The sequence below is a fragment of the Diceros bicornis genome, chromosome 1, assembly GCF_020826845.1.
Source record: "Diceros bicornis minor isolate mBicDic1 chromosome 1, mDicBic1.mat.cur, whole genome shotgun sequence".
NCBI lineage: Eukaryota > Metazoa > Chordata > Mammalia > Perissodactyla > Rhinocerotidae > Diceros > Diceros bicornis.
Window position 1 is genome coordinate 37,181,610 of NC_080740.1, and position 72,089 is coordinate 37,253,698.

A 72,089-nucleotide genomic window follows, 5' to 3' on the forward strand; every position below is an offset into this window, starting at 1 on the left:
AACACGGTTTTCTGGTGCATTTGATGAACCATTGAGGATACCAAAAGGATCCTCTACCTAAATTCTCTCTCTGACCCACTATTCTATCTTTTAAAAGATTTTTAATAGCTCTTCTTTTAAAATGAATTTCCTAGGGGCCGGCCCGGTGGCGCAAGCGGTTAAGTGCCTGCACTCCGCTGTGGCGGCCCGGGGTTCGCCAGTTCGGATCCCGAGCGTGCATCACGCACTGCTTGGCAAGCCATGCTGCGGCGGCATCCCGTATAAAGTGGAGGAAGATGGGCACGGTTGTTGGCCCAGGGCCAGTCTTCTTCAGCAAAAAGAGGAGGGATGGCGGATGTTAGCCCAGGGCCGATCTTCCTCAAAAAAAAAATAAATAAAAAATAAAAAATAAATAAATAAATAAATAAAATGAATTGCCTAGTTGGAGAGAGCAAGAGTCAAGGGCCCTGGGAAATTGCAGTTTCATTTTGAGGTACCACTGAGACATCAAGTGTCCATGCCAAGCAGGCAGTTGTATACACGGGTTTGGGACTCAGGAGAGGGCTAGGCTGGAGATAAGAAACTGTAGAACCATTGGCAAATAGGTGGTTACTGAAGTCATGTGCAAAGATGAGAGCACCTGAGGAGTTGGGATAATGTGAGAGTTAGGGCTCCACTATATCCGTGGTGTTAGTCAATTAATAGACTGGAATTACAAAATCCTAAAACACCAAAAGCAAACACAGATGGTCTAAAATGACTCAAAATTCTCTCCCAGATGTCAGTCCGAGAAAAATGCAATGATCTAGATTCTCTATTCTTCCTCTAAAGATTTAACTCACCTGTTTATAAGAGATCTGATCTGTAACTAGTTAACTCACATTTGCAACCCAATCTCTTAGTAAAGGAGACCAGGGTAGCCAGCCAAATGCCAGTTGATATTTTATAAGAACCTAATCTTTCAGTCTGAGTTTCTGTCATACTGCACCCATCTTTTCTATTAATACAAGTGTGGATTTGTCAGATGTCTAGATCCAAATCAAAAGGTATCTAAAGGAGAGCAGCTTAGTGGTTACCAGAGGAGAAGAGGTTGAGGGAAGGGCAAAAGGGATAAAGGGGCACGTATGTATGGTGATGGATAAAATCTAGACTATTGGAGGTGAACACGATGCAGTCTATACAGAAACTGAAATATAATAATGTACACCTGAAATTTACACAGTGTTATAAGCCAATATGACCTCAATAAAAAAAAAAGGTGAAAAAAAAGTGACCTAAATACTAAAGGTTGTCTAATGTTCTTATTTACAGGGACTGTAGATTGTAAAGACTTAGAAATATCCTTAGAAAAATGGCCAGTTGGGGACAAAAGTGTCAAACTCACAGGTCACCATAATCTAAGAATATTAAAGTCCATAAATTGTCTAGGCCAGTCAATTACATTCCTAGATTAATTAGGAACTGACATAATTGATTCAAATAATTGAACTTTATCTCATTTATCTCCATCATCAAAATATTCTGGACCATGCTCAATATGATTATTTCTTTTAAATCAATGCTTCTTTCATTTCTATTGCCCTTAAATCAAACTATACATAAGTGGAATGCTGAGATATGGAAAGAAGGAGGTTCATATAGACTGGAAACCTTTCTAGTTCCATAAGTAACCTTTTCAAGTATAAAGTAAGTTTAGTTCTCAAACTACATACAAATGGACTGTGAACAGGTTGAAAAACTGGAGAGGGGTTATTGTGGTCCTTGGTTGAATTAAAACCGATAAAAAATCTTTGGGGAAGTTAGGGAAATTATCTCAAATAGAACTCAAATGAGGGTACGATAGACTAAGCGAATAATGAATTAAGACTGATTTGGGGGCACTGTCACCAAAGTATACACATCTCTACTAATGACTGGACAAGACACTACCTAGAATAATTCTGCACTTCATAGATAATGGGATTTTCCCCAGCTGGAATCTAACAACTCCACCCATCTAAGAATCAGTCATCTAAATCTGAAAATTGCCTATAAATGATTTCTTACCACCAGAAACTTCACAGGAATAGTTTCCTTTTAAAATATTTAAAGGCTGAGTCTACTAAAGATATTGAAAAGTTTGAGGATTTCTCATCTTCCCAATTCACTATAACCTCTAAAACTATGTGAGCCTTGAAAAACTCAAAGGCTTTCAGAAGCAGGGCAAGTGTGAAGTGTGAAGTCACCCTGTAAAGGAAGAGTGCATGCCCTGCGCCAAAGCAGAAAGGCATTCAAATTTGAGTTTTTTGTTTTTGTTTTTTACAACATAGGTATTTTTCCCATTTACAGATGAAGAAACAAAACATATACAGGCACATTCCTCCTAGAGTGGCTGCTTTGAAACCCCTGTACCAAGGACATTCTTTGAAGCATTATTTATAAGAGCAAAGACTAGAAAATCTATCCAAGATGAAATTCTATGCAATCATTAAAAACTTGTTTTCTAGGAGTTAATGATAGAACCTATTTTTTCAATTATTGTCATCATTTTCTTTGGCAAATATTCCTCAATATTTAAACGAGTTTAATAGGAAGGTTGGATAATGGTTCAGTGTTTAGATTTTGGGATAAGTTTTGAGTTCAAATCCCAGCTCTGCCACTGATGAGCTTTGAGACAAGTTATTTAATCTCTTAGTTTCCTCACCTGTAAAATGGGTAAAATGATAGACTCCTTTTAGGAATATTACGAGAATTAAAATAAGATCTACATAAATCAGTTGGCATAGTTCCTGGAATACAGCAGTCAACAAATGGTAAGCTTTTGAAATAATAAATTCTATCTAACAAATCTCTTTTTTTTTTGGTGAGGAAGACTGGCCCTGAGCTAACATGTTGCCCATCTTCCTCTTTTTGTTGAGGAAGATTGGCCCTGAGCTAACAGCTGTGCCCATCTTCCTCTATTCTGTATGTGGGATGCCACCACGGCATGGCTTGATGTGCAGTGCCTCAGTCCTCGCCTGGGATTCGAACCTGCGAACCCCAGGCCACCAAAGCAGAGTGCTCGAACTTAACCTCTACGCCATTTGTTAGATAGGCTGGCCCTATCTAACAAATCTTTTAGCTAATTGTGAATATATTTTGCAATTAACTCATTATAGTATTATCAAGGACCAAGGGTCAGGCTCAAGCAAATTCTACTCAAGACACATTCTGGAAGATACACGCTGAGATTGGTTGGTTTGTTTTAAATGGTTGAGGTGCTCTTTAACACCTGCAGTTAATTTGGAAGGCTCAAACTCTCTCTCTTATACTGTATGACACACTATCTTAGGAGTTTCAATTAAATGTTTGCCCAAGTGCCCAAACTGATTCAAAGCTTCTATAAGAGAGAATTTTCACCTTACCTGTAAATCGTATGAGGCCTACCTCAGACGATGATTCCCATTCCAGTTGCACCTGCTCAATTTTCATTGCAAACTAGTGTATGCTCTCGTCCCTCCTATCTTGGCTCCCCAGCCACACGTGCACAGAAGAATCTCTGTTCTCTAAGGCCCAGCTACGCATACTGTGATGTGTGGCTCAGCAGCACTGGCTTCACCTGGAGCTGGCTAGAAATGCAGACCTCAAGTCACGTCTCAGCGCTACTGAAGCAAAATCTGCATTTTAACAAGATCCCAGGTGCCCCATATGCATGTTAACACTTGAGAAGCACTGCTCCTTAGTACATGCTGCTTTTTAATTAACAAGATCAATAGCAGGTTCCAGGAGCCACCGAGGAATCTATCATGAACTAAGTTTACCTGGACACTGATCCTTGCCACAGACACATCAGTCCTTTTCTTCTGTGTTTTATGAACGCTTGCTCATTGTTATGTAATAACAAAGAAACACACCTGGACCATATTATCTTGATCTCGTGGAAAACTGGGTTTACTTTTTATCTGACTGGCTGAATTATACCTCATACTAATTATTCACACACCTCTCTAGTTTGGTTTTGGGCGTTATAAGCAAAAAATAGCAGTTGAATATACTACCTATGATTCCCCTAGTACAATTTCATATTCAAATATATTCTCATCATTTGTAAAAGATCTCTTACGAGGTTAGGTACTATTTTCAGAAATGCTGTTTAAAAGCAGAATGTAGGGCCGGCCCCGTGGCTTAGCAGTTAAGTGCGCGCGCTCCGCTGCTGGCGGCCCAGGTTCGGATCCTGGGCGTGCACCGAGGCACCGCTTCTCCAGCCATGCTGAGGCCGTGTCCCACATACAGCAACTGGAAGGATGTGCAGCTATGACATACAACTATCTACTGGGGCTTTGGAGGGGAAAAAAATAAATAAATAAAATCTTTAAAAAAAAAAATAAAAGCAGAATGTATATGTGAAGCTACCCAGAGTGAGTACTTACTATACACCAGACAGCATTGAGTACTTTGCGTACATTATCTAATTTACCTAACATACATAGCACTGGAACTATTTTACAGATAAGATGAAGCTCACAGGATAGTAACTTGTCTAAGATCACACTGCTATTAAATGACAAACCTTAGAAATCCAAACCAAAACTCCACACTAACCACTACTACTACTGCGTACACGTGTTCCATAGAACGCTCTCTCCACGAGATTCAGAGTCAATGGGCACTAAGTGCTGTGAGAATTCCTGCAGTCAAAAATAAAAACAAATATCTAACTTTGCTTAACAGAGCACCACCGAGACTTATTTGCTCATGGAGTCCTCTCCTTTCCTCCAAACCTATCAACTCCTGTTAGGTCACCCTTTAGACGTATGGTACAATGTACTAACCTTTACAACATTTTAAAAATGTTTTTAGAATCCCCTATCACCCAACAATTTTAAAGCATATTGGGCATGCTCCAAGCAAAAACACAAATGCTTACATGTCAAGGTTATGGATAGAACTGGTAACCCAAGAAATTTTACCAGGAAAATAATTTCTGGACTACAATTATTTCCATATAGTCAGATGTGCTTTGCTTAAAACATGGAAGGACCATCTATGGTACAAAGAATCCAAGTGGGGGAGCTGGCCCCATGGTGTAGCGGTTAAGTGCACGCGCTCCGCTGCTGGTGACCTGGGATCGGATCCCGGGCGTGCACCATCGCACCACTCGTCAGGCCATGCTGTGGCGGCGTCCCACATAAAGTGGAGGAAGATCAGCACAGATGTTAGCTCAGGGCCAGTCTTCCTCAGCAAAAAGAGGAGGAGTGGCATGGATGTTAGCTCAGGGCTGATCTTCCTCACAAAAAATAAATAAAGAAAGAACAACTTTAAAAAAAAAAGAATCCAAGTGGGGAAAACAAATTAAAGTGTTATAGAGCGCTAAGACTCTCAGATTTTATCAAATATTGAATCTGCTCACCAAATACCATAAAAGTTCAATTTATAAGTGATTTTCCAAGAAAATATGTCCTGCCAAACATAAGGTACATCTACACACTATAACTCTATCATTAGAAAATAAAACCAAACCCTTATTTTTGCTTAAGAGTCAAGGAGTTATTTCCTAGGGTTTTGTAAAATGAAGATCTGGAGAAAATATTAATTATTATGGATCCATTGTTCCAAAAATAATACTTTTTCTAGTTTCAAGATGGCAAAGTCCTATCCATCTCTTCCTCTTGAAAGTCACCCCAAAACAAAAATGAACAAGAAAACTGAAAAGCAAACTTCAACTACAGGGCAACCAGGACACACTGCAAACTATGCTGAAAAGAGAGCAGATGGAGGAACAGCAAGCGACAGTGAAAGAAGGTCAAAGTTAAAAGCTTGCAGAGGAAGAAACCCATGAGAAGCAAGCCGATTTACCCACACAGATCCCCAGACAGGCTCAAGAACTGCAGGGATTATGTACCCCAAAGGCAGAGGTGAGTCACAGGGCTGAAAAGCAAGGGAGATTCAAGGTGCTGGGATTCAGCAGTGATAAAAACTGGGTAAAAATCCTGCCCTTGTGGAGCTTATAATTTAGAAGATGCAGGCAAAAGTGAAATTTAGAAGTGCTTTGGAAAGCAAATAAAGCAGGGAATGAGCAGCACAGTGTTGGGGTGCGGGGTGGGGCATGATTTAATTGAAACAGTGGTTCCCCTTGAGAAGGTGATATCTGAAAAAAGACGAAGGTGAAGGATAAATGGAATAGGCATGCACGTTTTTAAAAGGCTCACTCTGATTTTTTAATTAAGAAAATGTAATGGTGCAAGAGCTTGAGGCAGAAATTGTTGGTGCTCATCCACATCTGGTTCTCTTTTGCTTGGGCACACAGAAGATAACGCGCCCATGCCTGCCAGTTAGCACCATGCGATTAGTTCTAGCCAATGCAACATGAATGGAAATGATGTGCTGAGGCATCAGTAGCTGCTGGGACTCCTCCATGCTGTTTTTCTGCTGTAGTAAATTTAGAAACCATGTGCTAAAAAGGTGGCATCACAATGTAAGGAGCCTGATCCCCGTATCGCCAGTGGAGGAGAGCCTTTACTGATCTACAATAGATTTTCTGAGAGCTAAAATAAATTTTGGTTAAGTCCAAAGGTTTCGGGGTTTGTTAGTAGAACTTAGCTATCCAACTAATACATGGCTGAGGAAAGGAGACCTGATAGGAAGCTATTACAATGATCAGGTTAGAATGTTGGTGGTAACAGTGGAGGTGGTAGAAGTTGGATTCTGGATATTCTGAAAGTAGAGCCGACAGAGACTGTTCGGAAGTTAGAATAAGGAGCAGTTAAACCCCACTTCTCCAGCTTTCCAGCTCCATCCTACATTATCAGGTACCTACCCTCCCTCCCTCCTCTCCTCTCCACCCGACCCACACCACCACCACCAATCACTTCCAAAGAAGAAAGGAGGTAGAGTTTCTGAAGAAAACTGGAAAAGTTTCTTACTCAGGGACAATAAGTACATAGAAGAGGTCACTCCAGCCTTCACTCGTAGCCCAATTCCTGAGGACCGCTATCCAGACAGAAGACTAAACGGTCTTTCTTTAGAAAAAATGAATATCCCCAGAGAAAAGACGTGAAGATACTGACATGTGAGGGGAATCCAACAAAAGCCCCTTTACGGCTTAAGTCATAGTGAAGTCCAACAGTCAATAAGCCCTACTCACAAAGCTATTATTCAGCCTTTAGTGCCTCAATTTTTAACAGACATAGACAGCAAAAAGAGCCCAAATAGTTGAGATAATCCGCTGACATCAAAGGCAGAAACAAAACAATGGAAAACTTAAAGAAATAAAATAACAGAGGGAACAAAGAAAATGCCAAAGAAATAATTTAAAGTCTAAGAGTGGTAAGAAAAAATACTGCATCAATGAAACAAGAACAGGATACTATCAAAAAGGATAAGATTTTGAAGCAGTCTAATATCTCACTAGGAGAGTTTCAAAAAGGTAGTGATGTGAAATCAAGGGGAAGAAATCACCAAAGAAAGAATACAAGAATACTTCTCAGAACTGAATGGAATAACCAAATGCCCAAAACATGGAATGGGGGAAAACCCACCAAAGAAACATAAAATTTCAAAACACCAGAGATAAAAATAGGAGTTAAAAGCTTCCAAAGAGGAAAAACAGGTCATATCGAAAGAATCAAGAATCAAAATGGCATCACACTACAGTAGCAAGACTGGGTGCTAGTAGACAATAGAACAATGCCTTGAAAAATAGGGAAATGATTTTGAACTGTTAAGTGGGAGATTAGAATAAAAAAATTTTAGAACATGCAAGAATTCAAAAATACTTCCTTCTCTGAACTTTCTCTCAAGACACTTACTAGCGAATATATTCCACTAAAATGAGGACATAAACCAGGTAAAAAAAAGACATGGAATGGAAAGGTTATTCCCAGGATAAGGGCAAAGGGAAGCTGCAAGAGAGCTGTGTATCGGGCCGAGGAACCAACCAATCCATATTGGAGCTGGATGACAAAGAGTTCTAGGAGAGATTCCTCAGGAAAAACAAAAATATAGAAATGTTTTTGATCTGCAGAAATGCCATGTTAGAGGCATTTTATAGAGCTTTTGAAAGATGTAGGAAACTTAGCTAGAAATCCAAAGAAAATTAAGTAATGGAATAGGTAATTATTAACTCCAAGAAATAAACATTGTACAAGAGATATAGACATAATAAACCTACTTGGCTAAACATTGAATAATATTTAGAGAATTAAAATCCTCATTTAACATTATAGGCTATTGATAAATAATGCCTAATATTATGAGGAGGAAATGAACAGCATTGATATAAATACAGAAGAAGTAAGAGCTAATGTCACTGACTCTTAGGAGCTGGATACGGTAGAGGTGGGGGATTGAAGTCTGCTGGGTTTTGTTATGTCTTTTATCATTATTTGACTTTATAAACTCTGCATTTATTATTTTGGAGATATACCGATATTATTTTAAAGAGATATAAAATATTTTTACAGCAGCTAACAGGACTCACCACGCTACCTAGGAAAGAAAGTTAGAAAACCAATGTTGTTCCAATAGTCTTAAGATCACACGACAGGTATTCTATTCAAAGGATATTAGCTCTACTCTTAGAAAACTCTTGTCTTGGGAGATCAAGACTTAGAAAAAAAGAAAGCAGATCTCCAGAAACAGTCATATAATCTGGCTAGACTCAAACTACCTTTGAACCACATGCCAACATAAATACCAAGGAATGTTTTTAGGTCTTCTAAAAGCATGTAGTGGTGGCATTTAAAAAACAAACCCTTGAGTTCAGATAGGTTAAACAAAGGAATCTAGAGGAAAAGGGAAGAACTTTATTTAAAAGTATTTTTTAATTATCCACAGGCAGACCATTGTCTATGATTCACGTATGGCACATTGTAATTTCATTTTGACAATATTCTACAATCTTACTTCTACATGCAGGCATCAGTCTAGCCAGAACTTTAAGGATACTTTTTTCTTAACCGTAGCACTTAATTATTCTTCCCTATTCCAAACAGTAAGATTTCAGACAAGAGATGGCAAACTCAGAAAAGAAGCAAATCCATTAGTCTCATAGATGATCTCAGCATAGAATGGCCAACGGGGAAGAGAAATACCAGAAAGCTGAAAAGGAAAAGTTGCATAGCTTTCTAAGTCTTCAGGACAATTCCTTTCATTTTTATATGTTTTCCCATTTCAGAACATTATAAATACCCATATTTAAGCAGTCAGCACAACGGCCAACAGCCTCCTTCTTTTCCCTCAAATACACCAAACTCCTTCTACACTTGTGCCAGTTATGGTCCATTTAAGCCAACCCCACAACCACCACCAGATACCTGCTTTCCCCTTCTCTGCCTCAGGAAGCAGACCCCTGCTGTCTGCATCTCTCGAGAGCCCTTGCTGGCCGGCTTCCAGCTGGGTTTGGTCAACAGCAGCACCAGCAGATCAGGTGGAGGATATTTCTGACTCCCTCCCTGTCTTGGCACCAGATCTCTGGCAACAGCTGCCACCTACAGCAACCCCAGCTCCCACCAGGCAACACTTCCTTCATGTTCTCACTCTGCCTGAGATCTCGTAACACTATTTACCCTTGTCCTCCTTGCTCTAAAGACAGTAACGGCTTTAGGCTGCGGCTCGTCTTTCCCGTGCCTCACCATTGTTTATTTCTTCCTTTACGGTTGCCCATATCTCTAAGCAATCCTTTCATTAACTTCTTTTCAGTTGAACTGTCTAGGGTGAATTCTATTTCCTGCCAGAGCTCTGACAGATTCACTCTCTCAAAGCCTTTTTGCATTTCCTGTTCACTCTATCTAGCATGCTCTTCACTTAGCTCTTTGTACCGCCAGGTGTCAAACTTACATCGCCCTCCTCAGAGGGGCTTCCCTGACCACCAAATCTAGTATTAGCTCCCACCTCAAGCACTCTCTAGTCCCTTCCATTTTTATCATCTCTCCTTCCTCGAAATTAAGCTCCTAAAAGCAGGAACCCAGCTAGGCTGTCTTGTTCATCCAGTGCCAGCATAACAAACAGCAGGAATTAAAAACTTTTTGTGAAACGAATGAAGTAGTTCCAAATCAAGCTTAACAAAACTGAATTCCTTCAAATTTATTTTTTAAAGCAAAAAAGTCCTAAGAAAAACTCCAATTCTCAGGACGTTGTTCCCATAAACAAGACTTTAAAATGAATGCAAATCTGTCTGGTAGAGTAGTCTTGTCTACGACACTGGTTCTCAACTGTTTTCTGTAGCAATATGACTGATTATATTCCCACATGGAACAAACTCTCAGGGCCTAATCAGATGACGGGTGATGGCAAAGATTCAACAGGCCTAGACTGTGTTCAATCCCCTCTGACTCCTACCATTTTCAAGAAAGCAACTGAGAATACGAGAACTAAGTTATTATACAGTATCATAGGCATAGCCTTGAATCTACTCCTTGTTTTTTCAATTAAGGCCCATCAAGCATTAGCAACAATGAGTTGAGATCCACAACTACCAGAGGCCCATAACCGAAGAGTGTAAATGTGCACTAAAGGACCACTCATCTGATCAAATCTGATCTATTATGGATCAGAAAAGAAACAGTGGACAAATTCATCAATTAATTGAAGTAAATTTAGTTTCATGTTAAGCTTTTCTAATCACTTCCACAAGAATTAAAGGTAATAAATAAATGCCCAAAATAACTTTATATAATCTTATCTCTAAGTTAATATATTCACCTAAACAGCTTTTCATAAACAATTTATTTCCATTTTCCATATAAATATACTGAGAACTCCTGGAACGCAGATTTCAATAATTACACTTGATTTAAATTTTTAACTTTTATTAAAAATGAAAGAAATCCAGAACAATTTGTATACAACTATACAATGATTTAAACGGCTTTCCTATTCCTATTAAACCTTTATATTTAAAATGTCTACATGATATGCGCTTACACAGGCTTGAGGCTGTCAAACTTTACAACACATGTGGCTTCAGCAGCTTTATTGCACAGTGATCCACATAACACTGCATATTTGTTTAGTTCAGCCTCTGTCATAAAGTGCTATTCATAGGTGGCAAAGTAACAAAGCCTACTAAACACTGAAATTCTCCATGATATTTTCTACTTGGGTTGAGGGGAAAGCTAATTTAGTGCTACCGGCCTGAATCACAGATTTCCATTTTAAAAAATATATAACAACAACAACAACAAAAAGTCCTAAGAGTTTTGGTAGTCTACTAAAATATGTGAAAAGCATTCCAAAATGATTAGTGCTAAAATGCATAACAGTCTAGTTTCTGAACATTTTAACTGTAAAAAAAATAAGCAGTTTAAATAAAATCACCCAAGAAAGAACATCTTTCAAAACCAAACATAAAATTTAGATAAAATGTATTTCTTCAAATTAAAAAAGCTCAACTTTTAAAAGGGTACTCACAGTCACTATGATTTTATTATTCCTAAACAATTAAATTTGTATTTTTACTTGCTTATATTATCAATGCTTATTACCAAACAAGGAGTAATAGAAAATGCCATACAACTGACCAGTTAGTTACTCCACATTTTATAATATATTTAATGACACTAAAAATATATCATGAACTTTTCAAACATGGAAACATAAACCAGGACAATCGGAATATGTAATATGTGGGCCAAAAAACAAAAATCACAAGACACAACGAGAGGGCAAAAGAACAAATAGGACAGATGTCAATGTATCTTCACTAATATCTATGAAAAATAATTATTTGATATAAGCTCAAATATTTTCACAGACTAAGAAAAAAAAGTTTTCTGAAAAAAAATCACATGAAGTGGAAAGCTTCACGTGTTAGCCGAGAACTTCATGTTTCCTGGAAGAAACCATGTTTACTACACATGCAGGTATGGGCGTTACAGCTAAGGGAATTTTTAAAAATGTCCTTAAGAATACAATTTGTGGTCTTAAAAAAAAAAAAAAAAAAAAGCAGTATTCATTTTCCAGGCAATATACTCTTAATATTAGTTACACACTTGAAAATACATAATTTTTCCATTTAAATATACTACCATTTCTATGGCCTTTTTATTTTACCTATCTATACCTTTGTTTTCCTATTAAAAACAAATGCAAGACACAATGCTTAGTACTAATTTCTATCCATAAGGCATTTAAAAAATATCTTCTCTTAGGACATAAACATGATATAAAAATGAAAAACCAAACACAAAAGAAGCATAATAAATACTTTTGTATCCCTTCCCCCCAAAAAATGAATGTAAGCATCCGCAACAACCAGCTGACATAAATAAATTAGATTTCCTGTTCATAAAAAGAGAAAGAGGATCCAGTTGCCAAGTTAACCATTTCAGTGTTAACTAGGAAAGAGTGTCTTTTTCCTGTTGGGTGTGAGTCAGGTGTGAAAGGCAGAACAATGACCTGGAAGAGGCAAGGCTGTTTAGGCTTCTGTGCCTTAAGAAGAAACAGACAAAAAACAAGAGAGGCAACAGAATACTTAGATTATATGTAATTAGTTACGAAGGTTAACACCAAGGCATTATCTTGCTCACATTTTTCATCCTAAGTCACATCGGATGTTTAAACTACATGTCCTCTTGGTAGTCTCGATATTTTGCTGTGACGGGTTCTTCAAGTTGAATTCCTCCACTGCCCATTAATGCAAATGCTGGATACATCGTATGCGAACAGTCCACTTGGCGCTCATAAAGGCATCTCATGTGATCCATATCATAGAAGCTCACTTTGCCTTTATCATAGTCAAGGAAAATCCCTATACTTGTTGGCATGGGAAGAACTCTATTTTCAGGTTCATTAGAAGAAGTAGGTGACTTGGGTATAAAAAATTTCTTCATGCCTATAGTAACTAATGTAAAGGGTTGTGAAGAATCAAAACTGGCATCTTCACTTCCGCTGTCATGTCCACTGTCCTGCTCGTATCTAAAACACAATACACAAACACAAAGTGGAATCTTATCTGTATCATCATCCACAGGCCTTCATGCATCTTCAAAACATTTTCACAAAATAATATACACTGATTTAAAATTAAAATGAATTGTACATCAAAAACTTTCTATTAAAATATAATCAATTAAAAACATAAGGACTACACTTTGCCATTTAGAGTTATACCATAGACTTAGCCTCAAATTCTCTGTTATAAGATATCATCTACTTTTACAGATATAGACACAGATGAGAACCTAAAAAATAATTAATAACTCCGGCCTATCAAAAATAAAGCAGGGTGAGAGGGATTGAAGGGACCTGTCAAACATTAAATACTTACAGCACACAGTCATATGTAAGAAAATGCAAAACCAAGATGTGCACCCTAATCCAAGGAATTACCAGACCAAGTAAAATAAATGGGCACTGCAAAATAATGCAGGAGAAAAAAGCATATTTCACTCTCCTCCTAAGAACTGCATTTCCTTGATGAGATTTCTACATGGATCTATGTTGTAAGCAGTATATGAAGGGTTTGTTTTTCCCTCTATTATAAAATAAACAGTAGCGTCTTGCAGAAAATTTTGATATGCAGTTCCTTCCTTTTTTTGCCCTATGCATAGTTTGCTTTTGCTATATTTGCAATCATACTACATCAACAATTTTAATCAGGTTTTTTCACTTCCAATATTTCTCATGTTAGAAATGTTTTAAACATTTTAAACAAATCTTGATAGATTAACATTAATCTATCAAGTGGACATGCCACTGCATTTAATTAACCATTTCCCTACTACAATTTTCAATGTTATTTCAATTTCTCATCTTTGTGCAAAATGTTTTTCCTATCACTGACATTGTTAATCTGGGACTTCTGTTCACCTAAGTGGTCAAAAATTATTTGTCTGGGCAGTTCACCTTACACCATCTAAAAGAACTAAACTGTACAATGACCATAACATAGTCAATCTCTTAAGAAATGGGAATTCGTCGCTGTGGAAACATGTTTACAATGACCCAATTTTGTAAAGTACTTACGGGAAAGTTTAAAGAAACTGTGTCCCCTAACAAAAGAACAACTAATATCAATCTTGAAGTATGGCAATTAGAGGCATTTCACTATATATGTAATTTCCATTACATAATTAAGGTTACTGATGTGAAAGACTTTCACAATTTAAAACTGCAAAGCTATATCACAATCAAGAAGTATCCAAAACAGACTTATTTCCTCATGGCATCAGAAATCAACTGCTAAATCTTATTATTCACTGTATGAATACAAGATAATCCTCCTTTTCTTAGCCAGCCACATAAGCAGAGCCACAACACCTGAATCTAAGAAATGTACACTCTACACGTAGTAAGTAGATCAAAGTCCACTTTCAGTCTTACCTTGCTAAACAAGGATGTTTACTTTAAAAGAATCATCAAGTTCTAGATCAATAAAAGAATCTACCTTGGACTAACTGCATCTCGGGGAGAACGGAGCCATTCTTGTAGTTTATCACTGGAAGCAACTCCCACCTTCACCAGGTATGAATACGGTTCCACACGGAAGGCCCAGAAGTGTTTCCCTTTTGTAATCCCAACGTCTCCAATGATGTAGTCTAAGCTTGTGTAGTAACCCACTTGGATACGGTCCGCAGAGAGCAGAAGATTAAACCCAGCTCTACTCTCTACACGGTCCCTCTTCAAGTTCAGCAAGAGGTGCTCATTATTATAGCCACATTTTTCATCAAAGAGGAAACTGAAAACTGTAAATAGAACTTAAAATTAGTCTGGAAATTATTTATTAGCATTTCTATAATTTATGGTTAAATATGACAGGTTTTTCAGGTAGAAATTACTGAAAAGAGACATGAAGAGGAATGTATCATACTATCCTAGACAAACTATGACAAACCAAAACCTCAGCTTAGAAATAACTTCCAGTAAATTCTCATTACCTGAAAATCTTCAGAAATCTCAAAGGCAGAAGAAAATATTTTTAAGGTATAAGAGAACTTATAAATGCAGTTCCTTGGAATAGAAATAGCAAACTTATCCTAAATATTTTACGCTATTGGATCAATCCTTTTATCCTTAAAAAAAGGGGTTGTACATTTTCATAATTATCTATACATTTTCTTAAATATTTATTCCAAATTGTATAAAGTTGGAACATATTAACAAGTTTAATAAGGTCTTTTCTTTATCAATCAATATGGCAGACATGAGAAACGGTGTACAGTGTAAAAAAGGCACAGGCTTTGGGTGCAGAGAGACCTGGGTTTGAATCCCTGCTCAAGCATTTAACTAAAGTTTAACTTAAGTTTAGGTTAAACTTTAATTTGCTCAACTACAGAATGGAGATAACACCACTTTCACAAGTCCTATCAACTCGGATCTATTAAGCATAACACTGGCTGCTAGCCCCAAAAGTGGAAACAGATGCCCCAAATGTCCATCAACAGATGCAAGAAGAAAGAAAATGTCAGAAATACATACAATGTAATATTATTCAGACTAAAAAAGTAAGGAAATTCTGATACATGCAATAACATGGATGAATCTTGAAATAAGCCAGTCACAAAAGGATTATATGAATCCACTTATATGAGGTACCTAGAATAGGCAAATCCATAGACGCAGAAAGTAGCATAGAGGTTACCAGGCTCTGGGGGAGGAATGGGGAGTTACTGTTTAATGGGCACCGAGTTTCAGTCTGAGAAAATGAAAAAGTTCTAGAGATGTGAATGGTGATAGTTGTACGACACTGTGAACATATTTAATGCCACTGGTCTGCACACTTAAAAATGGTTAAAATGGTAAATTTTAACTATCTTATACCACAATAAAAAAAAATTGTCTGCTAGCAAGCTACCATTCTCCACATATAGGCTGACCATTGCTCCTGGTAATGCCTATTGTCCTGGCCTGATAATTCATGCTTCCCTTCAATCTCAAAAGTCTCCCAGTTTGCAAAATAAATTTAAATGGTCACCCTATTTAATAGGAATACGGATTATCTCAGAAAAAAGGAAGACAACTTTTAACACTTCCCTTGCTCCTTCCCCCTCCACTACGTCACTGACAACAGCAGCTACTTTCAGGGTTCTTTTTCTTCTCCTTTCAGTCAGAGAGACTAGAAAAGAAAGCCGAAACCACATAAACTATAAAATATTTACTTAATACTTGCAAATCCATCCTAAAACTCTCTGTGGGATTTTATTAAAATTCAAGAAAAATAATTTTAGCCAACTCTATTTATTTGTATCCTAATTTTTTTAAATTAGCCACAATGTGCATGAAAAACAAATAGTGGGTAGTACACTGTGGACAAAAAGGCAAGGAAGGGCAGACCACACAAAATAGGGATACATAAGCCACTAAAAACAGGCAAGGGCAATGGGGTCTAAACGCCGATTGAAGGAACCTCTAAGGCAGTGACCAACAGGCCAGTGTTTTCTGCTACTGAGAATGAGCACAACTTTGGTTCTAAATGTCCCTTGTCTGTGGATACACTGTAGTGAACCCCAACTAAACTGTATGTCATTCTCATTCTATAAAAATCTACAGGCACTCTTTAAGGAGTATCAGTGGTTTTTAACTTGAAAGGTGGAGGGTGGGTGGCTGGGCAGGAGGGGCTTCTAGAAGGGCAGAAAGGTGTCCACGTGGTTCTAGTATATGCTTTTCCATCCCCATGTGCTGGGAATCACTGGGTTAGAAAATCCAGACAAGTCAGAATTAAGTTAATCAAAATCATATTTCATGTTATTACAACAATAATTTTTTAAACTATCTACCTAGATCCTACGTTATAGAGATTTCTATAAACTGATAAGAAAATACAGAACTATACTATTTAAAACTTGTAAGGCAGTATTGATGCTATTTTAAATGAATAGCCCTGCTCACACAAATGTCTTCCTTTCATGTTTTTCTGTAACTGATGTCGTCAAAAATCTAATCCTGTTCTTAGCCTACATGGTAAAATTCAATTATTCAGTCTATTTCTAAATCCTAACTGGGTATGGATCTACTTTTCTAGAATCTTCTACAAACGAGAGCTGGTTTGAAAGTAGGCCTGCATGGAGACACTGCCTAGTTTATTTTTTATCAAAGTCTCTTCCAACTCCACGCTTTTTTTATTCCCGATATTCACAATACCTGGAGCTGGAGGAGTATGAAGAACCAATTCTCTGCTGCAAGGGCTACAGATCGAACCCTTATAGGCTCTCACTCTGAAAGCATAGTTGCAGTTGCTGTCAAGTTCTGAAATGACTTTACTTGTGCCACACACTTCTATCTCATTCCAAGACAACATTTCTTCATCCCTATTAATCTTCCGATATTCAAGGACATAGCTATCAGCTTTATCCTTTTCTGGATGGTGCCAGCTTATCAAAGCATTGTTATAAACTTTGCTCTGTTCCTCATTGATTTCTGGCACATCTATGCCTGAAAAAATTATGAAATAGAAAACAATGTTAAAATACTGTTATTTGAGAACCTCTATTTTTCCTCAATAAAAATGATGTATTTGACAATACTTAAATGATTTCTGTACTGTCCAAGGATTTTCTAAATTTATAATACTATGTATAAGAAAAAGAATAATTCCTGCAATATTGGACAATGAAGACATCCAGTTTGCAGACAAGCTGAGTGAAATATGCCACACAGAGAAAGACAAATACTCACTGCATGATCCCACTTATACGAGGTATCTAAAATAGTCAAATTCATAAACTGAAAGACTAGAATCATGGTTACCAGGGGCTGGGGGGAGGGAGAAATGGGTACTTATTCATCAACAGGCATAACATTTCAGTTAAGCAAGATAAGCTCTAGAGATCTCCTGTACCATATTGTACCTATAATCAACAGTACTGTACTGTATACTTAAAAGTTGTTAAAAGGATAGAACTCGGGCCAGCTCCAGTACCCTAATGGTTAAGTTTGGCACTCTGCTTCAGCGGCCCAGGGTTTCGTTCCCAGGCGTGGACCTACACCACTCATCTGTCAGTGGTCATGCAATGGCAGCAGCTCACATACAAAAAGAGGAAGATTGGCAGCAGATGTTAGCTCAGGGTGAATCTTCTTCAGCCAAAAAAAAACAAATAAGGATAGAATTTTGTTCTTACCACAAAATTTAAAAAGAAAAAGAATAAACAATAAAATAGAGATTTAAAAGGTATGCTTGTGTTTATAACTGAAAGGAGAAAAAAGAATGAAAAATAAGACAAAAACTAAAAGACTAGGGGCTGGACCAGTGGCACAGTGGTTAAGTGTGCACGCTGTGCTTCAGCGGTCCAGGGTTCACAGGTTTGGATCCCGGGCGCGCACCAATGCACTGCTTGTCAAGCCATGCTGTGGCGGTGTCCCATATAAAGTAGAGGAAGACGGGCACGGATGTTAGCCCAGGGCCAATCTTCCTCAGCAAAAAAGAGGAGGATTGGCATTGGATGTTAGCTCAGGGCTAATCTTCCTCACACACAAAAAAAAACTAGAAGACTAAATTTTAGCTTTAAGTATTATATTAATTCTGAAACACAATAAATTAAAATTTTTAACCACGTGCCTTCAATTTTTACCTACTGAATAACAACTCCGGACTTGAAATTTTTAATCTGTGTTCTCCTACAAATAATTATTTTAATAAATATTTTAAAATCTAAATTTGGTGAGTGTAACAAAAACTTCAATGAAACATTACACAATTTTCTTTCATATTTTCTTCCATAGAGTTGCAAAGCAATTTAAATGTTTCTTGGCATAAAAATGATACATATCTTGTAAGAAAATCAGCAACTATATAAACATCCAAAAAATATTTTAATTAACTCAAAGATAATCACTTCAATAATTTTGTTTAGATCCTGCCAGTATTTTTCTCCCAGTGACATTCCACTATATAAATGTATCAACATTTAACTATTTTCAGAAACATGTTTCTAATTTTTCACTAAAAATACAATGATTAAAATATCGCAGCTAAATCTTTGTGCATATCCATAATCCTTTCCATAGAGTAAACTCCAATAAGCTTAACTGCTAGGGTCACATGGTAAGAATAAGCTACAAAAGTTACACAAGCACACACACACACATAAACACATATTTATATCTTCATCACAGAGGAATATACAAAATGAAAAGTAGAAGTCTCCCTCTTCTCCTGATCCCCCAGCTACACATAAGCAATGTAAGAGGATGTCTGTGTATGGCGCATTTATGCAACTGAATGTTATGCAGCCATAACGAGATCTGAAAAGTCATCCAAAACACATTTACAAGTGAAGAACAAAAAAAACTAGTTACAGAATAACATGACTAGCATGCCCCACCCCACAGCCCTTTCTTTTCTTTTTTTGAACCATAGCTTACTCAAAAAATGTGCATGCAGGAAACAATGAGGAGACCACCCATGAGCTGGAAGCTGAGTGAGTCCTTTCCCTTCCCACCCACCATTGTACGGCAGACCTGGTATACCCCAAGATGACCCTCCTTCAACCTCATCTTCCCAAAGACTGTTCTGGGATCCCCAAGGGAGGGAGGACCTTGTCCTCCTAAGTAAACTAGCATGGATATGAAAAACAATTCAAGTATACATGTTGGGGAAAAGGAGAGTACAGTATATGAAGCAGAATCAGCATTTCAAAAGAGTAATAAATATTTTATATTTGGAAAAACAAGATCATCAGGATAAATGAGATAAGTATATATCTGAAAGGAGATTCAGGTACTGATTTGAAAAGAAAGGAGGTCACAGTAATAATCCTTCAGAGTTTTTAATATTTAACAAGACAAATTTCCTTTGATTGAATGTACAAATCTACACACCTATACCTATATGGTAATTAAACTGTAAGTAGACCTTTCTCAGGACTGTAATTGCTCACCGTCACTACAAGAGAAATCTGAGGGAGACAAACAAGGTGAGAAGAGAAACAGGAAAGGAGGACTCTCTGCTGGAGAACAGCAAAACACAAATACAAGCAAACGCCATGGGCTCAATTACGCTCCTCCTAAAATTCATATGTTGGAGTCCTAACCCCAGTACCTCAAAATGTGACTGAATTTGGAGATAGGGTCTTTAAAGCAGTAATTCAGTTAAAATGAGGTCATTAGGATGGGCCCTAATCCAATATGACTAATATGACTAGCGTCCTTTTAAGAAGAAATCTGGACACAGACACACACAGAGGGAAGATCACGTGAAGACACAGGGCGAAGACAGCCATCTGCAAGCCAAGGAGACACCAACCCTGCCAACAGCTTGATCTCGGACTTCTACACTCCAGAACTGTAGGAAAATAAATTTCTGTTGTTTAAGGCACCCAGTCTGTGGTATTTTGTTTTGGCAGCTCTAGCAAACTCATACAGCAATGTAAACACTTAAACATCTTAGAGTCATTTTTAGCGTCAAGATATCGCTTCTAGGTTTCTGCCCTAGGTTCACATACACGTGCACAAAGAAACACAAATGCTGTTCAATACAGCATTGCGTACGACAGAGGAAAACATAGAAACAAATTTTCTCTCAGTAGGGAAATGATTTACGTAATAGAATACTATAAAGTTAAAATACAGCTTTAAACCAGAACTTCATGTCTTACCATTTATCTTAAACTTAATTTTTTAAAAAAGCAATTTACAAAAAGGGTACATACAACGTGATACCATTTACACAATGTTTAAAAACACACAAACCAGTAGAATACAGTTTTTTTGCATAAAAACATAGTTATAAAAACATAAATGGAATATTACTTTAGGATGTGATCATTCAGGGCAACTGAGATGCTGCTTGTAATATGGAACTGAAAGGACTTTGTGTTTTTTCTACACAATGAAAGTTCAGACTAAAAGAGTGAGGTTTTGCTGTTACTAAAACTTACCACTAGAGAAAAAGGACAATTCTCCAAGAAGTTCTGTTTGTTTAGATGTATTAACAACATAGTCTTCAAAAGACGTCTGAGCCGCAGGTCTAAAGCTCTTCAAAGATTCTGTAGCTTTCTGAATTCTGCAGACAGATACAGCATATTTTATATAAAAATTATTTTTTTAAAAGGCAAATCAGGGGGCCAGCCCCGTGGAGTAGTGGTTAGGTGCACACGTTCCGCTGCTGGCGGCCTGGGTTCGGATCCCGGCACGCACCGACGCACCGCTTGTCAGGCCATGCTGTGGCAGCGTCCCACATAAAGTGGAGGAAGATGGGCACGGATATTAGCCCAGAGCCAGTCTTCCTCAGCAAAAAAAAGAGGAGGATTGGCAGATGTTAGCACAGGGCTGATCTTCCTCACAAAAAAAAAAAAGGCAAATCAGACTAAACATTTGCAATGTGATTAACAAAACTTCACTCAACAGTCAAGAGTGAAGCAAGAGGTACTGCACACAACACAGCATTAGGAACCACTCAGAGCCAAAGCTGAAACACAGTGGCACGTGATGACATTGCTAAAGAGATTCCGAGATAGAAGTAAATACCTGAGGTGGAGCTGCTTTGCTGTCTGTACGAAGCAAGACTGATCCGTCTCCTTCAGCACTTCTTGGGCATATCCCACAAGTCCACTGTTCTCGAGAAGCCCCTGGTATTCTTCCATTTGAGTCTGAAATTTGTCTAATCTTAGTTTCTTAGAAGCATCAATTGCTTTCAAAACAGACGATTTCCTCTCTTCCAGAACTTCAAAGAGCTTTTCAAAATGTGTGATTGCTTCTTCTTTAGCCCTCTCTCCATTACACTATTAGAAAACAAGCAAAGTGTTACCTCATCTGCTAAATCCAAATGTCTTTTCACAAAATAGCCAAAATTCAGCAAAACAAACCCAAAGATTGTAAAGAAAAAAATTCACCTGACTCTTTGAAGCTTTCAAATCAATACTTGGCATCAAATACACTTAGCAAGGAACGATCGGCAACTTTTATTTAGACATACTTTGTAATTTTATAAAACTGTACTTTCCTTAAGCTTTTAATCTCCAAAGTCCAGCAATAAACAATTTATTCAATTAAACAAGAAAACAAACTTCAATTTGTATACAAAGGAACTTGAGGCAGAAATTAACTAATTTAACCAAAGACACAGGAAAATACAATTCTGGATTTTTGGGGGGTTTTTTGTGTGTGTGAGGAAAAGGGGCCCTGAGCTAACACCTGTTGCCAATCTTCCTCTTTTTGCTTGAGGAAGATTGGCCCTGAGCTAACATCTGCGCCCATCTTCCTCTATTTTGTACGTGGCACACGGCCATAGCAAGGCTTGATGAGCAGTGTAGGTCCGCTCCCCAGGATCCGAACCTGCAAACCCCAGGCCGTCAAAGCGGAGTGCACCGAATTTAACCACTATGCCACTAGGCCGGCCCCAATTCTGGAGTTTTTAATTTGTTTCTAATTCAGGAAATTTTTGACCCCTTCTACTCTAGTCCAATGTTTTTTTTAAGTTAAACTACAGCCACACAACTCAGAAAAAGTGACATCCTTTACCAAGATATAACTCTTTTCTTCAAATTAATATTAATTTAATTATAATTAAATGCTGTGTGGCCTTATACAAATTAACTTCTTTATGTCTGAATTTTTCTCTTCTGAAAACTGGGGATAAGAGAAACCATTTAGGTTTTTTTTGAAGATTCAAAAAGATTATTTACATAAAATGCCCACCACAATGTCATAGATTCTCAATAAACATTATTTCCACTGTACATGTAGCTATTCCTCTACATTGTCATAAAATGATCCTATCTGTAGTGCTTATTAAACATTTTGAATGTCCATAAAATCAGAGATCAACTTGATCTTGAAAATAAGACCAGCAGAGCACTCATAAGCACTTATCATAATACACTCATACACAGCAGCCAACAGAAAAGAATCTTCAAGAACATTCTTAAAAGCTGACAATATACGGTAGAAGTGCATTATGCATTTTCAAGTGGCTTCTAGTCAACGTTATAATGAAAGGAAATTTGTTCCAGATTCTCTTCTGTTTCCTAACCCCAACAGCCAAAATTTTTTTAAAAGGCGGGGGGTGGTGGTGGGGAAGACAGAGGGTAGTGACATTTTGGTAGTATTTTAATGACACATCACCACATTAAGCTCAGAAATATCATTATCAATAGGTAAAAACATTTTTCCCCAGCTAAGTATAATTATAGATAAAAAGTGTCACAATTATCACTGAGTTAAATTCAAGAATGGAGACGAATTCTCTAGTGTAGAAGAAAATTCTTACTGATAAGCCTACAAGTGCAGCTTAGGTCAACGAGATAAAAAGAATTTAAATAATTTCTCCAGGATCTCAAGGAATCAGTGTCTATATGAAAACTTGATACCTGAGTTCCTCAATTTTCAATCTATTGAATGACAAACTCGAACAGGTACTGGGTTTTCCTTATTTCAGAAGTAAAGGCTAGCATGACAGAGAGAACCAGTCAAGACAAACCTAAAATGACTAAAGCTACAGTCCCTGGGGCCACCTACCATCCAGGTGATCATTTGCTATGTGCTGGAGGATTACACCAAACTGAGAGAATTTGTGAACCAATAAAAATATGAAAAACAAAATCCCACTTTTAAATGACATGGAAAAACAACTTATTTAGGGTGGTGAATACAATCAGTGAATATCAGAAAAAGAATACTAAGAGCACAAGCAATACTGGTAATATGGCACTAATTCACATAATTTCCAAATAATTTCAACCCATTTTTTAAAAACATTTTCAAGAAGCAACAGTCTCATACTAGCCAGAATATTTTTATATTTAATTACAACTTTTAAAGTGATCAGGAGTAATGGCTCTTCAATTTATTTCAAAAAGAGAAAGGAAATAGGCAAAGTCAGTGAAGAATATTTGGAATTTTAAAATAATCCAGTCCTATCCTGTTTTACTATATGTTTTAAATGCTATTAGTTTTTTATTGAAGTATAATACACAAACAGAAAAATGTACATATAGCGTAGAGATTGATGAATCTCTGCAAACACACCCATGTAACCAGCATCTAGATTAGATACAAGAACCTTACCAGTGTCCCGGAAGGCACCCTTACAACCTTTCCAGGCACTAAGCCTCCCCCTCCTTTAACAACTCCTCTCCTGAACAACATAAACCAACACAGCCCAGTCTCATCTTTCTGGAATCACACAGTACGTACTCCTTTGCATCTGGCTTCTTTCTTTCAATAATATTGCAAAATTTATCTACATTGTTGCATATAATTGTAGATATTCATTCATACTTAGGAACAGCTGGAATTTAAATAAACCTGATTCTATCCACCTATAGTAGGTTTTTTAAATGCCATCTGTTAATTCTGTAAAATAAAGATAATTGTAAAAGTTATCATTTCCCTTATATTACTACTGTGAGTCCTTGTTAACCACCACATACAGTTACTTATTCTTTGCTCTGTGCTCCAATATCATTTAATCACTACCTCTGTCACAGCACTGATCACACAGCATAATTTACTTTTTTACACTTGTTTTCCAAGTCCCAGAAAAGCCGGGGTGAAATCTAACACAACTTTGTACTCTCAGCTCATATAACACCCTCAGGATTTTAAGACTGAATAAATGAATGTCTAGATGAATAAATGAAAAATAGATAAACCAGTTTCTCACTTACCTCTGTTTCTTTCATTAACAAGTTTAGTTCAGAAATTTGACTCTTCACCTGGCTCTCCTTGCCAATAAGGTAATCAATATCCTTTGAAAGCTTTTCCTGTTGGAACATATTAGTAACACAAGTAAGCAGAAATAGAAGTTTAACAAAGGCTTTAAAGAATTTTTTCTTTTTTTACAGAGTACTCATCCTCTTTTTTAGCCTGTGATAGATAGACAATAAAATCAACTACAGCGATTATCCTTATTAACCCAGGGTAACTAGTTACTGGCCTTGAGCACACAGGCCCAAGGATACAAGGGAGAGTAGAAGCAGGTTGGAAACAAGAATAAGATAGTGCTCAAATTATCAAAAATCCTAAATACTCAAATAGTACATTTTTGTTGTCTCATCATCACTCCTAGGGCTCTTTCTCCTAAGTCTTCTAAGTAAATAGAAGAGCAGCAATGTAAATAGCATTGTCTTTCATCAGATTTTATAATTCACTCACATACGCAAACAATAGGAACAGAAACAAAGAACCTTCCAAAATAATCTTCATAGCCCATCCCAGCCTAGATGTTCATTAAATGATTACACAATACATAATAACGAACATACAGATTTATAAAATAGAGCTTATTAAGCTTCTAGAGCTTACTGAATAACTTGTTTACAAAGTAGTCATTTCGGAATTAGTATAGCTTACCATAAAGATAACATCACAGGTTTTGGTGAGATCCCTAAGTCTAGCCCAGAAAAAATATGTAATAAGCTGAAGTATATTAAAAAACAAACAAACAAAAAACCCTGAAGCACTCTGGGGTACAAAGTTATAACAGACAAATGTATTCAGAGTCTAAATAATGAGAAGAACATCCAGGAAACACCTAAGGAGGTGCAGCCCTGACGGGAGGATCTGAACATTTCTCGGTCACTGCTGGTGACCTGAAGGAAAACAGTGAGTAAGAAAAGAAAGTGGACAAAGACCCAGCTTTGAGGAATTTAAGAAGTGAGTCTCCTACCAATAGCATCTTCCTCTTTTTTCACTCAGACCACGTAATAGGGTAAGAGAATGGATGTGAGAAATCAAAGTGACAGGCCTCTGGCAGGACCTGTCTTTAATTCATTGAACACCCAGCAGTCAGACACAGCAAGTCTCCTTGATGGCTCACTAGAGGGACAGGGGAGGATCCATGAGGCAGAGGAATAAGATTTCTGAGGGCTAAAGGCAGGATGGGATCAAGAAAGAAATTGTAGGATGTTAGGGATAGGAAGAGACATAAAATCTTGTGTCTAAACCCAGCATTTTACAGATGAGGAAATCAAAGCTCACTGAGTACAAATACCATGTAGTCAGTAGCTGAACTAGACACTTGCTCAGCGCCGAGTACTAACCACTATTCCAGAGGCTGAGAGGTCCTTACGCAGCACCAAGCTGCACGGAAGGTGACAGTTCCTCCAATGCTGCCCCTGACAGGCCCACGCTGGGACCAGAAGTACCGGGTGCAGGTGGTGGTACTCTACACTAGCAAAGAGAAGAACTTTGTAAAACTACAGAGGCCAGGCCTGGCCTACTTCGTGGCGCGTGGGCCTGTGTGATCTTTATTAGCTCTCGGGAGACTCTGATGCACACCAGCATTTGAGAACCAGTGCTCTAGAGGAAAGCTTTGAGCAATTTTGGGGTCCTTGAGAAATTAGCCTCTGACAGTTCCTGGAGAACTGGGGCCTACTATATATTAAGGACTTAAACTGCTTCCCCCATTGGATGCACTTCCTGAAGGTGGGAGTCATGGTCCTTTACACTTTACTTCTATGCTCAGTGCCCAGTATCGGTGTCTGGCACATATACTTTTTGGAGGACTATGAATAAATGGACACATTGATTCTTGGTTAAAACAATTCCAGTCTTAACACAGATTGCCTAGGTCAGAGGGGACTCAGAAGTGAAATGATAATATAAACCTATATCATGTTGCCCTCCAGCTTAAAATCTAAAACCAAGTGAAAAGGAAGGAGATCTAAGGAGATCTGCTTGCTACTTTTAGCAAATCGCAAATCTAAATAATTTTATCCTCACTAAAAAGTGAGTAAATTAAAAATTCCATTATGGAGTCTATTAAAAAAAAAGACTGAAACATAAATGAGACAAATTAACAACAGAATATAAAGAATAACTCGAGTGTATACTGTGGTCAAAGATTTATCCCAGGTAACAGAAAAAAATTGGGGGACAGCTTGTGTAAGATCAAACCAATAAAAAACAAACAAAAATGGTGTCAAAAGTAAATGTAACTAGCAAACAGTGGTACTGCCACTGTGGGGCATAACTGCCCCAGCTTACTGTGTGGAGAAGGCTTCCAAAGCCTGGTGCGGAGCTCAGGATCTGCCAGGAGTTGAGGAGATGAAGCTGGGAGTCCAGGAGGCCAGAGTTTATATAACACCTAAGCACAGAGAGCTACAAAGAGAAAGAACTCCGGAGATGTACAAGGGCTCTCCCTCGCTTATTCAGCAGAATACTGATCAATTCACATGTGTGAGGAAAGTGTCAGAGGCCACGGAAAGTAGCACCCAAAAGGAGAAGAGGGAACGATTCCAGGAGTTCACACAGGCTGGGAATAGCGCCTGTTCCCCACGGGCCAGACTGAAAAATAACCCGCAAAATTCACAGGGCATCAGGAAGAGTACACAAAGGCTAAGATTAGTCCCAGAACTAAATGCCACTCTGTCCTGCCTAATGAAGCTCAAAAAGCAAGACCCAAAAGGAACAAACCGTTTCCAAGTAACTTAATCATACACCAGAAGAAAATTCAAGAATATTTGTAGAGATACAAAAATATCCAGTGCCCAACAAGGTAAAATTTACGATACCTGGCAGCCAACCAAGAAATGCCAGGCATGCAAAGGAGGAGGGGAATACAAATCATAATGAGAAGAAAAATCAGTCAAAACTGACCTAGTAATGACACAGACAACGGAATTAGTAAACAAGGACAATAAATTATACCTGTAACTCACATGTTCAATGGAGAAGACTGAGCATGACAGACATATAAAATGCAAAATATAAAACTGTATGTATACATGCAAATTACATATAGGCCAAAAAATACATATACATATTGCTAAAAATAGAAAGGAAACAAAAATTAAAATGGGTGGTAGATTTATGGAAGAATTAATTCCTTTTTAAAAAGGAAAAAAGAATGAAATAAGAAAACAGCATCATACCACTGCCTACTTGGCTGCAGATTATCAATCAAATTTGAAAGTTTAAAAAGGGCCACATACAATCATGCACTGCATAACGATGTTTCAGTCAATGACAGACCAAATATATAACAGAGGTCCCATAAGATTAGTACCATATAGCCTAGATGCACGGTAGGCTATACCATCTAGGTTTGTGTAAGTACACTCTATGATGTTCACACAACGATGAAATTGCCTAATGACCCATTTCTCAGAACGTATCCCTGTCATTAAGCGACGCATGACTGTATAAGGTTAACAGACAGGATGTAACTCAGTTTTAGCTGGTACCCACCAGAATAAACAAAAATGTTTATACTAATTCTATAGGCACGCATCAAGAATCAAGTGTCTTAAAATAGCTACTGCCCTTCAAAGTGTGTCATTCTCAAATACACACTCAGTATCATGGGCATTGGGCTCAACAAAGTGTCCTTCGTCCCTCCCTCGTTGCTCAGAGTTCAGAACTAGCACATCCCTATGACAAGGAGCTGCCTGGTCAGAAGTACTAACAACCTCATATTAGTAGATCACTAAGTAACACTTTAGATTGTTAACTCACTTCAGTAAAACAGACCACAAAACATGCCATGATTTCAAAAAAAAAAAAAGTTAAAGGTATAAAGTAAAATAAAGTTATAAAGAATCAAAATTTTGTTCCAAAAATAAGTCCCACCTTTAAGGTTTTGTAGGCACTGCTCATAGTGGTTACACGGTGATTGGAATGATTACCACCCAACTTACAGAGATGACAAACTGGCCTCCTACATAATTCACAGTACATGTTTATTCTCTCCGTTTCATGTTCTGGGCACATTAAAATCTATTGAGTAAAGAATAAAAGTGTGATTAAGGGTCTTCATAGCTTAGATGGCACTCAAAAGGTTTCAAGTAATGGGATAAAGTCCCAAAATGCAAAGATTTGCTTTATAAAATCACTAAATAAAGCCATTTAAATGAATGAAAGTGTAAAAAGAAATAAGTGTTTGGTATATCATATGAAAATTCTCTACACTAGAATTACTGTTTTTCAATTTGAAGGTTCAAACGGTCAATAAAATACGTAGATGTTGTTATTTCCCCTAAACTTGGTGATAAGGTGAAAATTTCATCCTATCAGACTTAAGTGAAACGCTTAACCAAGCTAGACAGGCCCTCTGGCCACACTGACTAGGCAACTCCTCATGATCGTGATCAATGTTTTTATAAGGTACCATAACAAATAACTTATGAGAACTGTGGTCTCGTTATCTTTACAGGAAATCTGTTACTAAGAGAGTCTTGGAACACTTTATAAGCTTCCAGATGTGTTTGATGTTACATATTAATTGCAGACACATTGACCAAGTTTAGAACTGTTTTTCTGATTTAAGTTTCTACCTTTTTATTTACTCTGCAAACTACCATCATCGGTACATTTGAAATTTTACATAAAATAACTGCTTTCGTTTGGAAGAAAGGGAGGATTCCTTTAAGCTAGTGTATAATGAAATCAGAAAGTTGTCCATGATGCCAAGAGATTAGATTTTAAGTAACTATAACTGGTCTGATAACTTAGAGACATTAAAAAATTTTTTTCAGTATAAAAAGTCCTGATACAAATGTGCAGGCATAGGAGAAAAACAACTGGAAAAGATTTCAAATTTTTAAGTATTTTCAAGTTCCTACATCCTCCAAGTCATTAAATTAAAAATAAAATATAAAGTTCGCCTTTCTGCAAGGAATGATCACAAGAACTCAAAGTTATAGGCAAATATTTTACAGGATAAACGGACACCTTTTTAGAATTTTCTATAGTAAATAACACTAACGACCTGACGGAAAAAAATTTTTCTCAATATACCCATTCATGTGCCTTTGGTTCTCTCTTACCAATCTTATACTTGTAAATAGAACAAGACTGCAATTTATACTCAAAATTTTTCAGTTTCATGAAATTCTTAGCTCATAAAAACTCAAGCCCAATATAATTCATTTAATAATCATAGGTTGTCTCATGATGGAATAGTATTAATCAATTTAATTAATCTTTTAAAAGAAACATTAAAACACCAGATTGAAGTCATAAATTTTTAAAAATCTATGACCTTGAGCATTTAAAATGAGATAAGGAACATAACAGAAGATTAAAAACTATTTGATAAATCTATTGCCACACTGACAGTTTGAGAAAAGAGTCATTCAAAACATGGAAGCAGCGACTGTTTCTGGTTGAATATGCCACTCCTACACTGTTTAATATGAGTAAGAAATGCTCAGCTCATAGTTTCAAAGTAACTTTTGGGATTCTTTTCTCCCATTTTTCTATTACAAATTAAAGGTTTTATGCTCAAGAATGCAAACAGATTTTCAAACTCACACGTTATTAGGTTGTAAGAAATAAGAACTTTAGTTAAAGAATCAATTACAGTTTTTTTAATCTATATAAATCAGAAAGCAGTGTAAGTGAAGATATCCAAAAATCATTCTGCTTTTCAGTCATGTAGCAGAACAAACAACAATATATGAAGTTCTTTTGAATGTTATTATAGAAATTACCTAGAATATTTAAGACATGCAAATTCCACTTCAGACATTATATAACCACTATATCACATGCTTCAAACTATTAGGCTGTAATTACTCTTATTTATTCATAGTACTTAGCTAACTAAAAACGTCTGGAAAATGTTTCCCAATTAAATCTTTTAGACAATTACGGGTTTATCACATTAAAGCACAAAAGCTTTTTAACAACTTCAATCTTAGAGAGTACATCTGAGATAACCTTTCTTACTCCGAGTTATCATTATGAACATTCATGTACTGTGTGGTCTTAGGCTGTACTGTGATAGAGTTAACCATAATATTGCCTTCTAAGCTGTGAGGATGTTTAGCAACATACTAAATAACCTCAACTACTAGGCCTTAATTTCTTGTACTAGCTCTTCAAGTTAAGAAAGTTCCTTTCTTACTGTCAAGTTCTAGATTTGTAATAATTTATCTTGTAATATTAATATTCTAACAATAAAAACTTCACTTACCTTGGGTCTAAAATTAGTGGTTGGGCCCACATACTCATGCTGAGCTTTTACAGTACCCCAAGGATGATAAATTTTGAAGCATTCGTTGCAGTAGCTTGCACTACAGTCCAGGCAACTTTTTGTGGATTCTTGAGGTGGTGGTTTACAAAGGTCACACATAATGGCTGTGGCTGCCCTGGCTGCCTGCCGGTATCTTTCAACAATAGTTTCCAAAGTGAAATTTCGAAACAGACCATTGATTCCTCGTTCTCCAAGATCCACATCATGCTCACAGCCAGGGCAAGGAAAAGTAGTTGTCCTAGGGGTCAATGAATTGCGCTTCCAGCCTGTGTAATTAGTAAGTCCTTCTTTAGTTAAATCAGTAGGAAAATGAATAGAATGAAGAAAAAAGGAGTCACGTTTTGGAAAGATACATATCTACAAACATTTTCCCAAAATATAATACTCAAAGTGGCTCCATGCGAATCAATTTATATTCTGAAAATGTTTTTTTAAAAACTGTTTTTCCTTGCATACAAAAGACAAGCCCAAGTTACTAGTTATTAAACCAAAGAGGAAAAATATTCTATAGAAAATCTCATATAAAAACCATATTAAATCAAACAGATATATGGACAAAATAGGTAATACAATACTACACAGGGTCAGGATCTTTTGAAATTATATAATTAGCATTTATAGTTATTTTTATGTATCATATCCAAACGAATTTGGCTTCCACTTAAATGAACACAACCTTGGCTGACTGATAGGAAATGAGTTCATACATAAAAGAGCAGAAGTCCTTAAGTCAAGGTCCATGAATAGGCTCCACAGAGATCCAAATAGTTTTGCAAACTATTTGAAATTATATGCAAAATTTTGCATCTATGTACCCATGCATATTTTCTGGTTAAGAAATCATAGCTTTTGTCAGATTCTCAAAGGAATATATGAGCACAGAAGTGTTAAGAACCACTGCAATAGAGGGTTTCCCACTGTAGTATTGTTTTATTCGGGAAAATTCAGTAGGCAAATCATTGGTTAATTGAGTGCAATTTACAAGAGAGTGAAAAGCTCATTCATAGACCTAGAATCTAGTGACTTTAAGAGGGACCAACCATTTAGTATCTTCTTATGACCTGAAAAAAAGAGAATCATTAAGATTACTTAAATTCAGTAAGCCAAGAGTTACCCAAAAAGTATAAAAAATAATTTTACAATATACACATAATACAATGAATGACCCTAAACATCACACTTTTGTTCGGTATTATCCAGATTTTAACAAATCAAGAAACCAAGGCATGACAGTCCTTATCCACAGGTTTACAAGAATCTGGGCTGTCCATTTAACACAGGTGCGTACACACCATATTCCCTCCTCTCATGAATCTGTTCTTAGAGTTTGTAGTCTTGGCTGACCACAAAATAACTCCCTAAATATAAACACAAACTTCTTAACCTACAGCCTTCTTTCATACTACTATTTATCCAGTACCAAAAATGAACGGTTAAACTTAGCATACCACACTTACAAAAAGTCTTTAAACAGCCATATTAATAGTGCCTTGGCACATTACTATCATCACTGAAAAGGTTGTCTTAAAAGATGTCTGGCACGATACACTACAGGTAAAATTAGCAATCAGCCCACGATATTATTCATTTGAAGTGAATTACAGCCTGCTAAATGGCATTGGGCCCCAGAAGCTACATATGCTGCAAACATGCAGAATATTTTTAATATTTTCACTTAAAGATATTTTTAACCTTTACATTTTTAAACATACAAAAATTCATACCAAAAAAAACTGCCCCATAAAAATCTGAAAATCCAGAATACAACATATTCTTGTAATAATTCTAAAAACATGCAATACAGTCCAAGATGTTTCACACCACAGCAGGCATATAATGAAACAAACGGCAGAGCTAGTTTCAAAACACATGCCAAAGAAAATCTCATTTAGTGAGAAAACAAGCCAAATAACTCTGGAAGTGATATAGTGCAGTGGTCAAGTTTAAATAAATGGAAATTCACATTTAATTGCATGCTTCCACTCATGAACTAGGTGCTAAAAATTAAAATGGATAACTAATCTCAACAGTCAATGTTTTTAAAAAGTGGGTTATTATTGGCTTTATGAATTGAAGCTTGTGATCAATTAAGCAACAAGAAAAAACAAAATTAAATCATGACAACAAAATCATGCTTTAACATGTACACTGGTGACACCCAGATTTTTGGCCTTCATGTTCAGAAATTTCAAAAAAGATGTTTTGTCCCTTTTCTGTAAACCTCGTTTAACTTATTTTTATAATAAAAATCAAGGTGTAAAGCATCACATTGAACTTCTTAAATCAGACAAAATATTCAATCAATATATCTTGACTATTTTTCTAAACAGATCTAAAAGCTCTAAACTTTTTTTATGAATGCTAAAAACTTATATTTTATTTCATCTGTCTTATACTTCTACCATTGTTTTCATAAAAGCAAACAACAGAATATATGTTCAGGGCACTAAAGAAAACAGGACAGATTTAAGGACATTCTGGGAAAGAAATCTAACAAAAAAAATCAAGACAGTGGAACTAAGAATAAAATGTACTAGAGTCAACTTTCTTCTCTTTATAGCTGTGCTGTCTAATACAGTAACCATCAGCCAAATGTGGTTAAATTTAATTAAAATTACATTATAAATTCAGTTCCCTGGTTGCACTAGCCACATTTTAAATTCTCAAGAGCCACATGTGGCTAGTGGCTACCATACTGCCCGGTGCAGGGTCAGACATTTCCATGATCACAGAAAGTTCCATTGAATAATACTGCTCAATAGCATGACATAATGAGAAAGAAAAGTAATGATGGCTGAGAAAGGTAAGGAAGCAATGGAAGCCAAGCAGTGCAATTTCTTACGTCAAACTGCATTCCTGGGGCCAATAACATATGCAAATTATTTGAATACTGTCACCTTGCAGAATTAATTCTTTTCCCCACACACCTTTACTTTGAAGACAGATTAAACAAGCACAAATCATGACACAATTTTAAAATGAAGACTCCAAAAAATCTTCAAATTGGTTTATAGTAAATCTCCACAAAGGTCAGCTTTCAGTCATATGTTTTACCATTTAAATATCAAAGAGAAAATATAGTATTTCAAACCAGAGAGTAAATTCATAACTAACAGGTCCAAAACCTGTGTCAGCTGCATCCTCTCCCACATTCCGGCTACAACTTCCGCACTGTTACCACCTGGCCAGTAGTGGGCTACCTCTCCCCATGCTCAACATTCATGCTGGGTTTCCTGGTGTTCAGCAATGGGCTGACGTCTACTGCCACCTTAATGTTTCTCTTAGCATGTTCTGACCATCTGATACCTACCAGCTTACATTTACACTTTGAGTATTATTATCATTTTCAACCTGCAAAACCTTTTTCTTAAATACTGTCCTAATCAAAAAAGGGTAATAAGCAACTAACTTTTTTTTAAGCAAACTGCTCCTACCTTTCCTTCTAATTATTAAATTTCAACACTTAAAATTCTCAAGGACTCACTAAAGCCTATAAGAGAAAGGATTACATGTGGCTTCTTGAAGTGGCTAGATTTTAAAATTGAGGCATGCAGAGGAAGGTAAGGAAGACAGAAAAGGGATAACATTTCAGGTGTTTATTTTCTTCAATAAAATATAAGGTATCACCAGCATTCCACAAAAAAGTAGCTAATTTTACTTTAAAGGTCAACTGGAGTAAAAAAAATTTTATAATCATCTTTCAAATCAAATATTTCAGAAAGCCTAAAAAAAGCAGTGTACGTTATCTACCCACAAATGGGTAAGACCTCAATGTTAAAACTCAAACACTTTGAAACATTAACAAAAAAAGACACCATATGCATAAAACAAGCAAAGATTATGTTATGAACTACGAAAATTATCATAACCTTTAAACAAATTTTTAAATATAGGAGAAAGTACCAACTCGTTTAACCACCCCAAGGTATCCAATACAGCTGTTAACACAAGTGTTGTTCCATTAAGTAAATGTAAAGGATTTTTAAGGTAACTTACATTAAAAAAGCTAACAATAAGGGTATGTCGTTTTCTTCAAAAATATCTTGTCATGTATATTGACAAAATGCCCGCTCTAAAAATCAGTGCTCCCTTTAAAAACATCAGAATTTGCTTGGAAATTTAGTCCTGTTGACCTTTAAGTCATCTCAGCCCAATTCGTTCACTTTCTACAAAATTTTGCAGACTTGACCACTGATATTTAAAAACCTTATCTATACAAGGTTATTTAATTTAAATCTAACACTATACTGCCTGCGGCCACACAAGCAATAAAGCATTTTCTACCTCTCCACCCCAAAGATCTCCGTTGTGAGGCTGTGAACAACGAACAGAAAGCTGGATTTAGAATTTAATTTCAAAGAGAAGATTCACAACTTGTTAACAAAAGATAAAGCAGTAACTGTGTCCTGCACATAACACAATTATCGAATTAACAGCAAAAGAATGTGTTTTTCCTGGTACGCATGGTATTTATGAAGCCATCACTGCAACACATTCATCAGCTCATCTCAGAGTTCAGAATTACTCACTGTTGGTGCAGCACTCAAGAGACCTACACTGTATCTTACAGATTTGTATTTTTAAACAATCATATTTCTAACTGTTGAAAATACAAAGTAAAATCAAGCATCTTTTGTTTGATTTTGTACTATGTAAATCAACATTGTAAATAAACATCACTAAAACTGACTACACCTTTCTGACAAAAGGAAATACAAAATGAAGGGAAAGTTTGCAAATATATGACCAAAAATGTACAGTAATAGAGCTCTTTTATTTTTCTATAATTTAATATGCTATTGTGTTATACACACAAACCTTACTCCTTTTAAGGCACCCTCTTATTCTAAAAATCCATCAAATGTCCAATGCATTAATATCCAAAAGGAATAGGGAGCCACATGTCATTTTAAGTTTTCCAGTAGCCAGATTAAAAAAAAAAAGTTATTAAATTATTAAATTTATTTTTTAAATTTAAGTTTTAATTTTAAATTAATTTTAATAATACATGTTATTTATCCCAATATATTCAAAATACTATCACTTCAAAATATAATCAATATAAAAATTATTGAAGAGAGATTTCATATTCTTTTTTTCATTCTCAGTATTTGAAATCCAGTGTGTATTTTACACTTACAGCACATCTCAATTCAGGCTAGCACATTTCAAGTGCTCAACAGCCACTTGTGACCAGCGGCTACTGGACTGGAGAGTCCATGTCTAATTAATCCCTTATTAAAACAAGGGCAAGACTAATTTTTAGAATTCTAGTCCTCCCACCCCAACTGCTCAGAATAGGTTTACTGGTTTCCTTCTCAAGTATGTCTAAATGTTGAAAAATTAAAAAAGAAACCTTCCAGAAAAAAAGAGAATACTACCTATGAATTTATCTTTGAATCTACCCTAAGAAAAATTATAGGCAAATGCCTAATAAATGGTGGGTAAGTAACATTATATTCGTAATACAATAACTTCTACTAGTTTAAAACTAGGGATCATGAGGAGAGCAATCCTAAAATTTGCATTCATTTGATAACAACCTCCAGGAATGATTACTATACTTGGAGCCTTCTCATCCTCGGGTGCTCTATATGTATTTGTTAACTTGCTCTGCATGTTGTTCTTGATGAAGGACTGTGTTCTAATTATTGTATCTCTTATGACATAGCTTTGTATATTGCTAGGCCATATGCTTCTTAAAAAAAGGAGGGATGGATCTTAACTAACTCTTTACTCTTCAGCATTTAGCCATGTCTGGTAACTAGCAGGTAACTTCAATATCCGTTGAATGAATGAATGCAAATGGTACTCAATAAGGCATTGAACGTCAGGCAGGGCTGGAGAAGATAGAGCAGTTGACATAGAGCAGTTGACATAATAACCGCTTGACCTACCACCCAAGGCAGAAATCCCCTCTACAGTATTTGCAAACAGTGGTCACCGAATCATTGTTAAAAACAAAGACGCCAAACACTGACGGGCCAAGAGCTGGATGGGTCAGAGTCAAAGATGTGTTTTGGTTGCCCAGCCCTCTGTTGAGCCAGCATGGTCTTTTTAAACAATTTGAATTAACTGCCAACATTTAAAAAACAGGTTTCACAACAAAACCACCATCAGGTTTTGTGGGGGAAAAAAACAGTAAATCTGACAATGTGTCACCCCCAAACCCATATGATAATTCCCTAGTGCCAAGTGGGGCTACTGCCCCATTAGACAAGGCATCCACTCTAGTCTCCACAGGCCCAAACCACACCCTACTGTCTCCAACAGAGAAGGCCTAGAGTCACTTGGCTGCTGACACGAGGGCTGCTGGTTTTCTTATAGCAGTTGAGTTCATGTGAAAACGAAATATTTATTGTCTCTATAAGAAAGAAGTAAAATGAAAGAGGGCCCTGTATTTATTATGCCTGGGGCCTGCTTTATTAATACCTATTTGGCCCCTACAGCATCTAAATTTGACCCCTAATCTAAACGCTTCTAGTGACAGGGATCTGCCAAAATCAGGAAGCCCATTGCATTTTGGACAGCCTTAGGCGTCTGTTTTCTAAGTTGAAATCTGCCTTCCTATTTCATCTGCCCATTGAGCTGGACCCTTTGCTGTGACGATTCTCAGTGTACTATTCTCTTCCACAAGACAGCCATCATGTTCTGCAGTCATCCCTTCTCCAAGTTCAATATTCTTATTTCCTGTAATTGTTCTCTCCCACTCAGGACAGAATTCAATTTAATAGCGTTCTTCCTAAAGAGGCAGGAGGAACATCTCAGTAATTCTACTTCTGATCTAGACAGTGCAAAGTATGGTGGGATGGATCTCTTGTTCTGGAAAACACGCCATTACTACTGAATATAAGCCATATGGCAGGTCTTGTACAAATCTTGTAGCAGAGATTTGTCCTTCAACATCCACTCAACAAATTATTACACGTCTACTGAGTACTGTGCTAGGTGAGTACCTGAAAACGATGAAACTATATTTCATCTGGGTAACTATATTTCATCTATACTTCATTCATCCTTCATATGAATCACATATAAAAACTAATCAAATCTAGGGGCCGGCCCAGTCGCACAAGCAGTTAAGTGGGCGCACTCCACTGCGGTGGCCCGGGTTCTCCGGTTCGGATCCCGGGCGCGCACCGGCGCACTGCTTGGCAAGCCACGCTGTGGTGGCATCCTATATAAAGTGGAGGAAGATGGGCATGGATGTTAGACCACGGTCAGTCTTCCTCAGCAAAAAGAGGAGGATTGGCAGATGTTAGCTCAGGGCCAATCTTCCTCACACACACACAAAAAAAACTAATCAAATCTTTAGAGCCCATATAGAATACAGAATTTCAGAAAATACGTATGTTAGCTCAATCTAATTATAAGTAGAAATACTAGTACATAACTAAAATTCCTTTTAACAGTCTGTGCTAAATATTAATATATAAAAAGTGAATTTTCCTTTGTCAATCAAGCAAGGATCCCTAATCAGCCAATGAGGATCTACCAATACAATATCAAGTTTTATCTGATAGGATGATTTTGAGCTATTACTGTCTTCCCTCCCTCCCTCGGTGCACCGAGGGAGGGAGGGAGACATGACAGTGATGACTTCACAATGAGCATAACCCTCTCTGCCCTTACACTCCCTACACTCCCAGTTACCTAATGCTCCTTTTTTTGTACATATGTATAATTTTTATGTGTGCAAAATATCTTCCAAGTAATTAGTGATTACCATTCAAAGAAAAATATATGTTTTTAAAATGGCATAATACTACTCTTAGAACAAACCTACTCTCATCCACGCTCTGATGGAGCACAAAGACATACACATTGCTCAAGGAGACTCCACGTCACAGTGTGAACCAAAAATATGACATTCTCTAAAATGCAAATAAGGAAAGAGAGATTCTTTTCTAATAAGAAAAGTTTTTTTACAAGATTAAAAAGTTACTCCTATACTGCAAGAGGGAGAAATGGACAGAGTGGACAAAAGGATTAAACTTAAAACCTCAAAGCCCAAATTGGGTGGAGCTGAAGCCCTGACGTCTGGTGCTTATGGCCACTCGAGTGTTCTCCTCCACACAACAGAGGAAGGAGGTGCCCACCATGACTCTGCCTCCCCTGGGTCCTCGCTGCTTTGGACCTTAATTACCCAGTGGCCCTGTTCCCAGGGATTTCAAATTAATTTTGATCTACATTAATCCTGCAATGGATGTCCACAAGAAAGAAAGGAACGCTATCCCAACAGGAAACAATTTAAACACTGGCTATATAACAAAGGTACAGTATATGTGCTGTTTATCTCATTGGATCTATTTCTATCTTTACTACAGGATTGCACTACATGTAGTTGATATTCAAAATCCTTATTTTACAAAATAGATTAAAAATGGCTGAAGAAAATAAAATCCTCAGGTGGTATAGAATGATACCAAATAATTCCTCGAAAAAATCTTTTAGGACTAGCCATTATGTAATCTCATCCTTTAATTCTGCATATTTACTGACATACTACCACACATAGACAGTATGGTACTAGTAAGTAGTTTAGTAGTTCATTATTTCATCTCTCATATAAAGGACATCACATAGTGAGAACACTCCCTACAATACAGACTCAGTTCATAAGGGGGTTAACACGAAGTTGGCGTTCAATATCCAACGTTAAGTGCATACCAAAAGACGATAAGAGTTCATTTTGACATTTTAAAGGGGGGAAGAGTTCGTTATAACTACAGTTTTAATTTATTCACCTGGAAAGATTAACTCTCAAAATGACAAAAATAATTTCCCTTCCACATTTATCACCAAAACTCCCCCAGCCCAAAGTTCTACCACATACCTGGTCTGCTAATTCTGTCAATTTTATCCACGCTAGGCGAGGGGAACCGCAGCCGAGGACTGCCCTGATTAGAGCTGTCTGATCCCACGTCATTGAACGAATCATCAACTGTCAGTAAGAGTTCTTTTACACATTTATGACAGATACTGTGCTGACAAGGAAGAATCAGCGGGTGGGTAAACAGCTCCTTGCATGCTGGGCAAATGAGCTCTCTTTCAATATTCCTGATGGTAACCTTAAATAGAGAAAAAGAAATCAGAATCAAAGGCTCTTAGTGGGTAAATAAATTAACATGCTTATACCTCTTGTATAAGTACATGTGTTTACCTTTCCAAAAAGAATTAAGAAACAGTTTTTTTTAATCTAAAGCTCCTGTGGGCTATGAAATTCTAAACCATCAACCTCCATCAACATCCATAGCCTAGAACTGAAGGGACATCAGATGGTAAAAACTGAAGTAGGAGAAAAATTAGCATAAAATATTAGGGGACCGTAATATTTCATCAACTATGAAGTTATTAAATCATCATTAATTCATTTATTTAAAACTTCAGTGAAATCCTAAAAGCAGATTACTTCAATAAAAACTAAGAATATAGCATTAAGAATACGACTGTCTTCCTATTTCGCACATTAATGCTGTGACTGGTAAATAAGAAGAGCTGGTAAAAATTGGGTTAGCCAACTTATTCATGGAACCCTACTTGAAATCCATTTACAAGGTGAATAACCAGCAATTTTCTACCCTAAATGTGACCATTTTTCATAAGCCACAACTGTAACGTAGGTAAAATGCTTGAGTTCTCATGCTGCAGATCAAAGCCGTTACCTGAAAAGCACTTTATGAATACTGAAAGGGTACAGAGGATTAGCAGGCACCATTCTAAGTGCTCTCAATACTACAGGTTTGCGTTATTTTCAATGAAAAACATCTAGACTCTTATCACAGCTAAAAAGGTTTGATGACCTTATGCTAGTTTTCCCATCCTTTCCCTATGTAGCTTTTCCTCCATGTACCCCAAACTTCAGGTGCTATGAATCTATATTCAGCATCCCTGAAATTTTAATGATAATCCAGTTTTAAAGTACTCATAACCTTGTACAACCATTTCAACTACTGGAAATAGAAATTAAAATTGGATTAATTCACTTATTTTAATTAAATAAAAATGTATGCTATTCTATTCCCCCTAAAGTGACAGACACAAAGTGCTTTAATAATCCCTGACAAGAGCACTACAGCCAACAGGCTTTATCATTGTCAATGGGTCTTTGCAGTGTTTCTTGCTGCATCACTCAACAAATATTTAACAAAAGCCCATATCATGTCACAATTTTAAATTTGGAAGATAGCCACACCTCACAATTCACATCAAAGAATATAGAATTTTCACATCCTATCCTATTTTACAAAGGATTTGACACCTAATTCAAAGGAAAATATTGTCCTGAATGTCCAAAATAGGTTCTCACACCGCATTTTATGGGAGATTTATCTCCCACTGCAAAATCTAAAATCATTTCCATTTTTCTTGTGCAGAAGGCAGTACATAAGCTTTTAATCACAAGGGATATAAAGTAATTCTTACCCAAAAGGAAAATTAAGTGCTCATTTTATATTCACTGAGGGGAAACAATCTGATTAAGAGAAATGTGATGTGGTGGCTCCCACAATTAAGCTGTTTCAAAATAAATGAGGTTCGACGGGAAACTAACAAGTTGGAAAGAACTGCATATCCCATTCCTTCAAACAAAAACACTTGTACCCTGACAGCTGCCAGCGCAAGCCGGCCTCCCTCCAGCAGGCAAGGCCGCGGAGGAGCCTCTGCTCGCTGCGACGGGGGGCCATCCCCGGCCGGCGGGGACCCGAGCGGGACTCGAGCGCGGCCCCACGCGGCTCCCAGACAATGGACACGCGCGGAGCACGCGCCGCGGGCCGCGACCGCCACCCGACGCCCTAAAGCAAATTAATTTTACAGCCTGAAGCCCATTAAAGAGCCCCGCCCGGCGTCCCCGAGGTGCTCAGGTGGGCGATCAACGCACCCGAGCGGCGCCCTCTTCTGGGCCCAGGGGACCCCGAGTCCGACCCTCCGAGAGGGAGAAAGAGGGCGCCCCGGTTTGCGGAACCCGGCCCGGGGCGGGGAAGGCGAAGAGGAAACGGGGCCACCACATGCCCGCCCTCGCTTCTCCGGAGGAGAGGCTCCCGCCGGCTCAGGGCGGAGGGAAGAGAGAAGCCCAGGGGCCCCGGCGCGCCGCCATCGAGGCGTCAGGCGGCCGCCCTTCTCCCCGCTCACCAGCGAGTCTGAACCATCACCCTCCATGGCAGCCTTCTGCCAGGTGTCATCAACGGCAGGGTCCGAACTGGCAGACGGGCGGCGCCGGGCAGGGTCTGGTGGGCGGGTCCCTGCGGCGGCCGTGGAGCCTCGGTTCGGAGCTGGAGGGCGAGCTGGTCAGCTGGAGCCGGCCAGCGGACCGACGCGGCGAGGGGCAGGCCGGGGCGGGCGCAAGCACAGGCGCGGAGAGCCGAGCTCTGCTCCCTGCGACGGCCCCCGAACGCCGCCCCGCTGCCGGCTGCGGCGGCGCCTCCGGCAGACTGCGCCTGGGCGGGCGGCCGCGCCGAGACCAGGAGGGGGCGCCGCGCAGGGGCGGGGCCGGCGCGGGGCGGCACCGTCGCCCGGGCAACACCGCCCACCGCACAAAGGAGGAGGGGCTGCGGGGGGCCGGGCGACCCGGCAACTGAGCAGCTGGGCGGGGGTGTGGCGCGCCGTGGGGTCCCCGCCCCCTCCGCCCCTCACCCCAAGCCGGGCCGCCGCCGTCGCCCCCTGCCGGGTTAGGAAGCCTTGGAGGGGCGGAAGTGAGGGCCGGGAGGGGGCGGCGGAGGCCGGGGCGGGGCCCGGTAGAGCCGTCCGGCTGTGGCAGCAGGCTGCAGACCTGGCCCCTGGCCCGGTGCATCCCATCTGCCCTTCATTTTCCTTGCCCTGCGCTTTGGCACAGCGTGGTGCAAGGCATCACTGATAAGCCCCATTGCCTGACTCTGGACGGGGCGGTGAGGGCGAGGGCGGTCGCACTGAGCACTGCAGAGCCGCGCGCTAGGCAGGAGACCAGGGTGAGACCCCGCCCACCCCAGCCCTCTTGGGGCCGGGGGTTTCCCTAGTGGGTCCCTGTCCCCGCCCTGCTCTTCCTCCTGGGTCTTCTCGCCCAATTCGTTGGGGGAACTTCACATTCCCTTACTGGTCACCAACCACTCACATTCTGCTTTCTGCTTCTGCTTTTACACACCAGGGCGCGGCGCTGTCACGCACGACACGTTCTTGCCAAGTGGCGCGAGGTACGGCCCTTTTCCCAGGTGCTGGCCAGGAATTGAATTCAAGAGACGGCGACAAGAGAGCGCCCTCCCCCCCCCCCCCCCGGCAGCCGCTCTGCGGTTTCCCCCCGGGGCTGGAAGGCGCGGGGAAATCCGCACAGCTGCTCCTGGGCTGCTCTGGGTGCCCGTCGAGTGCTGCGGCGCGCGCTCGCCAGTTCTGGGGCTAGCAGCGTAAAATTCACCTGCCACGGCTCAAGCGCGTTTCCTGTCTTGTTTTCAAGGCAAAGGGAAAACAAAACTAATCTGGGATTGTTGAGCTGTATTAGTAGATCCCGCCGCTGCCTTCCCGGCTGGCTAAGTAATTCCATGCTCACGTACAGACTGAGAAAACAGGCGCTCTGAACAGCTGGTGAAGGACCACAGAGCTGTAGCGCGATATTCTGTTTAGGTTTTGAAATGCTTGCCACTTTTATTTCCTATTTGGGAAAAGTCTCTCGCTGTGGAAAGTTCCGCCGTGTTCCCACAGCACTGTCAGCAGTGGTAGCCTCTTCTCCAACCAGGCAATTAAATGACGGGGTAGCAATGTAGAATTAAGAACAGCAAGGGACCATAGCAACTGTCTTCAATGGAATACCCTCAATTTACAGATGAGGTGCAGAGAGGATGAACACCTTGCCAAGTGACCGGACTATTCTGATCTGGATTAATGCCCGTTCCGTGGCCCCACGTACTGGCGTTGAGGCAGCTTCCCATAGGTTCTGAAGCGTCCTAATCAGGAGGGAAATAAGGACAATAACAAACGCCTGCGTAATTTAGTTACCTATATCATGTACTACGCCATGTTCCCATATAAATTTTAAAAGGCTCAACCATTAAAAAGGCACTATAAGTCAGTTTCTGTTTTTTAATACTGGTCTTTGGGTTAAATAATTCCCCTCCGGCTGTAATCTCACATGAGTACACTTAAATAGTGCGTTGGTCCAACACTAACTAGGTAGTCAAAGAGTAAAACAGATTAGAAGGCTTCATTAACATGAACTAAAGATAAAACTTGTATAGACAATATTTGGCTGAAAATAAATTTGAAAGCCTTTCTATTATGCAAATCAAACTTCAATAAGATTCTCATAGTTCAAAAATCATGTTAATACACTTGGCAAGAATGTGGGTAAGTAGGCACTTTTTTGTGACACTGCCGATTGGTACAGTTTATGTGAAGGGAAATTCTGCAAATCCTATTAAAAATTTTAAATGCTTATACCTTTGACTAAGCAATTCCACTTCTAAGGATTTTCCTACTGAAAGACTTGCATGTGTGCACAAAAACATGTGTACAAAGATCTACTGAGACTTTATTTATAGAAACTAAATATCTCTCATCTATAATGTACGGCCGTACCATGGAATACTATGCAGCTGTTAAAATGAATGTACTGATGAGAAAGGATTTCTAAAATAAAGTGTTCAAGTACAAAACCATATGAACTCTGTATGTCTCTACCTTGGCAAAAAAGATGAGAGGCATATATGCTTATATAGGCAAATAAGTAAATAAAAATAAGTCTGAAATAGAGCACAAAAAATGGTAACAGTATTGTGGAGAAGTAAGGGGAGGGAGTCAGGTGTGAAAGACACTTTTCACTCACATTGTATTGTATTGTTTGCACTTTACAATATGTGCATGTTTTACTTCTAGAAACTTTTTAATGTAATTTAATCCACAAACTTTTAAATCTATATTTATTTAAAGTATTAACCTATAAACTTTAAAGGCAAAAAGGGGGGAGGGGGAATATTGGTAAGAAGATAGCAAACATGAAAACCACCATTCTAAACCATGGGTCTCCCACTTCCCTAGGCATTTCTAACCCCCTTGGCTGCCATGCTTTGGGTCAACCCGTCAATTTCTCTCAACACCAATAAGTCCCAGCCTCCCAGTTATCAAGGATATTCCCAATTCCTCAAGTTAAAATCCTGTAGGGTTTTTTTTTTTTTTTTTTAAATCCTCCTCTCTCCATCCCCCTGTACCTCTGGTCAGCCTTCAAATCCCCTTGTTTCTTCTTCTCAGATAATGTCCCTTCTCATCCTCACAGCTAATTCCCCTGCCCACCCTGGGCCTCCTCTCCTCATGCCTGGATTAAAATAGCAGCCTATCAATTAGGTATTTACCGATGACTTTCCATGGGTGTGTCGCAGTCCTTATAGCTCCATTTGCACAGGGGCAGAATAGCTACAGTCCTGGACCACAAGCAGCTTAGTGTAGGAATACAACAGGAAGGGATATATGTGCGTGTGAATGTACTTTAATGTTTCTGTGATGGGGGCAGGGGTTACAGCAGGGATGGTAAACTTGCAATAACACAGAATGAGTCTAGTATAGTATGGAGGCCCTGGAATACCACGCTTCTTTTCCGTAGGCATTGGGAAGCTTTTGAAGGCTTTTAAGTGGGAAATTTGTTTTGTTTTTTAAATCATTATTCCCCCAATTTGCATTGCATATGCTATCCCTCAGTGCCTACTGCTCCCAGTTCGAAGTATCCTAGCACCTCCTTTTCCAATAGTTTCTTTTAAAATACGGGTCAAAATTCAACACAAGGAAGCCTATTCCACACCTGTCACCCCCAAGTCCACAGACCTTCAGTCCTCTTACCTACATTATGATAACTTATCTTACACTTGTTGGTGTTGCTTAATTGCTTAATTAATATCACAGAGGCAGAAGCTGCCTCGCCTCTATCTACTTCATGAAGTCCAAAAGGTCAGGGAAGGATGTTATAAATTTTCTCCTACTTCACCTGCCAACAACCGCCACTCCCCAAACACACACACAATTCAGGTTTGGTAGGCTCAATAAATGAGGCTCAATAAATGTTCACTACCTGATATTTAGAATATAAACCTGTTACCCTTTAGGCTACACACTACCCACTAAACTGGCCTGTTCTCTTTCCATACTGACTCCTAATACCCAACAAGAGATTAAATTCCTGGCCGAGTCGGGTCCTAACGACTGTGGTGCATGTTTCAGTCAGTGCTACGAGGCACCACTGGCTCTTAGTCTGTCTGGTCTGAGATCAAACACCCAGGGTGCCATTCTGTTAGTATCTCCTGAACAAGAAGTGGCAACAAGGTGATATGGCCACATACTTGTAAATCTTGCCTCCTGTTCGGAACCCCCAGCCATTGAACCACTTGGGTACAAAATTAAGAGAGCCCCTGGACATAGGGGAAATAAGGAAGATGGAAATGAAGTAAATCACAGGGTTTCACAGTAGATTGGCACACGCACTTTCTATGCTGTTGGGTATCAGGAGGTTACAGATGAAGGGACAATGAATGGCATTTATCAATTATTGACCCAAGCCTCTGCCAGGCCAAGCTAATATGTCATAAAGTGTTTCTATGGGAACGACCTCAGGGGAGCCGAGTCCAGCGGGCCAGGAAGTTCAGGTTTCCATTACCTAGCCAAATCCTACTCATCTTTCAAGCACAGATCTAGAGCCTCCTTCCTCATTAGTCCAGTTTTCATTGATCAGCTCCCCTTACTTTGAACTCCTTTAGCACTTAGAGTCTTACCACTCAATTTAACACGATTACATGCTCTCATTTCATACACTAATGTTTAATGTTCTGTAAGCCTTACCTTCCCATCCATTTAAGCTTTTGTTTGTTTGTTTTAAGAGAAAATCCAGTAGGCATTTATCTACTAAGTGGTAGCACCAGACCAACAATTTGAAATTTGATGAGAGGAACACATTGCTGCTCTGGCAGACATTTTTCCATTAATGGCAGGAGTGTACTGGTGGGCAAAAAGGTCTCTTAGCCAACTTGAGGTGAACAATATTGGTAATATTTAGAGGTTGTTAGCAGGTCACCTTTGACCGCATCTTATTATTCCTACACTTAGAGTTGCTAGGTTTAGTAAATAAAAACCCAGGACACCCTGTTAAATTTGAATTTCAGATACATAATGAAATTTTTTTAGTACAAGTACATCCCAAATATTGAACGGGACATACTTATACCAAAAAACTTATTTGTTGTTTATCTGAAATTCAAATTTAATTCTACACACTGTATTTTATCTGGCAACTCTACATCCACTTGTTAGTGATCACAGTTTAGATATAAGGTGTCTCAAGACCCAAGCCTGTTGTCACAGGAGCTAGATGTCACAGCTTTCACTTATTAAGGACCTACTATGTTCCAATAACAGTATTAGGAATTTGCATAAAATATTCATGTAATCCTTGCAATAACCCTGTGAAATAGGTATGATTTCTTCAGAGGTAACAACACAAACTCGCACCACCTCCACCCAGAGGTGAACTACTACCCTCAAGGTCACATGGCTCGATATCAAGAGCCAGGATTCAAATCTGGGTCTCCCTCCAACATCCCTATTGCATGGCCCACAGGTAAGTATAAAACAGGTAATTTACAATTTCATAAAGAATATGATTTAAACATTCTTTGACAAAGTAGTTTAAAAGATACTTTTTTTCAAATTATCTTTTGAACAGTGTAGTAAAAACAGAGGAAAATTATAATGATATTTATGAAATCAGCTGTTTTCAAATGATATTGCCAAATTCTAAATCTTTGCCTTCCCTACCCCCATAACAGGCACATTTTACCCAATCCCAAGATATAAAAAAATATTTTAAAGAATACTTTGCAGTGGACACAACCTTGGTATTATCACCCAGTTTAGATTTCAGTTGTGTGAGCAACTATCTATTGAGCCTTCTGAAACAGATCATTTGGTGGTATTTTAGTTTTGGTCCCAGGAGATGTTTAAGACTTTACATTAATCCAGATTTGAGGATTTTCTAAACCTAATTCTTGCAAAGTATAAGTATCTTCTTGTTTAACAGTAAACTTCGTGTTTATAAAAGTTCTTGAATTTTTTGTGTCTCAAAGATGTTCAAAGCTAAAAGTGAGTTATTACTCACCAAATAATGGAATCATTGTCTGTTTCTCTATCAAAATCAAATGTACACTTTCCAAAGCCTCTTTCATTTTCCTCAAACTGTTATACTCCTTGGAAGTGCCTGAACAGAAACTATTGAACTACGGCAAATAAGAATCACTTTCTGGCTATTTATATATAAATGTAAATATGTTAAATACTCTAAATATAAAGAGGTATACTAAATTTAAATTCTAAATTCTTCAATGTTCCTTGTCATCAGATCTTTTTTTTTTTTTTTTTTTTGTGAGGAGATCAGCCCTGTGCTAACATCCGCCAATCCTCCTCTTTTTTTGCTGAGGAAGACGGCCCTGGGCTAACATCTGTGCCCATCTTCCTCCACTTTATATGGGACGCCGCCACAGCATGGCTTGCCAAGCAGTGCGTCGGTGCGTGCCCGGGATCCGAACCAGCGAACCCCGGGCCGCCGCAGCGGAGCGCGCGCACTTAACCGCTTGCGCCACCGGGCCGGCCGCTGTCATCAGATCTTCATGATATGATGCTAGAGCCAGGTTACAGTAACCTGAAGGTTACTGTAAATATTCAATAAGAACACAATTACCTTTCCTTCTTGTTCCCGACACAGATGAAAAGAAGTTAATCTTGTTAATGTGCTGTTTTCTTGTTTAACCTGAGGGGTGACTCAGGGTCACAAGGATTTATGAGCTTTTTTTTGCAGAAGAAAAAGAATGCCTTCAAGGAAGTTATGATCACCAGATAACCAGCCCCAGCTGCCACTGACACCCTGAAGTCAGATTGCCCAGGAGCTTATCCGGAGTGAAAGAAACACGCTTCCCCTTTTGTTTCTCCAAAACTCCTCCTGCTAAGCCCCTTAGCTCTATAAGACCCCCTGCTTTCTTCCCTTGTTAAGGTGGATTTGAGAAAACCTATCGTCTTCCCTTCTTATTTTGGCCAATTTGAATAAACCTTTCTCCATCTCCAGGCACTGAAGTCTCAGTGATTGGCTTACCGTGCATCAGGCACGTGAACTTGAGATTAAGAAGTTTGGTATCAATTCCAGAAGAATGTGTGATGGTGTGAAGAGAAAAGGTGTACGAAGATGATAAAAAAATGAACAAGGCAAATCTTTCTAGAGACCAAAATAGTTTGAAAAGACTGCTTTGAGTAGTCCTAGATATTGACCACAGATTTGGAAAGCTCTCTTTTAGTCCAAAGAGATGAGTTAAAAAAGAAACAAAGAAACAAAAAGCAGCTTTCAGGAATGGTGCAAATTTCTCCGATAGTGAAATGTAAGGGAGTCCATTTATATTGATTTTTAAACGTCTTGAGATTAATCATAGATATTAACTATATTTATAGGGTATTATTTGACGAGCAGAAAGACCACAATGGTAGAGATCACTGTGTGCTTTAAACATTAAAGTGATCATCACAATAGAGTATAAGAAGCTGATCAAGTGTGTCATGCAGGTTTTAGGTTACCCTAAGATGAAAGGCTCACCTCCCACATTCAGAGAACACACAATAAGCTAATTTAATTTGAAATAGACACACAACAAACTGCTGCCCCTGGGGAAGGCAGTGGACTGGAGGTGGAAGTGAAGTTCCACTTTTTACTCTGTAAAACTTTCTGAAAAGTTTGACTATTTTGCAACAAACGTATTAATTTTGTGAAATTTTGAAACCATCAGAGAAAAGTGAAAGAAATGATGATGATGGTCAACCCACTAGTCTCAACTTTGAAGGAAGAGAAGGAGGAAAGGGGGCAGGAAGACTAGGGCCTCTGCTATCCTTGAACCCCATGAAATTGGTGTAACTAGACCAGTTTCACATTATTCCTTACATTACAAACCTGAACTACAAATGGAACCTAACTCCTCAAAGGAAAATAAAGCAAGTCAATCTCAACGGTCTGCAACTCCATGGCTAATACTCACAGAGGTCAAAGCCTGTATCACACACACAGGGAGGGTTTTAAATGGGGGGGGGGGGCGTGAGGAAAGTGGGAAGGGAATGAACTCGAATTGAAATGGTTAGGAGGCTACTCCTGACTACCCCACCACCACCAAAAAAGGGCAGAGGGAGGAACCCTCCTAGCTCTTACTCTGAGAGCCTGCTTTCCAACCTGAGGTTTCCTAGGGACACCTGCTCCTCTAACTCGGGAAGTCAGCTGAGAACTCATGTGTTTGCTGCAGGCCCATTGCTGAAGCCTAGTCAGAGTGAGGCAGAGAAACTCAGTGGATGAAGCCAGAAGGATCAGGATGGAGCCCCGGATAGGAAGAAAAAATGGAACGAAGGTCCTCCATTTGTACTTCTAGTCCCGGGCTGTAAACGGTAGGGGTTTTCCGAAGCACAGCACCCACCTTCGAAATGTTAATAAGTATGTATTCTATTTCGGATGAGTGTATTCCGTGTTTGCACAACAGGAGAGAGAATTCAGGGAGGCGCAGGGTTCGCCTGGGACGCTTCAGTCTGGGAGTGAGTTAAACCGGCCTCCAGCCCGGAAGCAGCAGGACTGTCTGGCCTGAAGCTAAAACCACTCGGTACTGTATATCCGCGCAGTCGGGGTGAGTGAGGTATGAGACTGAAGTTTGAGGAGCTCACACCAGGGCTGCAGAATCGTCCTCCTTTCTGACGAGCGCGCGCAGGGAGTCCTTTTTTCCTCTGTGCCATCACCTCTTCTCGAAACTCCAGGTGCAGAGGGCAAATGCAGTTGCCGTATCTCCTTTCTCGCCGCCTGCGAATCCCGGCGGACCGTGCACCGCGCAGCTTTCGCATTTCCCGACACCTCCCGCCTGCAAGCCACTTAGGAGCCTCTCCGGGCACTTCCTCGGACGCCGCGCGGAGGCCAGCCTCTCCGCAAGGCTTCCCGCCCAGGCGCGGCGCCACCCGGCCCGGCCGAGGGCGTGGTCGCGAGGCGCCACCGACAGCGCCAACCTCGGTTTTGAAAGGGCTCAGGGACAGGTGCCGGGCTGAAATCCGCCTCCTTAGCATCTCCCCTCCCCACCAAGAGAAGGTGTTTGAAATGTTTCGGGCCTGGGGCAGCGTCTTAAGGACCTAGAAAGAGGGCTGAAAACGCCAAGGCAGGGTGGTCGGAAGTCCTGCTTCTATTTACCGGCCAACACGGTCCGACTGCGCGCTGAACCCGATCGCGCCCTCCGAACCTATTCACCCGCTGCTCGGACCCTCCCTCGGCGCTCCGCGCCTGGACAGGCGAGGTCACCCCCTCGAAGTCACCACGGTTGGGCAGCCCTGGGTGCGTCGAGGAGCGCCCCCCTCGGCCAACGCCCGGCCTTCCTCCCCATCTTCGCTTGCTGCGCTCTCGCGCCTCGCCGGCTCAGGAGCCCCCGCCGTGGCCCAGCTGGCCAAGTCCCCCTTGGCTCATCTCAGAGATGCCGCGCAATAAAGAAAAGGGCGGCTACTTTGCATTCTGCAGCTGCCAGGAGGCCCGGGCCGAGAGCGCGGACCCGGGACTCCAGCCCCGCCCTCCCCGGGCGCTGGAAGGGACCGGGACGCGCACAGCTCCAGGCCAGGTAGAGCCTGCGGTGGGGGTCCAGGGCGCGGCACCGCGCGCCCCAGCACTTACCTTGCCTCTGGCTAGCAATTCCATGATGTAGCCAAATTCACTTATCTCCCCCGACTCAGACATGGTTACGACCCTTCACAAACTCTGGAGGACCGAGGTGGGTGCATCGAATTTGTTCTTTTTTTTTCTCCTTTTCTGTTTTTAGTCTGTTTTTTCTTTTCTTTCTTTTTTTTTTTTTTTTTTTTTTTTTGCCAAGCGCCCTGCCAGTATGCTGTTAACGAGGAAAGGTGAGAAAGCGGGGATAAAAGCAAAACGCGGGGCTGGGTGGGATGAAGGCCATAGGGAGCTCCCGGGCAGCCGCGTCCGGTGTACTTAGCCGGGAGAAGCGGTCGGGGCAGAGCGAAGTAACGGAACAAACGAGGGCGGCGGCGGCCGTGAAATCCTCTCCAGGCGGAGCCGGGCGCGGAGGCCCCGCCTCCTCGGGGGTCGCGGCCCGCGCCTCCCGCCCGGGTCGGAAGGCAGCAGAGACAAACACCGACACAAAAGCCGGTCTGCCCCTGGCGTGGCGCGGACCCAGCCCCGACACCCCCGGGCTGGTTACAGCGGTCCCTTCTCCGATGCCGGGGAAGGCGGCCGTGCGGAGCTCTCCGCGCGAGGACCAGGAAGGATCCCCAGCACACTGTCTGGAGGTGCGAGGGCAGAGAGAATGAATGCAGAGGAGGCACAACAAAGGATCTGGCTGCCAGCGCCGGAAAAAAAATAAGTGAGGGCCCAGGAAATGGCAACGCCGCATCTCAAGCCAGCCTTCCTGAAACCCAATAGGTAACAAAGACCAAGCCCAGCGCTTCTGAGATGAGAACACATACGAGGATTGTATTTTAAACGCTCTAAGAGTGTAAGGTCGATTGTATCTCTATATCCTCTTGATACTCAACTTTCCTTTAATTAAAAAAAAAAAAAAAAAAAGGCATTCCTGCAAGCAAAGTCCCGGACAAACACTCTCACCCTTAGTTATGACTGACTCACTTTTCCAATTCGTTTCGTTGATTGAGTTAGACATTCAGTGCATGTTTCTCACATTTTGTACTTCTTTTTAAAATAGCAGCTCCCCAGGAGGCTGCCGCTGAAATGGCCTCTCAGTTTTCTCCCTCCTTCATTCATACCTGACAATCTTCGCTTCTCTTCGAAAAAAAACTTGGCTGAACAAAGTCAGTCCTAATCTATTGCTCGCTCTAGGTAGCCTCTTATCTTTCTTGAAAAGGAGGAAAGTGACCAGGGCTTGAGGAGCCCCCCTCCCCCCCGCCCGCAAATCTGCCAGATTCAATTAGATTCAAATGTAAGATTTACTAACAGGAGTGAAACCACGTTCCTTCAGCAGGTTGGCAGAGTTTGTGCTGGGCTCAGCATCAGTGGGCAGGGTGGTGTGTGTAAATGACCTATTTTGCAGGCAAAAAGGAGTTTTGCAGGATTGAGGAGACATAGGGGTTTTTCTTGTTTGCCTCTTCTTTTGGTCATTTTCTAATTTCTCCTCTCTGGCCCAGCAAGTTAAGCATGTATAACGATTTCTTTCTTTCCTGCACCCCTCTCCATGAAGCTCCAATAATGTTGCTCCTTGACTGTTCTTCCACCAGAACTTTGCTCCTTCGGTGTATTGCATTCCTCTCTGGGCTGATGCTGATAGCCTCTTAGAGCAAGAAGCAAATTAATGTGCTGAGTGTTCATAGTTGGGGCTCAGTACGAGGTGAGACACAGTCAGAATGCTTCTTGCTTAGAAGCTTCCCGTCCTCAAGTTCTGTAGAACCTCGTGTATGCTCTTTGCGTCCATAGGCAAAACTAGTAGATTTCAAATAAGGTCTGTAGCATCCATGAAAGGACTCCTCCCTAATATTGGCAATACTTGACAGATTGCCAGAAAGAGATATTGCTCTAAAAGTGAAAGGTTTTCACGCCCAGAATGGATTCTGGCCCGTGATAAAAATCACAGCGTTACAGCTGAACAACAAATCTTATGTCTGCATTACAAGCAGGAAGGAGCAAAGTAGAGACAAAGGGGCATCCAAGCCAAGTGTTTCTGCTTAAAAAGTTTTTCCCCAAACCCCATCTATGACCTCCACTTACATCTCCCTTGTGAGAACTAGGTCAGATGTCCACCCCTAGCTGCAAGGGAGGCCAGGAGGGTGGATATTTTACTCTGGGAACATTGCCACTCTGAACAAAATCAAGGGTTAGTAAGGAAGAAGGGGAGACAGATACTGGATAGGAAACTGTTAGTTTCTACTACCCCTGGGGTAAGTCCATTCAATTTCCTGGGTTTCAGTTTTCTCTTCTATAGAATGACTGGCTTTGAACTAAGTGGTCTCTAACCCCTTCCTGCTCTAAATGCTAAGATCTCTGAACTAAGGGTCCCTTTGCCATCTGGCAGCACTAGCTGCCACTCTTTTCCCTGAAAAAGTTGCTATTGTAAAAGGTCTGTCCACCTGATCACTTGCTACTAGGAAATACTCCAGGCAAAATATCCTTATCAGTTGCCTGGATTCCTACCTAAGACCAAGACGGGGGTGGGAGCAAGGGTCTTAGCCTCAGCTGCTGCTGTGGCAAGAAGTGGAACTGTCCATGAGGGTCCAGATTGGAGTCTGGAAGTTAGAACCTGGGTTGGGTCCTGAGCATTTACTCAAATGCCTGGTGGTATTTTCCACTCCTCATTGTCGTCAGTGTGTGAAGCACTGTGGAGCAGTAAAGATCTTTCAAAGATGACAGGCATACAAAATGAACACCACATCAAAATTTCACCTGAAATTCTACGCATAGACTTCAAAGACACAAGGTCAGACAGTCAATAAGTAGCAAACAAAAGTTGCTCTATTATTTCTCTTACTTCTAAAAACAAAATAAGATTAATATCAAACTTCATTCTCCACAGGAACCAAAAATAAGAAAAAGTTAATTCATATTTCTCAAAAATATAAAATTAACACAACAGATGCTGCTTCACAGGGAACTTCTCCACCTAAGAGAAAGATATTTTGTAGAGGGATTACGTGATGTGTGAATTTTTCACACTGAGAAGACTAGCAATTTTAAAGAGTCCCTTGCTGTGGAAAATCTGCTAATTGCCAACTTCCATCTAATGGAGAAAACTTTTTACTATAACTGCTCTATTGCCATGCCAATTATTGAAATAATTGTAACCTATAGGGATCCACAGCTTTTGACTTCATTTTCATCCACAGCACCCTATTTTCTCCTCCTGATGGTAAACAACATAACACATAATAGTTTTAACAAATAACACTGACAAAAATAATTCCAAATTTTTTTAAACCGTGGACACAAATAATTGTATTCGTGAAGGTTTAGAAGTTGAAATCTATGATGATGAATGTTTAGCAGTTTAATTTAAGAGTTAGAACCTGGAATAAGGAATATAAAAAGATCTTGGTTTTAATAAACCCTCATATTTACTTCAACAGTTTTTATTTCAAAAGTGCAAACATAAAATGTGACTTCCTGCCACAAATGCATCCTAGCACCTGTATGTAGAAAGGTCATTTTAAAAACCAATTCTTTTTTTTTTAACAGCTTTATTGAAGTATGATTTACATACCATAAAATCCACCCATTATAAGTCTACAGTTTAGTGATTTTTATTAAATTATGGAGTTGTGCAACCATCTCATAATCCAGTTTTAAAATGTTGGAATATCTCTCCGTTTATTGAGATTTTAATTTCTCTTAGCTATGCTTTATAGCTTTTAGTGTTCAGAAATATTGCACATCTTTTGTTAAATGTATTGCTAAATATTTTATTATGAATGAAATTGATTTCTTAATTTTATTTTTGGCTTTTATATAGAAATACAATTAATAATTTCATAATGAGCTATATCTTGCAATGTTGCAAAATTCATTTATTCCAGGAGATTTTATTTGTAGATTCCTTATAGTATTATCTGTAATTAAAGAAAGATTTACTTTTTCCTTTCCAATCTGTATGCCTTTAACTTGTTTTCCTTGCCTTATTGCTCTGGTTAGAACCTCCAGTATGATATTGAATAAAAGCGACAAGAGTGGACATCCTTGCCTTGTTCCCAATCATTGGGGAGAAGCATCAGCCTTTAACTGTTAAGTACTAGTTTAGCTACATCCCATAAATTTTGATATGTTGTGTTTTTGTTTTCATTCAGTTAGAAATATTATCTAATTTCCCCTTGTGATTTCTTCTTTGATCCATGGGTTATTTAGAAATAGTATGTTGTTTAATTTCCAAATTATTCCAAATTTCTAAATATTTTAGATTTCCCATATTTCTTTGTGATGATCTCTAATCTAATTCTGTTTTGGACAAAGATATCCTTTAAATGATTTCAATGTTTTTTAAATATATTGAGGCTTTTTTATGGTCTAACATGGGAGTCAGCAAACTTTTTCTTAATGGGTGAGATATTAATTAAATATTTTACACTTATAGCCACACAGTCTTTTTAACTACTCGACTCTGCTGTTATAGGATGAAAACAACCATCAACAATAGGTAAACACAGGGGTGAGGCTATGTTCCAATAAACATTTATTTATAAAAATAGGCAGCTGAATAAGCACATGAAAAGATGCTCAACATCGTTGGTCATTAGGGAAATGCAAATCAAAATTGATACCACTTCACACACCTATAAGGATGGCTAGTTTGAGTAACATTCCACGTGTGCTTAAAAAGCATGTGTATTCTGGGGCTGGCCCAGTGGCGTAGTGGTTAAGTTCGCACGCTCCACTTCAGCAGCCCAGGGTTCGCCGGTTCAGATCCCTGGCGCAAACCTGTGCACTGCTTATCAAGCCATGCTGTGGCAGGCATCCCACATATAAAGTAGAGGAAGATGGGCACAGATGTTAGCTCAGGGCTAATCTTCCTCACCAAAAATAATAAATAAATAAGCATATGTATTCTCCTGTTGGGTGGAGTGTCCCATGTAGGCAAAGTTGGTTTTCAGTGTCTTGTGTCTTTGTCCTGCCAGTGTTCCTCCTTCACTGCTTTCTTTTGTGTTAAATATTTTTTAGTGTACCTGTTTTATTCTTCTATTGATTTTTAACAAAATTTTTATTTCTTAATAGTTACCCTAGGAATGATAAATTTTAACTGATCACAGTCTACTTCTGGTTAATATTGATTTAGTTCTGGTAAAATATAGCCACTTTACAATATAGTTCCACTTCTCCTCCCTCCATTGTCATACATATTACATCTATATGTTATAAACCCAACAAAATGGTGTTATAATTATTGCTTTATACAAGCCAATAAAAGATTATGTGTTTTTAAAGAAATTAAAAGAAGAGAAAAAAATATATGGATACAATTTATTTACCCACAAGTTTATCATTTCTGGTGCTCATCATTTATTGTTATATGTAGTCATTTCCTTTCATTCTGAAGACTTCCTTTAGTATATCTTCTAAGACAATCTGTTAGCAATGAATTCCTTCAGTCTTTTAATTAATCTGTAAATCCAAATTGCAATAAAAATCTCAAGGATTTACCAGGAACTTGTCAAATTAATTCTAAAATTAATTGAAAAGAGAAATGCATAAGAATGCCCAAGACAATTTATAAAAGAACAATGTTCTAGTAAATACAAAACTGAAGCCATAATAATTAGAATAATTGGTATAAGAATAGACAAATAGATCAATAGAAAAGAATAGAAAATCTAGATAAAAACTCATGATCAGATTTTACATGATTTTTATTTATTTACTAAACAGTAAGGTGACATTTCAAATCACTAGTGAATGAATGGATCAATCAAATGGTGATGGGAAAACCTCTGTACATCAAAAGATACCAAAGTTAAAAGAAATGAGAGAGACTGGGAGAAAATATTTGCAACATATACAACAGATAAAGGGATACATTTAAGCATACATAAAGAACCTCCTATATTGGGACCGGCCCAGTGGCACAAGCAGTTAAGTGCCCACGCTCCGCTGCGGCGGCCCCGGGTTCACTGGTTCGGATCCCAGCGCACACACACGCACTGCTTGGCAAGCCATGCTGTGGCAGTGTCCCATATAAAGTGGAGGAAGATGGACATGGATGTTAGGCCACTGCCAGTCTTCCTCAGCAAAAAGAGGAGGATCGGCAGATGTTAGCTCAGGGCCGATCTTCCTCACACACACACAAAAAAAAGAACCTCCTATAAAACATCACACCACCAAAGGATCACAATAATCTTCCAGAAATTGATCCCAAAGACATGGCGATCTGCAATATACCTGATAAAGAATTCAAAATAGCTGTTTTAAGGGAACTCAGTGAGCTACTCAGTGAGGAAAACATAGACAATTCAATGAAATCAGAAAAATTCTGGGGTGGAGGAAATGGGGATCTAATGTATAGCATGGTGAATATGGTTAACAACACTGTATTATATACTTGAAAGTTGCTGAGTGAGTAAATCTTAAATGATCTCATCACAAAAAAGAAATAGTAATTATGTGAGGTGATGGAGGTCTTAGCTAACACTATGTGGTTATCATTTTCAATATATAAGTGTATCAGATCAACACATTGTACACCTTGAACTTACGCAATGTTATATGTCATTTCTATCTCAATAAAGCTGGAAAAAAGAAAAGAATGAAACCTGGGGGAATAGCATTAAGAGGCGGGAAGTGAGAGTCTTAAAAAAAAAAACCAGAACCTCCTGTAAATCCATAAGAAAAAAATAAATAACCCAATAGAAAAATGGGTGAGATATGAACAAACTATTTGTAAATGAGGGAAAACAAATGACCAATAAACATGAAAAGATGCACAACCACAATAGTAATAAGGAAACAGAAATTAAAACTATGAGACACCATTGTTCATTCATCAGGTTATCAGAAATTTAAAAAAATTGGTAATACAAATTTTTGTAAGAGTATAAGGAAATGTGTACCTTTAAGAACTTTTGGGTTTTAGTATTGAAACAGCTATTTTGGAGGGCAATTTGGCAACAGTGATTAAAATGTTAAATGACCCAGCAATTCCACTTTTCAGTATCTATTCAGAGAAGCACTTTCAAGGAGGCATATATAAATGTGTTAATTGCAACATTGTTTATAATGGTAAAAAATTGGAAGCAATTTAATCATCACCAATAAAGGAATGCTTGAATAATTTATGCTATACCAAACTTTGGACTCTGTATAGCATACAAATATACATATGGTGTTGAGAAAGAGAGGAGAAACAGAGGAAGGTAGAGAAAATATTTGGAGGAATAATGCCTAAAAACTTCCCCAATTTGATGGAAAACATTAATCTACAGATCCAAGGACTCAACAAACCCCAAGAAAGATAAACCCAAAGAGGTCCTAGCCACACCTAGCCACAGCAGACTGCAGTGTCTTCTTGCTGTGTTCTCACATGGCAGAAGGGGCGAGAGAACTCTCTGGGGCACTAATCTCATTTAGGGGGCTCCACTCTCATGACCTAATCACCTCCCAAAGGCCCCGACTCCTAATACCATCACATTGGCGGTTAGCATTTCAATACATGAATTTTTGAGGGGACACAGACATTCAGTCCATAGCAATGTCCTTTACATGGATATTGCTAGTAAATTGGAAGGCTATGGATTTTCTCTGTTAATCTTGTTTCTGGTCCCCTTGTTGGGTTCTCTTATTATTTCTAATAATTTGTTAGTTGATTCTCCTGGAATTTTTTAAAAAGACAATTATATTATCTGCATATATATGCCATTTTTTTCCTATTCTTCGCCAATATTTAGAGATTATTTTTTCTTGTCTTATTTGTTAGAACTTCCAGTATAATGCTGGATAGCAGAAGTGATAGTAGCCGTTCTTGCCTTATTTCTGACTTTAATGGAAACAGTCCTTTGTGGCTGAGAATTTTTTGGTTTAAGGATTTTGTGTTAATAATATCCTTTATTGGGTTAAGAAGATTCTTTCTATTTCTAGTATGCTAAAAAAATTTTTTATTAGATGTATATGTTGAATTTTATCAAATGTCTCTCTGAGACATCTGTTTACATGACTGTATGGTTTCCATTTTGAATCTAGTAATAGAGTGAATTACATTCATTTTTTTTCAATGTTGAACCTCTCCTGGCATAAATCCTGCTTGGTTATGATATATGATTCTATTAATACATTACTGAAGCTGATGTACTAACATGTTCTTCAGCATTTTTGCTTTAATGTCCACATTTGTCCCATCTGATCACTGTCTGGTGGCCTAGGGCTCTTCCTGTTCCCTGCATCTGGCTTTTCTGAGTCAGTAGCACATTTAAAGTCATTCCTATTTTTAGGTAGTAGCTCTTCTCTGTTAATATTATTCTATCTGCCTTGCATATTTCAGGATTCCTTATAATAATTTCTGGCCCACCTATTATATCCATTTCTATTTTCTAGTACTGCTCTGAATTAAAAAAAAAAAAATCTTTCATTTCTAGGAATTTGGGATGGGAGGGACAGAGGCATTCGCATGGGATCTACCTTCTATCTTGTCCAAGATCCAAGAATGATGCCATTTTTTAGGCTTTTGCTGGAACCTGATTATTTCTACTACCCTCTGGTTTAAATATCACCAGAAAACTGGGCACACCTACCTAACATTTCCTTCTCTTTCAACAACGTGGTTTTTTACTTACTTCCATAAAGTGTTGACTATCAGGAAGAAAGGTAGCACATTAACCAAAGTGGTCTGTGATGGAGATATATCACAATATGCCTTTCCTAGATGGCTTTCCAAGATGCATTTGGGACAAATTCTTAGAATTTTTTCTTGGAATGAACCAGCTTGGTCAGCTGCCAATATTTTTTTCTCCTCTATATCAGAATAGCATTTTTTTCCCCAAATAAAGTGCTGGTTACCTCAGAAGCATTAAGAACAGAGTTTTCTTTTCAAGTCCCTTTTCCCTTGAGGTGAAAAGGACACTGTATCTTCTTAGTTTCTTTTATTCAGAAGTTTATCACACACAATCTATGGCCCAAAGAGAGTGGCAAACTGCCTTAGGAGTGTTTGTGTAAGGACAAAAGATCAATCATTTTCTTAGAGTTTCCCAAATGGCAAAGTTGAAACTGTGTGCAGATATCCTAAACTCATTCTCAGTCTTGCAGGACGATAAGTTATTTCTCTAGGAAGCAAGGCTTTGCCCAGGAGGAAGCCTGGGATGGCCAACCCAGGCTATCATAGGAACTGGCAGCCCCTAACGCATGCTGCTGAGCACGTGGCCTTCAGGGCCTGAATTCCAAGTCTATTCACTGAATCCCAATATATACCAACAACACTCATTCATTCATTCCATATGACTGGCCACCTACTATGTGCCTGGTAGTGTTCTGGCAGTGCAGATTCAGCAGTGAACAAGATAAACAAGATTCTTAAAATACAAATGTCCTTTTCATACCATGCTGTGCTTTGAAAGCTTCAATTTTGTATTAGGCTTTTTGATGCTGAGGTAACATGATCTTGGTAGGGAGGGTAGAACCTTTTTTTCCTGCAGGGTATACTGTGAAATGATACACCATTTCTTTCCTAGGAAATGAGATATGCGAAGAGATCATCAGTTTGTTTGTCATTAGATATGGTAGGACTATATTGGATAACCAGTCTTCTCTTAACCCAGGTCCTGACCTGTAATACTGACACCCCCCCCACCCACAACCACCTGCACTTTCTCATTGGGGCATAATTCTTTGGGGGATGGCAGCTTCACTAGCTACGAGGAAGGTAGGGTTAAGAGAGAAAACTGCCTCTGATCAATACAGCTGCGGCCTCATCATAAATAATTTAACTGCATACTCCGTTTTTAGTTTCTTTGATCTGTTTCTCTCATCATGCCTGGTTGTGTTACTGCCACAAAAGTTTGCCCTTTGTGAGGCTGAAGAACCTCCCCACAGTATCTTGGTCATCTTCCTGGGGCAAAGGTCCACTTTGTGTTATGCCTCCTGCCTCTCATAGCTAAGCATCCATGTTTTTTACCATCCTGAAGGATCTTGAGTGCATTGTTACTTTGAGATGTTACAGGCTAGAGATAAAGGAAGTTACTTATTAGTGCTGGTAATAGGATAAATGGGCTGGCTCTAACAGCCATCTTCCCGTTGTTCCTTTTCTATTTTAGAAGGTTGTTTGTTTTGTGAGTGTTGAGGGAGGGGAGATATGGAGAGGAAGGAGGAGGGATAATTTACGGGATCTCAGATTCAGATCTAGCATTGTTTTTGACGGCAGTGAGTGAACAGAAGGGGTATATTAGGAGGTAGTAATTAGTGTAAGATTGGCTGCTGTCTGATTATCAAACAAGGAGTTGATTGGCTCTGGCAAAAATGACAAAGCGTGTCTATTGTTCTATTTTGCCACCAAGACATATTTTTAAAATCTCCTTCTTGTTGTACCAGGGTTCCTCAACAAAGAACACAGCTCACATCTCCATTAATTTGAACTTAAGAATGTTACCAACACCAATATAGGCTACTGATTTATTGATTAATCTAAGAATTTGCTAGGGCTCAAGCACTGTTGTTCTATTACAGAGGAGAGAAACATCTGGGAAAAAATTTGCAGAGTAGAAAAAAACGCGAAGGCAGGGATTCTATAAGCATCATACCATAAAAATAACACTGACTTTGAGGAGCAGGAAGGATAAGCTTTGGCCAAGAAGGAGGCACATTTTCACCTACAAAACGGCCAGCCAAGGCCAAGACAGGAGCTATGGTGTATGCTTAAAATAAAAAATCACCTTTTTCTGAATAAGATCAAGGGCATAATGGGGAAAGCATGTTGAGAATTGTATTTATTAACCTGTTTGCTGCTTTTTGTAACTGCCATATTTACTTCCTTTCCACAGGACCCTCTCCTTCAGAGTCTTGCTATTCTTGCTGTCTCTCTTCTCCTTGTTGACTCTGTTTTACTTCATTTGCTTCTTATTTGAATCTATAATTAAAATGGAGGGTTCTGTGTCTTTTGTAATTTGAAGTAACTACACTCTATTTTTTTTGGTGAGGAAGATGGGCCTTGAGCTAACATCTGTTGTCAATCTTCCTATTTTTGCTTGAGGAAGACTGTTGCTAAGATAACATCTGTGCCAGTCTTCCTCTATTTTGTTTGTGGGACACCGCCATAGCATGGCTTGACGAGCAGTGTGTATGTCCACGCCAGGGATCCAAACCCATGAACCCTGGGCCACCAGGGCCGCCAAAGTGGAGCGCATGAACTTAACCACTACACCACCAGGCTGGCCCTAAATATACTCTATTTTAAATATACTCAAAAGTGGACTCAAACCACTTTTGGGCCCCTTTCCCTAAGGCCCACACATTTAGACAGATCTCCAGGTGGTGGACTGAAGCTCCTAGGTGCTCCGAGCTTCCTCCCACAACCACTGTTGGCTGTGTACTCTGACAAAGGAAAGGTGAAGAATTCACTAGTTTGAATGGCTTGTCTAGTGTCTGATGGTAATCAGAATTAGTAACAAACTGAAAAAAACCACAACACTCCAGCCATAGCCTTAGGCTCTGACTCTGAATTCCTATCTCTTCATTTACTGTGACATGCACAATTTTGAATTTTATCAGGGGAAACATTATTATAATATTTTCCATTGTAGAAGATTCTTCTACTACCATTTTCTTCCAAACATATTTCTGGAATACAGTAGCAGTATCTATAAATATTTCTTTATAGAAGCAATATGGCTACATTAATATAAATGAGAAGAATATTTTTTGCAATATATCTATATTAGAGTTACATCAGCTTGCTAGGGGAGAGCACTGTATTTCACAAAGGCATTTCACAGTATGTTGTTCACTCTTAAAAAGGAAAATTGTTGGGGCCTGTCCCCTGGCATAGTGGTTAAGTCTGGTGTGTTCTGCTTTGGTGGCCCAGGTTCTCAGGTTTGGATCCCAGGCGCAGACCTACACCACTCGTCAGCCATGCTGTGGTGGCGACCCACATGCAAAATAGAGGAAGATTGGCACAGGTGTTAGCATAGAGTGAATCTTTGTCCCAAAAAAAAAAAGGAAAAAAAAGGAAAATTGTTAATATCTGTCTTCCAGTATCCTTATATGTAAAGATTCATCATGTTTTGCTTTGTGTAATGTGTACTTAGTTGAAATATTTGTAATTCATGATTCCAAAAGGAGTTTTGTTTCTTTTTTCAATATACCAAATTCAGTTTACCATAAAAGTACTCATTGAGTAACAAACTTTAATTTGTTACACGTAACCTCATCATTTTGTTAATAATGAGACAAAAATGACTATCACCTATAAAGCATCCAACACCTAATAAGCCCACAAGTATTTATTCAATTAATGAATGAATATATCTACTTTACAACTGGAGAAACTGAGGTCAAAAGAAAGGTTTTAGCCATAATCAAGTATAGTATAACCCAATTAAGAAATTCTCTAAACATCTAATTCAAATACTTTTCCTTTCTTTCCTTAAAAGACAAATGAAAGCTTTAATATGGGACATTTACTCCTTGAAAGAGAAATCTGAGAGTGATGTCTTGCAGGAAAAACCCTTCAGATTAAAATTTCCAAATAAAAATAAAGAAGAAAATTATTTCATCTAAACACTGCTTCTTTCTTTTACTCTTAATTTTAAGAGTCTAACAAAATCATTTAAATACTATGAAGTTATAGAATCTCATAATTATAACTCTAAATTGTGGATAAGGGAAAACTGGAAATCTTAGTAAAGTTCTCTTTTTTATTGTACACACCACCTTGTTTGCATTTTTTAAATGATTACTCAAAGTAGGAAATAAAAACAGTAATACAGCCTTTTCTTCATCTGCCAGCCAACACACAGTTCTAGTCCGAGAAACTGTATTTTATGGTCCCTGGGTCAAAAATTTATTTTCTCCTCCTTCTTTGTTACAGAACCTTGAGAAATGTTCCAAAAAAAAAAAAAAAAAATAGCAAGACATTTCCCAGGCTTCTTTGCAGCGGGGGTGTCCAATGGGATGTCAATGGAAGTTGTTAGGTAGCGCTTCTGGGAAAGCCCTCTTGCCCTCTCCTTTCTTTTCTCCCAACTGCAGCACCATTCTTATGCCTGGCATTCCAATCCCCAGCTTGGACTATTGAGGAGAACCTGAGGATAGAAGTCATGCACTAAGATGACTAGAGAAGAAAGAGAGATGAGCCCGAGTCTCTCAGAATGGTGAGGCTGTCATTTTAGCCTTAGACTAGGTACCTCCCATCTTCCTTTACTCAACAGAAAATCAAACTCTAACTTGTTTAAACCATGTTATTTGAGTTTTCTGTTACATGCAACCAAACCTAGTCCCAACTGATATTGCCACACTATAGCTATTTGACCTTTAGCAATTCACTTAACTCTCTGTATCTCAGTTTTTTCACCTGTAAAAATGGGCACATTATAATGGTACTGACTCAGACAGTTGTTATAAGGATTAAATGAATTAATACATGTAAAGAGCTTAGAATTGTAACCAGCACAGACTGAGGACTTAATTAATCCTATTATCATTGTTCACTTGCACCATCTATGATAATACCTGGAGCAGGAATGTGGAAGGAGAGGGTGTACGAAGAGGAGAAATCACTGCATTTGTTTCCTGTTACATTCTTCAGAGACAGAGACCTGGGCGAAGGGCTTAACAACACTGATAATACTTCTCAATTAAAAGCACTTTACAGATTACCAAGCGCTTTCAGATAACTGAGTTCCTTTAATGCTTACCAGATCCCTGAGATGAGGGTGAATGTCGAAGCTTGTTTGTGTTGGTAGGTCATTAGCTAGCTGGCTCAGTGGCTGGAGTCCAAGTACACTGTTCCAAAGAAGGCCAGTTGGCTTAGTTCCATTTCATGACCCTAGACAGTGCAGCAAACTTAGCCCTCGTTAACTGCCCTCTGAACATGGTTCTAAGTTTAAATCATGTGGGAGAAGACATGAGGAAGTATAACTCAGCATGCTCTTGAGAAACTAAGCTCTGCCGCCTCCACCTGCCAGCAGGTGCATGCGAGTTGTAACTAAGGATTTTTTTTTTTAAGAGACAGGTTTCCTGAATCTTTTCCACAAATCTGACATTTCTTTCAGCTAGTTTATTTAGAAGCCTTTTGAGCCTTAGGGTTTTAGTTTTAAGATGCCTCCCAGATTAGCTCCACTCCAATCTTCATATAATAATGATGATAATAGCTGTATGTATTGAGCGCTCACTGTGGGCCAGGCACTACTGTAAGTACTCGCATCATCCCATTTGATCCCCACAAAACTCTACAAGACAGGGACTATTATATCCACCCTTCAGAGATGGTCACCCTGAGGCACCAACAGTGGAGTGACTTGCCCAAATTCACTGATGGGCCATGGCAGAGCCAGGAGAGAGCCCTGCTCTTAGTCACCACCTGGTATCATATTCATAAATTCTCCACTTTCTGCCTTTACTCTTCAAGCCTCAGCCCCTCCGGAGGGCATGGGTATGTTTCTTTGACCAGATGCCTTTGAATGTGGCCATATTTTTATCACATGTTATTCTGCATTCCAGTCTTTCATTACTCACAAAGGATTATAAAATCCCTCAGGCAGTGTCTTCTACCAGCATTGTTCTGTTTTCCATGACAGAGGCTTGTTGCCTTTGGTTGGTCCTTCATCTCAGTTCACTATCAAAAGCCCAGGAGAGCCTCTGGTCTGCAGCTCTAAGGCCACTCCTTCAGGGAAGCTTCTTCTGAAGAGTCCACTGCCAGTGCTATCCAACTGGGTAAGAATGACTTCCTGTAACACATACTAGAACAAAGCTTCGTTTCCTTGAGCATAGCAGGCACTGTCAATGTAATAACAGCTTTTTGGGGAGGGCAAGGGGGAGAAAGGGAGAAATTGACACAGGATTTTTAAAAAGTAGAAAGGTATAAAAATGCACTTCTGTGTCCCAAAACCTATGATCCCAGAAAAACATCAGACAAGTCCCAATTGAGGGACAGTCTACAAAATACCTGACCAGTACTCCTCAAAACTGCCAAAGTCATCAAGAACAAGGAGAGTCTGAGAAACTGTCACAGCCAAGAGGAGACATGATAACTAAATGTAATGTGGGAGATTTGAAGGGAAGGGGGAGGGGAGAGGAAAAAGAGGAGACAAAAAAAATATAATGTGGGATCCTGATGGGATCCTGCAACAGGAAAAGGACACCCGGTAGAACTAGGGAATTCTGAACAGAGTTAATAATAATACAATAATAATAATAATAATACATTGGCTAATTAGTTGTAGCAAATGTACCATACTAATGTAAGATGTTAATAACAGGGGAAACTGGGTGCAGAGTATTTGGGAATTCTCTGTACTACCTTTGCAATTTTTCTGTAAATCTAAAACTTCTAAAATAAAAAGTTTATTAAAACAAAAGAAACAAACATAGTAAAGTCCTGTGGTATTTGTGAGATTCTACTAGGCTGGCTGATGTTTATAGAAACCCTGAACCAAATACCCCCTCCTCCCCTCTGAAGAGCTTTGGGCTCTTTCGAGACAGGGACACATCAGTTTTTATTGTTTCTCCTGATGCAGGTGGCACATTTTATGATTCCTGTGTTACAGGGTAAGGAGACGTGGCAAAGGGAATGGCTTACCAAAGGTCACCAGAATGGGGGTGTAGCTGGGTGGGGAGCCCTGTCTATTTACCTTTCCCAGTACCACTGCAGGCTGGGCAGGGAAACTGGCTTAGATGGAGTCAACTCTATTCAGTTTAACCAATGTTAACTAGTACCTACTATGTACTGTAAGCCCTGAGAATCTGAAACTGAGTAAGATTCAGTTTCCTGCTCAAGGGCCAGATGGTGCAGTTAGGGAGAGACAAATATATCAATAGGTAATTTCAATACAAGAAGCTAAGTGCTATGGTAGATGTGTGAAGGGCGTTGAAGGAACTTGGAGGAAAGACACCTCCAGACAAGAGGTGGTTATTTAGCCTTAGGGAAAAGTCTCAGCCTGAAGGGCAGGTGAATCCTGGTTAGGGAAAAATATGTTTCTTGGTTCTGCTGCATCTGATTTCTTACAGCCCCAAGGGCAGTAGTGGGACTGCACTAAAGCCCGTTTTCTGGCAGGGTATAAATCTTACATTCAGTGGCCCAGTTCTGGTGAGAACATGAAAGGGCTTTGCTATACACAAATAGCAAAATCACTGTCCAAGAAACTTGGCTTACTCCTGTGTCTCTGAGGTATGAATGGAGAAGGGAGATTTGCACAGGATGTTCTGCACTGTAAGATATGCTGGCACTCCTGAGAGAGTGTGACAGCCTTGATTTTCTGTTCATGCTTTAAGTGACTGATCAGGTAGTCAGGACAATGGAGATTAATGTTATTTTCTTATAGCCTTTGATAGTAAGGCATGGGCATTTCTTCTTTAGGCTGCAAACCAGATCTGGGAGACACTCTCTGGCCCCTTTCCTCCCTGTGAGAGATTTTAGGAGCCATGTTAACTCTTTAGGCCACTAGGCCTTGGTTCAAGGCACTGTACATAGCCCACTTTGCAAACGTGAAGGATTTTTTTCTTTCTTTTTAATAGTGAGTCTGTGAATTAGAGAAGCAGTTTCCTAAACTAGGGGTTCTATATCAGCTGTCTGTGCAAAGTTTTATTCTCTCTCTCTCTATTTTTTTTTTGTGAGGAACACCAGCCCTGAGCTAACATCCATGCCAATCCTCCTCTTTTTGCTGAGGAAGACTGGCCCTGGGCTAACATCTGTGCCCATCTTCCTCTACTTGATATGGGACGCCACCACAGCATGGCCTAACAAGCAGTGCATCGGTGCGCGCCGGGGATCTGAAACCCGGCCGCTAGCAGCGGAGCGCGCGTACTTAACCGCTACGCCACGGGCCTGGCCCCTATTCTATATATTTTGAAATTATTTGCTCCCATTCCATGTTCTCTGAAGGATGGTGAGCTGCCACTCTTGAGTCCACTTCTCTCTCTGTTTCAAGTCTTCGCTGTCACCACCACCTCCCCTTCTCATGTCCTAGAAGCTCCTCCTCTCAAAGATAGATGTCCACATCATATCCTGAGGGAGGTAACATCCTTTCCTTCATACCCACTTTCCTAAACTCAGAAGAAGAAAGAAACTATCTGCTTGGCTTTTTTCAGCACCTGGTGTGGTCTCATGGGCTGTAATTCCTTGGTAAATTACACCAATAATTGTTCAGCCATCAGGGGGAAATTGGTCCTTTATAACATCTTCCTTTTATGGATCTCCCTAGCATGGCGGAATGGCCTTAGCATCCAGATGAAGATTTAAAAAGTGATATGTGGAGAAGGCCAGCTGAGGATGTATGTGGAAGTAAGTTTACAATTATTGAGGAAGAAAAAGGATATAATATGAGAACATGATTTTTAAAGTGGACGCAGGCCAGCTGGAATAAAGATTTCTTACTATCTTGAAGGAAAAGAAACAGTGAGTGATCAATATTTAGGCTTACATTTTTGAAATATAAGCACTGAACAGTGATTGAGTAGACAGTGGTCATATCAGAAGATGTTTTTCTTCTATAACTTATTTTGATATGATTGAACTTCTCTTTGCAATAACTTTATTACAGTTAAAATATATTAAATCTTGAAAAGACAGACCATAATTTTACATCTGGCCTGAGGGATAAAAAATGGGTTTACATAGTAACCTGCATTTTCTGAAACTGGCCACAAATCAGAGGAATACAAACAGAATTATTTTGAAATGATTTATAACCATTATATACACTATTGCTTTTAGAGTAAATAGTTTTCTGGAAGAAACGGCCAGCAAGATTCCCTGACGGATTTATCCAATAAGCATGAATTTCGTACCTACCATGTGCTATTACCTTCTAGAAATTCAAAGATGAGTAAACCAAAGCTGCTGACACAAAGAGCTCACAATCTGCTTGAGAAAATAGACAGTAAACAGATAATTATTGTCCAATGTGATAAGTACTATAACAGGCGCATAATCAGAACTAGGGAGCAACAGGGTGGAGGTAAGACTTTATAATGCGCTAGTTCTTGCTCTGCCTAATTCAGCTGGGGCAGGTGGAACTTGACTTTTAAATTGACAGTTGAAGGATAAGTAAGAGTTCAGAAGGGCAGGTAAAGGGCATTCTAGGCTGAGAACCAGCCTGTGCAAAGGAAAGAATAGAGCAGAATGTGTTCAGGTATTATAGATACTTCACTGTGATTGGGTTGGGGAGAGGAGAATGACCAAAGATGAGGCTGGAAACATGGGTAGGGCTTAGGTCTCCAAGGATCTTATATAGCATGCTAAGGAGGTAGGTATCACCCTGTAGACCAACACTTCTCAAACTTAAATGTTCACGAGACTCACTTGGGGAGCTAGTTAAAACGTAGATGCTGATTCAATGGGTGTGAATGTCAGCTTTTCTAACAAGCTCCAACTGATACTGCTGCTGCACTAAGGTGATCTGCAAGCCTCACTTAGGTAACAAATAATTACAGATTTCAGCACCTGGAATGGATTACCTGTGTGCTAAGATATACCTTCAGCCCTTTGACAGGAAGGGTGTAGGGTGGGACCTGGGCCAACAGAGCCTCCAGGATGGTGGATTTTGTCCAGAAGCAGCCTCCGGGATTTACTCCAGGTGCCCTACAAATAATATTTTCTATGCATTCTATGACATGAAGCAGGCGAGGAAGCAACGCCAGTTCAAACAACCAGGTCTGTGCTGTAGGAACCACAATCTGGCTTTCTACTAAGAACCCACAGTGTTGCAACAAATACTCCCAGTTACCCAAAGCAGCGGATATTGGTTGTCAGCATGGCCCAGAGCCTTCTCTGGACTCAAGCATTAAGTGTTGGGAGATGGAAATCTCGGTGCCAGTTCCCCTTTGTAGTGGGACTTAGTTCCTCTCAGCCTGAGGTGGTTTCTGCAGCAGCCAAACTCGGTCAAGCTCAGGGTTAAAAGATTTTTATGCAGTCGCAACAAAGGAGTGGAGGAATTATAAAGTAAGACTCTTGTTCTATGACCTTCCAGTTATTATTGTTTAATTATTTTTATGGGTTTATAAGTTATTTTAAGTCATTTCTTTGTCCTTTCTCAAAATATAACAAAAATTAAGTTGGCCATTTTTCCTAATTACCTATAAATGCCAGGCTACGTCAAATGAATGAAAATTTGAATTTCCACTGAGTCAATTGGTCTTCGAGTCATCACTGTATGTAAGCGTGTGAGTATAAACACATTTACACATATGTGGTTGCATCTGCAGGTCCATTTCTAGAAAAGAAACTAGTCACACTTGTTGCCTCTGCAGAGGACTGGGAAATGGGGGGTCAGGTGTGGGAGGGAGACCTTCTTGTCAACAGCACCTCTTTTGTCCTGTTTAAAATTTTTCTGATATGATTGCCTACCTTTTAAAAAAAAACAATAGAAAAGACAGAGTTGTCTCAATGGTTGAAAAGTCTGGTGATACGTGCAGCACCCTTTAGTTCTGCTGGTTTGAGTAGTAACAATGGCTTACCTCCTGGGGCATGTAGTCTTGAAATGCTTTTTGTATTGTGTGTTTAAGGGGAAAAGATGAGTCATTAGGTCTCCTGTTGTTTAAACCCAGGTTGTTACATTATCTATTAGTCTGTTAGGAAATAAATATTTGAAATAAAAAGTTCCCTGTAACTGGAATTTTTTTCAATTGTTTCCTCAGTTGACAATTTCTGCCCTCTTTTCAGACAACAGTGAAAAATAATTGAAATGAGATATAATATTGAAAAATAAAAAGGACCTGGAGAGAAGACATTTGTTTTTAACACAGGCAAGCATCTTCATTGATGCCCCTCCCACCACCTTCTCTCTCCCCACAACTATACTATCAGAACTCTGGGGAAAAGTACATTCCAGATATCTGCTACATGGACTGTTAACATTTAATAGATAACTTCCATTATGTTATTATATATTTATAAGCACAGAATAAGTGTTATTGTGTCTTATGCAAATACTATCAATATTAAACATTCAACGGTTATAACCCAGTTTGCAATTTCCTATGACTTAAATAAAATCTCATTTTAATAAATTGGGATGAGCGCTATGAACCCATTTAGACACTAAAGTAACGTTAGTACATGCCTGTTGTAGAAATGAAGGCTGAAATTGGTTTGGAGCTCTATCGTTCTATAATCTTCTAGTAGGTAGTACAGTGTCATTTGAAAAAACTTAAAAGTAGTGCTTCCTAAAATTAATTTTGTCTACGTCCATATTAATAGGCCTTACATTTAGAAATTCTTCCCACGTTCTTAGGTTTCATCTATGAGGGATGTAGAGATAAAATACAAATGTTTTCAATATAATAACTAACATGGAGCCAACTCCTACTTCTTAAGTGTTTTCAATAAAAACATCTTCCTTCTTCAGTGTTGGACATTGCCTAGTCCAGCTAAGCCTGAAGTAGAAAATAAAGACCTGTTGGGCTTCTTACTTTTTTTCAAATCTTCAGGCTTCCAACTACTGATGAACCTCCCAGGAAAAAAAATACTTCTGCTAGAAACTTAACTGCCTCTTAAAGACACTGCTCCCCACTACTACTATTTAAGAGACATTCATTTATCAGCCCAATTCACCTTAAGGTCATATGCTCTCCAGGTTAGAAGGGACCTTTGAGTTATTTAACACAGTGATTCCTAAGCCTGGCTTCTCATCGGCATTACCCATGGAGCTTAAAACAAGCAGGCAAGAAGATTCTTGTCTCTAC

General features: G+C 39.3%; 1 protein-coding gene across 4 annotated transcripts; it reads right to left on the reverse strand.

The window, feature by feature from the left end:
- Window positions 1-10,722: 10,722 nt before the first annotated feature.
- TRIM36 (tripartite motif containing 36) lies at window positions 10,723-51,591 on the reverse strand. 4 transcript variants are annotated; one of them, XM_058538707.1, is made up of 11 exons: window positions 51,450-51,591; window positions 39,627-39,861; window positions 31,831-31,851; window positions 30,731-31,056; window positions 28,384-28,530; window positions 24,480-24,575; window positions 21,340-21,593; window positions 20,751-20,875; window positions 17,017-17,307; window positions 14,324-14,621; window positions 10,723-12,852 (listed from the first exon to the last, which is right to left on the reverse strand). In XM_058538707.1, the coding sequence occupies exons 1-11, from the start codon at window positions 51,510-51,512 to the stop codon at window positions 12,498-12,500; spliced, it is 2,211 nt and encodes a 736-aa protein (XP_058394690.1). In that variant the 5' UTR covers window positions 51,513-51,591; the 3' UTR covers window positions 10,723-12,497. The 4 variants fall into 4 exon arrangements, with proteins under 4 accessions (XP_058394690.1, XP_058394706.1, XP_058394698.1 ...); XM_058538723.1 differs by lacking the exon at window positions 51,450-51,591 and adding an exon at window positions 41,921-42,200; XM_058538715.1 differs by lacking the exon at window positions 31,831-31,851.
- Window positions 51,592-72,089: the final 20,498 nt, after the last annotated feature.

Coding starts and splice junctions, on each gene's coding strand:
- TRIM36 (XM_058538707.1), bottom strand. CDS start 51,512: ATGTCTGAGTCGGGGGAGATAAGTGAATTTGGCTACATCATGGAATTG. Junction 21,594..24,479: donor TGTTAATGAAAGAAACAGAG/GTAAGTGAGAAA, acceptor GTTTTCTAATAG/TGTAATGGAGAGAGGGCTAA. Junction 12,853..14,323: donor CGAGATGCAGTTAGTCCAAG/GTAGATTCTTTT, acceptor ATTGTGTTTTAG/ATACGAGCAGGACAGTGGAC.